Source organism: Fukomys damarensis, unplaced genomic scaffold, assembly GCF_012274545.1.
Source record: "Fukomys damarensis isolate Sample0158 unplaced genomic scaffold, DMR_v1.0_HiC HiC_scaffold_16, whole genome shotgun sequence".
NCBI classification, from domain to species: Eukaryota; Metazoa; Chordata; class Mammalia; order Rodentia; family Bathyergidae; genus Fukomys; species Fukomys damarensis.
The window spans coordinates 85,660,403-85,714,919 of NW_022900928.1; the positions used below are offsets into that span (position 1 = coordinate 85,660,403).

At 47.1% G+C, this 54,517-nt stretch overlaps 1 protein-coding gene across 2 annotated transcripts; it reads right to left on the reverse strand.

Annotated features, from left to right (window-relative positions):
- Positions 1–28,631: 28,631 nt before the first annotated feature.
- Htr5a (5-hydroxytryptamine receptor 5A) lies at positions 28,632–43,217 on the reverse strand. Of its 2 annotated transcripts, XR_783746.2 has the most exons (3): positions 41,863–43,217; positions 34,065–35,754; positions 28,632–29,488 (listed from the first exon to the last, which is right to left on the reverse strand). XR_783746.2 is itself a non-coding variant. In XM_010641511.2 (2 exons), the coding sequence occupies exons 1-2, from the start codon at positions 42,598–42,600 to the stop codon at positions 35,422–35,424; spliced, it is 1,071 nt and encodes a 356-aa protein (XP_010639813.1). In that variant the 5' UTR covers positions 42,601–43,217; the 3' UTR covers positions 32,712–35,421. The 2 variants fall into 2 exon arrangements, 1 of the variants encoding a protein (XP_010639813.1); XM_010641511.2 differs by lacking the exon at positions 28,632–29,488 and having other exon boundaries at positions 32,712–35,754.
- Positions 43,218–54,517: the final 11,300 nt, after the last annotated feature.

The window sequence follows — 54,517 nt, forward strand, 5'->3', positions numbered from 1 at the left end:
CCCCTCCCCTCTTCTCCCCTCCCCTCCTCTCCAGGTAGCTTCCTCCCACCTCTCCTCTCCGGAAGGAACCAGCCCAGCTTCCAGAACTGGTCTGGCGGCTAGGCCCATAATTGTGCTGGCCTCACCTGTGAATGTGAATGGACGTAGGTGTCCTGGGGAAAGCCTGGTTTTGTCCCAAGCCCTGTTTTCTCCTTACCAGTTGGGGGTCACTGGCCTCCTAAATCCTTTTTTTTATTAGTCAATGTTTGCAGTACATAATGGTTACCTTCTTCATGGGGAACTCATATATGTGTATAACACAGCTTAATTTTTTTTCTACCCCTTCTCCTTCTCCTTCTCTTGATCCCCTTCCCTTTTTCAAAGGATCTATCTCCCTGTTTCCTATTATCTTTTTATTCATTTTGCTCTTTATTTATACTTTGGATTTCTCATATAAGGTAAACTATGCAATATTTAAACTTATGTCTGATTAATTTCACCAAATATTATGGTGAAATCCATTTTCCTACAAATGACTCAAATGTGTCCTACTTTATGGCAGAAGAGTACTCTACTGTGTGTAAATACCACATTTTCTTTATCCATTCATCTGTTGATGGACTAATAGGCTGCTTCCAAGACTTAACTATTGTGAATTGTGCTGCTATATACATGGGTATAAACAGATCACTGTAATATGATATCCTTAATCTTTTGGAAAGAAATCTAGAAGAAGGATAGCTGGGTTAAGTGGGATTTCTAGTTTTAGTTTTTAATGAATCTTCATAGTGATCTCTATAATGTCTGCACTAGTTTACATTCCCACTAACAGTGTAAAAATGTTCCTTTCTCTCTGCAGCCATCTAGCATTTGTTATTTGATTTCTTGATGGTAGCTTTGCTTTCTGGAGTAAGGTGAAGTCTCAGTGTTGTTTTAATTTGCATTTCTTTAATGGCCAGCAAAGTCGAACATTTCTTCATGTATTTATTTGGCCCCCTAAATCTTACCGCCCAAATCACAGAGGTCTCCAGGGAGGATTTGCTCAGTGGTAAGAGCAGGAGGAGGGCAAGGAGGGCGGTGGTCAGGAGATATAGACAAGTACCCAGAGCAGAGCTGGGCAGGGCCGCTGGTGCGGGGAGCTGGCTGAGCACAGCAGGTGGCCTGAGACCTCCTCACTACAGCAGTCCAGCCTGATGACCAGTGGGGGCTGTGAAGAAAGAGCAAGTGTGGCTGTGAGCTGAACCCAGAGAACTTCCTCCTCCCCCGTGTGCTGTGCTTGGATGGTGATGGGTCATTCAGGGTAGCCACTCAAGGCAGCATTACCAGGGGGCCCAGATACATCCCCTCATGTACCCCTGTCCCTGCATCTCTCCACCTGGCATCTGGTGCCACAGCCCCATGAGCCTAACTGCTGCTACTACTGGGCTCTGGCTTCCATCCCCTGGGCAGTGCCCTGTAAGCCAGCTCTGAGAAGCCTGGGTGGACCAAGGATGTCTTCAGGATGCCAGAGTTCAAGTGGGCTCATGTGGGTAACATGAGGAAGGTGGTTGAGTTAATTTTCCACCTGCTCATGGAAAACTAGCATTAACAGACACTTGCTGCAAATACTTTTGGAGACCACAGGGAAGAGCAGAGAAGGAAATAAAATTATCTCTACTCCTTCCATTTCCTTCTGATTATTTCCTTTTAGGGGTATGGATGCCTGCTAGGAAACTAGGTTAGGCTGTACATGACTCTGTAGTTTGCTTTGTAAACTGTTTATGTTTCAAGTATTGTTTGGTTATTTTAAATGGCCATGGTACATGTCTGCTCATGTCAGGATGTGTTAGGATTTATTTAACCTTTGGCTGTGGATTTTGTTTTCATCATCATTCCAGTGTGACTAACTGGCTGGGCATTGTGGCCTGGGTTTCCTCGGTTGCTCAAACCTATTGTGGTAAATGCTGGGAGATGCCCTGATCAGCAGGGGTTCTTTCTGTGTCTCAGGGCTGAGGAAGCCTGGGATGGAACAGTGAAAATGGGACAAAAGGTCAAATACTGCAGCTCATGGTTTGTTGTTTTTGTTTTGTGTTGTTTTTGGTACCCGGGATCAAACTGGTCCTTGCGAGGCAGGCCCTGGAACCACTGAGCTAAATCTCCAGCCCCAATTTTTTTTTTTTTTTTTTTTTGGTACTGGGGATCGAACTTGTACTTGCAAAGCAGGTGGCAGAACCACTGAGCTAAATCCCCGGCCCTACAGCTCATTTTTAATATATCAGCTATTGCAGAAAAGAGTTTCTTGCTGGTTGGTTAATTGAAAAAGCTGTGAGCCCTAAGGGAGACTTCTAGAAGATGCATAAATATCTCGCCTAATACATAAACAAATTATTTCTTTCTTTTATTTTTTAGTACTGGAGATCTCTCTCTCTCTGTCTCTCTCTCTCTCTCTCTCTCTCTCTCTGTCTGTCTGTCTCTCTCTTCCCTTCCTTCTTTCTTTCTCCTTGTCTGCCTTCACTACTGACTGGTGCTCCTGTCCCTTGGTGTAAACCACACCAGTGCTCAGTTGTGGCCTGGATCTCCTGGAGCCTTGAAGCAGGATGGCGAGTGGGAGTGGATGGGGTGACCAGCGAAACCCCAGTGGGGTTGCTGGTGAATGTTCTCCGTCTTGAACCACAAGGTGGTCACAGGATCAGAATTTCAGCTGTGCAATTCAAAACAAGCATTGCTTTTTTTGCATTTTATGCCTCAATAAGAAAATTTTAAAGACAAAGTGCTTTGAGTGCTGAAGTGCTGATCTTCGTGACTTTTCTCATGTTTTCCACACTAAGTACAACAGCATCACCCAAGCACACTCTCCTGAATCTTCCCAAAGGCATTCGACTTAGTTTCCACAGAACCAAAGACTCGCTCTCTTTTGATGCCATTTCATTGATTGCTGGCTTGTTTAATTCCCTGGTGGAGTGATTTTATTTTAGGAACAAGTGTGGCTTGCCCTTGGGAAGCATCTGGGTCCTGCCAGCCCTAGCTCCTGGCCAAGCCCTGCTAAGAAGCTTCCTAGAATGCTGTGGCTTGGGGCTCTCAACTCAGATCCAGAGCTTTTGGGGAATCTTTGATTAGCAGTCACCCCTCAGTTCTCACATACATGAATCATAATATTTACAAGTTTGTTCATTTATTTAGAAAAACAGTGCTGATAGAGGCCCAGCTCACCTCAGCTTCCCCATTCACGCTGCCCCCGCCCCCACCAGTCTTTACATTCAGGTGCAATCCAAGGTTAAACTGTGAAGTGGCCTCACTGAATCGCTCTCTGCCTCAATTTATCCACCTGTTAAATGGGGATATGAGCAATGTCCTATAAATAATCTTGGTAAGCATTGCTCATAAAGCAGGAGAGGGAGGTGCTAATTAGTGTGTGCCATGTGAAGGTGTTGAAATATCACACTCAACCCTATTAAATGTGCAATTAATGTAAGTTACTCAAAACAAATGAAAAAACCAAACCAGACCTCACCCAGGCAACAGCCAGGCCCACACTCCTGCACCTGCGAGCTTGTCAGGCTGCACCTGCCCTGTGGGAGGACGCAGCCACCTCCCCGTTCCTTAAGGCTGTAGGCCAGCAGGTCACTGTCCTGTGAGGTCCTTTCCAGACACACAGCCACACAGATTTTCCCCCGCTGTGTCCTCTGAGCCAGGCAGAACTCCTAGGAGGGATGGGGGCAGCACACTTCTTGATGGACTGGTTCTTGCTTTCACTTTTGCTGTGTTCCTTCTGGCCAGACTCTGCAGGCAGGAGTGGTGAGTGGGCTGTGGAGGCTTCTTGAGCCTCCCCTGCCCCGGTGTCAGCAGCTCCCTGATAACCTCAGTCACTCGCCAGGCGGGGCTGAAAGAAGATCCTGCAGTCACTCAGCGTCCCCATGCATCTCCCAGGGGAATTCACAGAAGACGGAGGAATAGAGAGTGAGGAAGACAGGGAGCAGCCAGGGACCAGGAGTCTCTGTCTCTCTGTCTTTCTGTTCTTCTCTCTCTCTCCCTGTCTCCCTATCTCTGCTTCTCTTCTCCCTGCATCTTTTTGTCTCGACAGGTGGCGGGGTTACCGTGAGTGCAAAGGCAGCCCAGGGAAGGCTGGAGGCTGGTCAGCCTGGAGCCAGGGTCAGCTCCCAGCACAGCCCCTTCCTGTCTGTCTTGTCTGAGGTTTGATGACTAAGTAGCCACTCCCTTGAGTTCCCCACAACCTCTGCAGGGTGTAACCCCAGGCTCTATGCTGATGCTGTCCACAAGGAAAATTTTGCTTGTGCTTGGCAAAATGAGAAAAAAAGAATAGACTGAGGTGATTTTATTTTTTCACTTTTTTTCAGTGCCCCAAATTGAAACTTGTGGTCTTCCTGCTGCAGCCTCCCAGAATGCTAAGATTATAGGTGAAGCCATCCCTGGCTTCACATACTTCTTTTTTTTTTTTTTGAGACAGGGTCTCACTATGTAGTTGACAACTCACTATGTAGCCCAGGCTGGTCTCGAACTCACAGCGATCCTCCTGCCTCAGCCTCCCGAGTGCTAGGATTACAGGCATGCGCCACCACCCTCAGCTTTTCACATACATTTTAAATTAAAATAAATTTTTATTCTGCTGATTGTTGGGTTTTGTTTTTGTTTTTTGTTTTGTACTAGGGATTGAATTCGGGTGCTTGCGCTTCTGAGGCAGGTGGCAAAACCACTGAGCTACATCTCTGCCCTGCTGATTATTGGTATTAAAGAAGCTGTCTCCATGCTGAGAAGGGGTCACTGATCCAAGGTGTGTGGCACCCCCTCAGGCCCTGGTGATTCTGGATCTACACCGTTGCTTCTTCTGGGAAGCCTGTTGGGCTGTTGAACACCCACAAGGAGTGCAAGCTGTTGAGGAATCGAGACCTACCTGCATAACTGACACCAACACCGAAGAAGCAAGACAAAACTTCTTAAAGAAGTGTCCTTTTCTCAGTTTGTGGTCAGGCTTCAGCCTCGCCTGTGCTGGTCAACAGGTGCAGCACACGGTCAGGGTCCTTCCAGGTTTCCATGCTGTAACTAAGCAGCCTGAGGATCTCTGCAGATGACACTGAGTCAGTCCAGGAAGGTGGCCCAGCGAGAGTTAACAGGGGTGGCACGGTGCAGCCAAGTGGCACATCTGTCCCAGAAAAGGCCTTCAGAGAGTACAGAGCCCACCCACAGGAGCAGAGCCCAGCCGGGCTACCAAGGATGCTGAGGGAGTATGACAGGTGCATCATTTGGGAGACAAAGGTTGAAGCCTTTTTAAAGATGTCATTTTTTAGAAGAGAATGATAAAGGCAACAAGAAGTAGAACATAACGTCAAGGTCACTTTCTGAGACTCGGGTCTCCCATTGGTGTTGGGATCCCATGGCCTGAGGGATTGAGGAGCTGGGGACCTCATTTCCAAGGCTGATCTTCAGCTTGGGGTGAAGTACCTCTCTGGGGCCAGCATCTCCCAGAGGCTGAAAGTTTCAGCTTATCAAGGTGCAAGGTCTCCTCTTCCTGCAGAACCTCGAGGAGGCCCTGCAGCTGCTGTCACTGCAGGAATTGCAGAAGTGCTTGCCACAGTGTGGTCCCTTCCAGGAAGGCTGCTAGAGCCCATGGGAAGTAGCCCACTGCCACATGTGTGACCAGGTCTGGCAAGTATGACCAAGCCTGTCTGCCCGTCCTCACGAGGCCCAGCATTTGGAGACTGCCTGGATGTTTCCTCAAGGGAGGGTCAGGAAGGGGTCTCAGAGAGGATGGTGGGATGTCTGCCACACCAAAATCTGTGTCCCTAGTCCCTGCCCAGGTCTATCTCCCCAGTAGGAAGCTCACACTGACTACTGGGCCACGGGTGACTGCAACTGGGACAAGGACTCCCTTTCCCTGGGGTCAGTTGATCCTCAGGTCCCAGGTCAGCTCTTCAGACGCTCTCCCTACATCTGCCTGGCTCTGTCCCGCTGTGAGGACTTGAAGAGGGAGTACTACTGGCTTCCGGTGGCACCTCTCCATTGAGGGGGTCCCACCCATTGAACAGTGACACATAAGCCTCCTCATCCATCTCCCCCAACAAAGCCAGGAGCACTCTTAACCAGTGTGACCCCCAAATGGTGCCGGTAATAGGCTGAAGTGTGCCCCCCCATTCCTGTGGAGGGGCCATAGCAGGAATATCCCATTCTACAGCTGGAACGCTTGAGGACTGGGAGAGCATCATGGCTCTGAGCCCCGTCCCAAACACTGGCATCTGGCGCCAGGGCTTCTCAAGTGAAGAACAGAGACCACAAGGAAAGAGAGCCAGGCAGAATACAGACTGGCCTCCCAGAGTGCAGCTGTCTTTGGAGGAAGGCAGGTCTTTAAGGGGGTGACAAAGGTAAAACAAGCTCCCCAGGGTGGCCCTAATCTCATTTGGCCTTGAAAGAAAAGATCAGGACACAGAGATACGGGGTGGGGTCAGGCAGCCAGAATCCAGGGGATGCTGCCATCTATGAGCCCCAGAGAGAGGGAGTCTGGGAGAAGCCAGGCACCACCCTTGATCCTGGACAATGGCCTCCAGGACCACAGGAAGTGAGCCTCAGGGGGTAAGGCCCAAAGCACTGAGCTTTATTATATAGCCTGAGCAGATGAGTATACAGAGATGCACGCTAGCACCCATATATGTGCACACACACACAAGCTCATGTATGCACACCCAGTCACAAATGCACACTCACACACACTTGTCCACACATATACACATGGTCACACATGTATGCACACAGAGTCACAAATGCATGCTCATATATCTGGACACAAATACGTGTTCATACATATGCACGCTCACCGCACACACTTGTTCATACTTACACATGCTTATACACACAATCACAAATGCACACTCCCAAGTGCAGACATACCCACAAGCGCACTTACACACATGATGCACGCTCACTCACACATATACATGTGCTCACATACACACCCTAAACACAGGAGACTGAACACCAATAAGCAAGGGCAGCTGCTGTGTGACTGGTCTTGGGAGGCAGCTGCTGTCAACAGAGCGAGGATCAGGCCCAGATTGGATCTCCTGACCCAGAACTTCCTTGCAGTGTGGCTGCTAGCAAGTGCCCTGACCTCTCTCCATCCTGCACCTGTAAACAGGGTAGAACTATACTGACTGTGCGGTGTTAGGAGAGGCCCCGGTGTGTCAATATTTGCAAAGGCCTCATGCTGTTCCTGAAAACAGAAAGCACCGTGTTGTGTTTGCTGTTCTGCCCCTCACCTGAGGAGCCTGGTGACTGGTGACACAAGACACAGGCCTTGGAGAGCCATGATCCCTGCACTTTTCTCAGACATTCCCACAGAAGAGCTCATCACACTCTGAGACGTTACAGCAGACTAAAAAAAAAATAAACCAAAAAAAAAAAAAAAAGAAATATTTCTTTGTGGGTTGTGTGGCTTTTTGTCTCCCAACCTAGGAATTACCAGTTAGAAATTTATTAGAAACTAACACTGAGAATGTTTAGAACTATATATCGATTCACTTAAAAATAACGAGAACAAACCTTACAGATTTAATATAAATATTTTATGACAGTTATGTTTTCCAAAACAAAAGTGAACTTTACTGAGAAGAGTGGTGTTGTTTGCCTTTTCTTTTTCTGAAGTATTTGTGATTGAACCCAGGGCCTTCACACTGAGCTCCATCCCCAGCCCTTTTTATTCTTTATTTTGAGACAGGGTCTTTCTAAATTGCCCAGGCTGGGCTTGAACTTTTGATCATCCTGCTTCAGCTTCCCAGGGTACTGGGATTAACAACTTTGCATTTTGAAAATCTCTTTCCTGTCACACTTTGTGGGTGTCTGTCTGTTTGGCACATCATTTTGGTTAAAGAGAGAGGCAGACATTTTGTGACAGTTATGTGACTGGGACACGAGGGCCCTATGGGTCCCCTGAGAGCGCTCTGGAGCACCGACATCCAAGACCTTGCTTAGAACCCTGGATGTGGAGTTTGGAAGGTGCTCAGCTGAGCCCTGGATTTGGGAGAGCCAGGCAGCAGGTGGAGGGGGCTTTTTATTCTCCAGTCAGATCAGCCCCCCTCCTCAAGCTCCTTGCTGGCTTCCGGGTGGATGGTGTATAAAAAGGAAGCTGAATAGTTGCTCCAGGGTGGGCTGGTTTGCACAGCCCAGGAAGGGACACAGAGGGGACTCTTGGGGATTTCAGAGGGCCTAGGGGGCCAGCAAGGGCTCCAGAGGCGAAATCTGCCCCTGCTCCACCCACGTGCTTCCCCACCAGGCTGTGGCATGGAGCCTGGGGCAGAGAGCCACATGGGGAAGGATGGCTGACAGCACCACAGGAGAGGGTGGTGCTGGCCCAGGCATATTGCTCCACACCCACCTCCTCTGCACACTTGGTCCACACACCTGCTGCTCACACTGGGTCATCCCATGAGGCCTGGAAGTCATTGCAGGAAGATGACCGTAGGGTTGCTCTGACAGATGGCCAGGAGTACATAGCCAGACCCTCTGCCCTCAAAACTGGTGGGAACCCATCCTCCGGGACTATTGGAGGCACAGCAGAGCCATGTGAAGCCTCCTGGGGGGCATGGCCTCTCTGCCCTGCCAGGCCTCTTGCTCTCTCCTCTCCCAGGTCCTTGGCCTCAGGATCTCTGCCTTCGCCTTCACTGGACCTCACTGCCACCTTGGTTCCCATCATCACCTCAGTGCCTCCTGCCATTCAGAACTGTCCAGGCCGGCATCTGTTTCCTGTTTTCTTCCTCCTCAGCACATTTCACCGCCTATGGAGGGCCCTCAGCAAGGTCCTGCTATGTTGGTATCTGCAGGCCACTGTGCAAGCAGCCGGCCCAGACCAGACCACAGGTTCTCTGACCTTTGCAGCCACCTGAACCTCGCAGTGCAGGCTCACACTGGCAACCTCCTCTATTGGACTGTTAACTGGTGCCTGGTATATTGAGTTCTCCAAGAGGCAGAACCAACAGGATCTTTAGGAGATGTCTAAAGAGGTGTGATTGAAAAATACAGTGTTTAAATATTTAAAATATATTACTATAACAGACATATTGCCATGAATCTGTGTCAAAATTCTTTTGAATACACTTATCCCATCATTCTTTCTGAAGCGGTTCTACAAATCCTCCTTCTGGATTTAATTGCACTCTCATGGCTGACTCAATGTCCTGAACTGACTTAAAACATTTCCCTTTCATGGTCATTTTGACTTTGGGGCAGAGCCAGAAGTCTCCCAGTACCAGATTGGTGAATAAGGTGGATGAGGATGCTCTGGAATGTCTTCACAAGCCCACCTTCCCACTGGGTGGCACTCTGCAGCAGCAGTCACCATATTTTTATCACACCCATGAAAGATGCAGATCCTTGAGTGGCTCTGGGTCCTGCAGTGCACAGCCCCTCTCCTGCAGCACCTGGGGAGGCATGGCCAGGATGTCCCTGCTCCTCCAGCTGGGCCCCCCCATGGGAACCAGGACATCACCTCTTTGGTTCCAGTTTTAACATTATCTGACGACATAACTCTCCCCCAAATTTTGCTTCCAAGCAATAAAGGACATAAATTATTGGCTCACACTATTATGGAGTTTTACATACACACATTCACATCAACTATGAAGTCACCAGGGATAGAAGACTTTTAGGTCCATTACGATGTAATGAGATCCTTGTCATACTTGTGATTTGCCACTAACCAAGATGTCATTGTGCAATGTGTTACCTTATATATAATATGTATTTCCAGGTAAGATCAGTGAAAGCACTTGCAATCCACACAAATAGAAAGTGACATTCACTTTCTAGGTCTTGGCTCTCTGAAACCTCAGGCACTTGGCCCACTGTGCTTCCAAATACGTGATGATGGAGCCACCCAACGTCAGCACTGAAGGGGCCCCCACTAGGCACCAGGACCATAAGGCCCAGAGGAAGAATGCCGTTCTGCAGACTTCTCCCTCCCTCCACCACACCGCATCCTCCCCAGGTGACCCAAGGTCAAAGTGAGAGATAAACTGAGCAGATGTGATAGCCGAAGGGACCATTGGCTTTACTAACTCGAGAGGTAAATATTGACAGAACTTCAACCGCTAAGCAATATCTACCTCAGGGACAGAACAGTCAGATTCTGACACTGGGACACGTGTTCCCACAGTCTCCAGACTCCCATGTCTCACATGTACCTGGCCAGCATCCCCTGGAAGGTGGTAGGTGGGCGGGGGTAAGGCAGCACCTGGTCCTCAGATATCTGCCTGTCCTGGTTTATAAGAATGGCTTTGTAGGGCTGGGGATTTAGCTCAGTGGTTCCGCTGCCTGCCTTGCAAGCGCAAGGACCCGAGTTCAATCCTGGTACCAAAAAAAATAAAAGAATGGCTTTGTGTATGTAGGGCCTCAGCACACAGAGCCTGCCCAGGCTCGCCCTGGGAGCCAGGCCCCAGCTCTACACACCAGCCTCTCTGCGGGGCAGGCCTGCTGTGCACAAAAGTAGGGCTCACCGCTCAGACAGAGGAGCTGCAAGCACATAGGCTTAAGGAAAGATGACCACAGTTAAAAACAAAAGAGGAACAAATTAAAACAGGGCAAATCTACCACTCAGTCTCCTGTCCCCATGAACTTGGAAAAGAAGGATGCTGTTCAGCAAAAACAGGGACTACAGCATCCCCTGGTGTGTCTGTGGACTCCATCTGATCCAGCTTCCAGACAGCTTGGTTGACCCCATCCTGCTCACATCCTGTGGTTACGAACCAGCTCCCATGGTTTCCCCACCTGGCCCCATGCGAGCCCGCTGGAGACGTGAAGGTCTCCACGGCCATGCCCCCTGCCCCTCTACCCGAGCATGGGTTAACTTTAGAGGTCTGGCCGTTCCAACTCAGCCCATGAGGACCTCGCATCTCCTGCAGGGTGCGGGCGGTGATCTGCAGGGCTCAGGGGTTTGTGGGAGGACCTCACACACTAAGGGTCTCATGCTGAAATCTGCCAGGACTGAGCTGCCTGGTCAATGTGCAAAAGCCCAGGACAGGGTTGCCTCAGTGCTCGTGACTGCAGGTGAAGTGACCTGTGGTTCTGCTGTGGTCAGAACATGTCTCCAGGGTCCACACACTGGAAACGGTGCCAGCACAGCAGAGGAGGATGGGACATCCAGGAGGTGATTCAGTCATGAGGCTCTGCCCTGGTCCATGGGTCAGAGCTGTTATCTCAGGAGTGTGCTCTGTACCAGAGGGTGGTTTGGCTCCATCTCTTCCTGCACTCCCCCAAATGATCATGCAGCAAGGAGGCCTCGCCAGATGTGGCCTCTGGGCCTTGACCCTCCATCTTCCAGGAATGCATGGCACAGAGATTCCTGCTCATTGTGGGTCCCTCTGTGGCCAAAGTGGAACAAGGGAGGGGCTGACCAGGTCTGGGGTGCTGCCCCCCACCTGCTGTGGGAAGTACGTGCTGGCCACTCACCACCGCATAAACTTCTCCTTACAATAGTTCACAGCTAGAGGCACTGTTCTGCCCAAGGTTGTGCCTGCTGAGGCGCAGCATATCCAACAGGCTCCTGACTGCAGGGCTGCAGGCTGGGTCCCTTGCCTCTGGGGGTTCCTGCTGCCCAGCTTCCAGCTTCACCCAGCTCCACTCCCCACTGCCTGTTGGCTCCCTCCTCCTCAGGGGGCTGCTCTGGAGCACCAGAGCTCTCTTTCCCATGAAGGCAGCTGCGAGCACCTCCGACAGGAGAGAGAGCAAGGAGTCTCCAGGGAAAGGAAGTGGATGGATAGTGTCAGGGACAGGAAAGGAGCTTTCCTCAAGTGCACCCTAATATCTACTGCTGTTTGATACAACATTTACTTTAGTTACCCCTTTGAGTGAATAGAGGAAAGAATTCGTGAACTGATAAGAAAAGGAAAATATGTATGTTCTGCATGAAATCGGAGGCTTTTTAAAAGTGCTCTTTAGTACATTCCACTAGCCCTTTCCTTCTCAGTAATGAAACCAAAACCCCAAGGTCACACAGCCAGAGAGGGCCCTAAGAGGTCTGTGACAGACATGGGTAGAGCTCATCACATCTGGGGCAGGAGTGGAACCAGGGTGACACTCTCCAGGAATAAAGGTGAGGAGGGGAAGGTGGTGACCCAAAGGTGCGAGAGTGGGGGAAATGTCAAGGGTAGGCATTGAGGGAAACCATCCACATCACTTAGGGCTCTTCCCAGGCTCAGCACAAGAGCCTGTCCCTCCAGGCCTTCCTGTCCCAATCTCTGAGGAAGAGGGAGGACACTGGTCTCTTCTCTGGGATCTGGGCTACCTCTTACTGTGTCTGTGCACACTTAGGCAAGCAGGAAAAAAGCAGGTGGACTTTTTCCACCAGGGAAAGTGATGTGCTACATGTGCGTGGTATGCATGTGTGTGTATGTGTATGGGTGAGGAGAAAATACCCATGGAACATAAGTGGCCAAGGTACTCGCACACCAGCGCCACCCACTGGAGGAGCCAAATGGGGTGGTAACCTGTGCATGTGAGGTAGAGTTCTAGGAGCTGGCTGACGGCCATGGGTGTGGCAGAGCCCTCAGCCTTCCTGGAGGTGGCACAAGGGTGGTGTGAAGCTGAGGGAGGTGGCTGACAGCCTAGTTCACACAGACTCACAGGACCAGCTCTTGGGCTGTGGTGGGGAAGCAGATCCCACAGCCCATGCCATGCAGCCACTCAAGTCTGGGTGAGCAGGGACTCGGGGTCCTGGCCCCATTCCATAGGCCTGGTTCCCATCCAGCCACCTCCACCTGCCAGCGGTTGAGCTCAGCTGCTGCCTGGTCCATAACATGAGATAAGAGAGGGCACTGCCCTGGTGGTTTCAAATGCAAGCTGCCTGTCTGGCTCTACCCAGTTTAGTATTCAGGCAGCAGCAGTGACTTTATCACCACTGTCAGCATTGCTGATCGTCAGGAGCTGTGGTGAACACAATGATGCCTTCGTGGACTCCTGCTTCTGTGTGAAATATGCTGGTACCCGATGATCTCCAGTCCCTTCTTGCTCTGTTGTACTATAAAGATGACTGATTAGACTAGTTTCCGGTTACCATGGTGATGAGGTTGCTATGGTGATGCCTCAATTAAAGCTGGCTTGGGTCAGGCCGTGGAGACAACGATGCTCCCTCCCACATGCGCACACAGCAACCCTGTGTTGTGTCTGGGGAAGGAGAAGGAAGGAGAAGGGTGGTGAAGGTTTGGGGACTTACACTTTTCTCTCTACCTCTGTCTAATTCCAAGTTGCTCATCTGTGAGACTTCTGAGGCTTCCTGCTTCCAACATTGTGACAAAGAGTCAGTGAGGTGACTTGATTTTTTTCTCAGTGAGCTAGATCTCAGCCCTTTATATTTGGAGACAGGCTTTTCCTCAGTGGCTAAATTGCCTATGATAAACTTGAACCTGTGATCCTCCTGCCTCAGCCTCCCAGAGTGCTGGGATTATAGGCTTACACTCCACACCAGTCTGGAGGTGACATATTTGAAGCCTGTAGCAAGCAGCATGTTCAGAAAGTCTGCCCAGCACTCTGGTGCTGGCAGGACTGCTTCTTAGAACTGGCTCAGTTTCCCAGGTAGCTCTATCTTTTCCCTCATAGAGCTGACTTCCTGTTGGCTGTCTTTGATGAAGTGCTTTTCCTAACTCTGGGTATCTAGAGCAGCATCTGACCTTTTCTTAGATGTTGGAGGACACAGGCAGCAGCTAAGTAATTTCCAAAACCACTCATGAGTAGTGATACCCTTTAACAAATGATGTAGTTCTTCGTTTATGTAGTTTAATGATGTAATCCTGGCTACTGTATTTGTAGGCCAAAGCACCCACCATGAGTACAGATTGGGACCTGTTGCAGTGAAGATGAAATTGATGTTTAAGTCAGGACACAGATCAGCAGATAAATAGCAAGTCATCTTTGGTGAGATGAGAGACCTCATCCAATCAGGTGAAGGCCTCAAGAGAAAGAGCCAGTCTCTCCAGCAAGAGGATTCTGCAACCTAGCATGGCCTCCAGGCTCTAGCCTGGCCAATACTGCCTAGCTCACCAGCCTGCCCTGCAGACCTTGGACTTGCAGCTCCTCCACATGGAAGCCAGCTCTTACCCTCCCTCTCCCTCCCCCTCTCAGGATCTGTCTATATTTTTGTTTTGTTTTGTTTTTGTGGTACTGGAGATTGAGTCCAGGTCCTTCACACTGAGCTACATCCCCAACCCTTTATTTTTTTATTTTGAGACACAGTCTCACCAAGTTGCTAAATTGCCCAGGCTGAGCTCAAACTTGGGATCCTCCTGCATCAGCCTCCCAGAGTGTTGGGCTTACAGGTGTGTGCCCCCAAACCCAGCTTGCTGCAGAGCCTTCCAGGGTTGTGGGAAATGTGCGAAGGGACAAATGCAGGGTGCAGAGCTCTGGGAGACAAATGACGACGAGGCCTGCAAGGAGGTGCAGCAGCTCTGTCCTCCTCAGTGAAATTTCTTGTTTTGGAAAATACAGCTTTTTGTATGCAGTGACTTCACCTAGCTATTTTATACACAATGGGCCTCTTGTTTGTTTGGGGGGGTGTCTCTGTTTTAGTGTGTAGTGTGCCTTCTGAGAGGCACAGTGTCCACATGCAGATGCACAAGGTGCCTCAAGTTTGGAAAGCACTCAGCCTGGGGGCTCCTGAATCCCCACCTTCACCTCCTGGAAGGGAGCTGAGGCCTGAGAGGCTGCGGAGTAGCCGGTGGCAGGACAGGTGCCTTCTGGACCCTGCAGGCTTGCCCCATAGGCCAGTGTCACCCCACATCTCCAGATCCTACCTGGGGAGCCTGGTTCAGGGCCCCGTAGGTGCCCCCGAGATGCCCACAGATCACCAAGCATGCGCCCTGCCCTGCCTGCCCTCCCTGACCCAGCATCTCCTGTCTCAATGACTGTGTGTCCCCTGCTTCACCGCCAGTGAAGGAGATAATCCCTGGGACAAGACCCTGGGGACAAGGAGACAAGGCAAAGCTCAGGGACCCTGCTGGGGTCAGCACTGGCCACACTGGCAGCACAACTCAGCACCCAGATTGCTGCATTAGAGACACAGAGGTGGATGGTGCTGATTTGAATAATGCTTTGCTCATCCAGCTGTCACCAAACACTGTCGTCTCCACATAAAACCAACCAATCTCAGGACATGAGGTGGCCACTTAGCTTTTTGGATACCAAACCTTCAAAACCGTATTTTACAGCTCATTCATAGGCTCAGCACCAGACACTAAGTGAAGTTAGTGCCACTTGGACAAAGAAGGTGCTTTTAAGAGGAAAATAATTTACAACATTTAAATCTACTAGAAGTAAAAATGCAGGTTCTAGTCCCCAGCCGAATGGACTCTGCTGGGTGTGAGTGCCCCCAAGTGGTCATGCCAGGAAGTGCAGGGTTATGCCCAGGACTTGGGGGACATCTTGAAACCAGGTGCCAGGGCTTTGTGCTTGAGTTTCTGAGCTCCTGAAAGGAAGACAAAATGCACATGCTGGTTTAAGATCTCTACACCATCCCTGTTTTTCAGTTCACTTGCCAGAACCAGCTGCTGGACAGGTGAGGAAGGCCCTGCGTCACAGTGGAATTAGAGTTACGCGACAAAGGCTGGGTGCAGAGTCCTACCATGGGGAGGAAAGGTGGACATAGCATCCAGCTTTCCACACTCAGGAGGGTCTCTGCAGCCTTCAAGTGTGTGGGTCAGGCAGGCCCATGAGTGACAGCCCTGCCACCCCTTCATCAGCACCACTTGGGGTCCCTACCTCCCCACAGGCTACCAGCACTCTGCAGTCCCAAACTTCCCTCTTCGCCACCCTAGATGGTGCACAGTAACGTTAGGATGTGTGCACTGGAGTTTCTTTAGTGCTCAGCCACTTGCCCATTGATTTATTCAGCTCTTGGGCTCCCTGCTCTGTAAATTTGCCTGTTCAGACCCTTTACCCATTTTTGTTTTCTTTTGGGATGACCATCTCTTTCCATTGGTTTACAGGACTTCATTTTTAACAACAACAAAAAAAGGACTTCTTTTTAATTACCAGTTTGTGGCATTATATCTTCCTCCATTTTTCTGTCTTCTGTGACTTGACCCATGATATTCTCCATCAAGCAGAAACCTTTATATTGGTGCAGTCAAGTGCACGTGTGTGTGTGTGTGTGTCTCTGTGTGTGTGTGGTGCACACGTGTGCATGTGTGGGTCTCTCAGCTTTTGACTTAGAAGTTTTGTTGAAGAAGTCCTTCCTTACCTTCAAGGTCACAAAGGTATTCAGAAATTCCTTCCATGAGCCCTAATTTTACACTTTTTCCTTCATTTAAGCAATCCAGTTTTTTTCTTTTTCTCTAGAAGAATCAATTTAAATTTATGACATTACTTACAGTCTAATTTCTCAATTTATTCTTAGGGAGAGATTTTTTTCCCATAGATGAAGTTATTTTTCTCAGGAAAAAGATGGGTAGAGTTTGTACAGAAAATTAGAAAGTGTGCTCATAGCTGTCTTAGGTGACCCTGCTCTGACACAGTGAATGAGTTAAAAATTGATTTTCTAACTTAGTGCTTGGAGGAATCATTATACTTGACATTTTGTTCTGTTTGAGGTTAGATCTGTTATGAGAACTAAAAATAATTCCAATTTATTTCCCATTCTGTGCCCTGGAAGGGAGATTTCATGGCCCAAATGCAAAACATAATAAGAATGAGACATTCCTAACTCTAATCGCAAAAACTTAATTGGTCGTAATAATAACTGAGGATGTAACTTTGCTTCCTTTTCTTCCTGGGTCTTAGATGGTTTTACTGCAGTCACTGAACATACTAATTTCTACTGTTTCTTATTTATGTTTGCCACATATACCAATCTCCCCAGTTCCCTTTTCCTGATTTGCACCAATTATGAAAAAAGAATTTTGAACAAGCAAATAGTAAGTGAACTTCACCATTATACTTTACTAAATTTAATTGCCATATAACATACATACTGAGAAATATGCTCATCCTGGGCTAGAGATTTAGCTCAGTGGCACTGTGCCTGCCTCACAAGCACAAGTTCCTGAGTTCAATCCCCGGTACGGGAAGAAAAAAAGAAGTATGTACATCCTAAGTTCAGAGCTTAGTACATTTCACAAGGTCACCAGTGGGGCCAGCCCCAGAAGCAGATATCGCCATCATCTCAGAAGCCACAGGGGCCCCTCCAGTCATCTCCCCTCCCAGAGACAGCCGTTGTCCTGCCTTTCTGCAGCCTAAATTAATGCTGCCCAATGTGTCCGTGTTTCACGCATACTGAGGTGATGCAGGGATGTCATCCATCTGCACTGCGGCATGCTAGCTCATGGCGTGAGTCCCAAGAAACTGTGCTGTCACAGATGTGGTGGCCATAGGTACTGCTGCTGAGATGCTCTGAGATGTGTGTTCTGTGTGTGCGTTTATGCATCTTCTTTCCACAGGGTACACCTCTGGGAGCGCCCCTGCTTGGGCAGAGAGTGCGTGGGCGCTTTAGTAGACACTCAAAGTGGTTGTGCCAGCTTGCACCCTAGCAGGGTATGAGTGTCCTAAATTCCACACATCTTTGCTAATACTTATTTTGTCTGTCGTTTTCATTTCATTGGCCTGCTGGGTATGGAATGTGATCTCACAGTGGTTGCTGATTGTGTTTCTCTGTGTTGCTACTGAAGAGAAACGTTGTTTCACAGATGTATTGGCCAGTAGGATATAGCCCTTTGTGAACATCCTGTTTTTTGTCTTTACTAGTTTGCCTGCCATTTCTTTATTTACAGATTGTTAAATATATATGCATATAATATGTATATGTTAATAAATATATTAACTGTATACTAATATACATAAAGTATATACATTATATACAAAGGCAGATTAATCCAATTCATACAGACATACATAAATATAAATTAAATATGAATGTATAGTAAATACACATATGTGACTGTTAGCTGTGCCTTGTCAGCTTGACTGCAGTAAGAATCACCAGGCAGAGTTGTAAAGCAGAGTTCTGAGTGTCTGGATGATTGACAAGTGGGCCAGCAAACTGAGTGGGGAGACCCACCCCAATGGGGGTGGCACCAACCAATTGCCTTACAGCCTGAATGGGATAAAGAGGGAAAGAAGAGAGAAGTGTGCTTCTTTTTGAAAGCACTCGTCTTCCCGAGTGCATGCATTCTTTGCTCTGTTGTCTTTGGACATCAATCACCCGTTTCTTCATTCTCCAGGGCAGTGTCTCTACAGTGAGTCTCCAGGCCTGCGACTCTGGACCTTGGACTAATGTCATATCCCGGTCCCTCTTGTTCTGCAGCTTCCATCTTCTTGGGCCGAGCAGCTGCGAGATCCTCCAGTGGGGCTCTCAACCATTGGGAACTCTCGACCATTGGCCACTGGGGACTCTCAACCTCTCATCCTGTGAGCCACCTATCAAACCCCTTGCATAGTTACACTTATATTTTCCATTGGTCCTGTTCCTCCAGAGAACCCTGACTAATAACTTGTACATTTGACATCAGTCCTTTTTTGTATTTCACTATCTTCCCTCACTCTGTGCCTTGCCTTTTTTCTATCTTATATTGTCTTTCTGTAGCTAGAAGCACCTGATTTGAATTTAGCTCAAGTCATCATCTTTTTAAATGTAAGAGCTGAGGGGTCATGGAGGCTTCCACCCAAATTTCAAAGGAAGCCCTGGGAGGCCAGACAATGTGCCAGAAGAGGATGATGCATGAACTATGAGGGTGAAGCAAAGGGGCAGTAGACACATCAGGAGTTAGGGATGCCAGGAACGTAGAATATCTGCAGAGGAAAATTGCAGGCGGTAAGCAGCACCAGCCAAAGAGAGACCATGAGGGCTGCAAGCAACAAGGCTGTGGCAGCAGAGCTGCCCAAGTGCTTTAGAATTCACAGCTCACTACAGCCTGCCCTGGGTGCGGACATGGAGCTCCAAGACTTGGTGTTTGCCTGTGATTTTCAGCCTTGCTGTTGTCTGATTCCTTTCTATTCCCCCGTTCCTCCGTTTGGAAAGGGGGTGCCTATTCTGTGCCACTGCATATTGGAAGTGTTTAACTTTCTTTCGTATTTTCACAGGGGCTCACAGCTAAGACTTTGCCTTGAGTCTTAAGATTTTGGACTTGGACATTTTAGCGATTTCTGAAACTGTTAAAACTGGTGACTCTTAGCGATGGGCTAAATGAATTTTGTACAAGATGAGCACGAGCCTGCTGGGGTTCAGGAGCACAATGTTACGGCTTAGATCTAAAATGTCTCCCTACAGCCTCGTGTGTTCTGAGATGCCAGTCACTGGGTGTGTGACCTGGAAGGGTGTACTCTTGTCCTTGATTCCTCCCTACTTCCTGGCTGCCATGAAGTGAGCAGTTTCCTCTGCCAGGAACTTCCACTATGCCAGTTCTGCCTTGGAGTCAACAACTATGTACTGAATCCACTGAAATTGTGAGGCAAAGTAAACCTCTGCTCCTTTAAGTTGTGAGTGACAGATATTTTGTGACTGATCCAGTGTCACACTGCTCTGGATTAGAGGACACCGGTTGGTGCCTGCTGCTACAGAATGGATTGCTTGCCTGGTTGGGGTGCTCTCCTGGCATCAGACTTGGGTGTTGATGGTGCTGTGAGAGCAGAGGGAAAACAAGCTGTTTGTCTTTCCTGCCACAGAACACTCTGCCATTCTTCCAAAGGATTTTTTTAAGGTAGAGTGCAAAAAATTTCAGGGCCCCAAAACCCCTTTACATATGAAAACCTAAAAAAATAATTGGGGGTTAGGACGGGTGACAACTTTCCTTATTAAGGAGACTTTTCATTTTCAGTGGCACAAATGTACCACACCCCTCCTGTGCAGCCGGTACTCTTCCTAGCTGATTCCTCAATGGAGGGATCGGTGACTTCTACTTCTCCAGAGGTCCCCAAGGCAGGCGGCAGGAGACTGCAGCATGTGTTTCAGGGCTCAGCGGTGTGACACCAAGTGAGTGTCTGTGGATTGAGGGTCATTCAGGGTCGGGATGGGGGGGGTTCAGCATGGGCTCCCAAGGAAGCCTGGTGGGCACCTGGAGCAGCATCTCCATGCACAGGAGCAGGTGATGGGGCTTTGAAAACAGTCAAACTTCCCACCTACAGGTGGTCCTGGACTTAGGTCAGATGGTTGCTCTGGGCTTGCCAGCTCTCTAGAGTTGGGAAAGTACACCTACACAGCTGCCCTGCTTCTCACATTCAGTACAGAGCTCCATAGATTAGGTGAGATTTTCAACACTTCATTATAAAATAGGCTGCGTGGTGGGTGTTTTTGCCAACTCCAGGCTAGCGTGAGTGTTCTGGGCACATTTCAAGCAGGCTAGGCTGAGCTGTGATGTCAGTTAGGTATTTGAAATGCATTGTTTTACTAGTATATGTTTGCAGTACAGAACAGTTTTGGTTAATAAACAGATCGAGATAGATAGATATAATTTCAGATCATTTTCCATCTCTTGATTCCCCCTTCCCCTGATTCTCTTCCTCTCCTCCAAAAGATCTACCTCCCTGTTTCCTACAATCTCTCTTTTATTTTACTCCTTAATTAAATTGTATTTTGAATTTCTCCTGTAAGAGAAGCCATTTCTATGTCTGGCTTACAGATATATTTTTGGCTTCCAAACTTTCTAATTCACATTGTATATGAGGATGCAGTCTCACAAATCGAGGATCTTCTGCCTCAGTCCACACACAGCTTCTGCTAACTTAGCTCTTGGTAAGCAGTGGAAAGTCTCATGGGGCCTCAGGCGAGAGCCACGCACCCACGACAACTGCAGGTGCAACCCCCTTGGTGTGAAATTGGCCATGGCACCACCTGCTTCTCCTGCAGTTTTGAGCCTCTTGGTCACCTTAGAAGAAGTAAGTGTTTTTTCTAATATTTGACAGATGAACTACTATGTCTCAGCAAGGTGAAATCTTCTGCTCAAGGCCACCTAGGAAGGGGGAGCAGAGGCAGGGCTGCGGCCTGGCTGTCTCAGACCAGCTGACCGAAATCCGAGGGCCGGGGCCCAGGGGGGCAACCTCCCCCGACTCCCTGGAGTCTTAATCTATTTTTCATTTTTCCATCTGTTGGCTCCTGCAGCTCTGGCCAGATGGTGACGCCCACTCCTGTGCAGGTTCATTTTCTTCTCGGGAAGGGGTGCCTGTGTGTGGTACCAGGAGTCACAGGGGCAGGTGGAGGGCACGCTGGAGCAAGGAGCAGGCTCAGTGCGGGATGTTAGGGAAATATCTGCGGCTTGGAGCCAGGGCCACTCTGCTTCCCAGAGCTGACCACGGTCTTTCCTGGTGTGGACCTGCACCTCCCATGGGCCCCAACCTAAGTGCCGAGCGGCTGTCAGCACAGATATCCCTTTAAACTACTGGCACCCCAGTCCCAGGCTGCATATTCCCTGCAGACAGGCTGCCACCTCCTGCCTACCCTGCAGACAGGTAACCAGCCTGGGTGATGCCCCTCCGTGTCCCACAGGCCCTCTGCCCCTACACCCTTCTGGGAGGGAACTTGGGCACCTGCTGGTCAAGGCTTTTATGATTTCAGTTTCCCTAGTAAAGAATGATTCTCCCAGTTACGCATGCTAAAGATTGTTTTCGTTATTTCAAGTATTTTAAAATATGATTCACATATTTAATATGTCATGAAGTTAAGCATTAATGTTAATGACAAGCTTAACTGGCAATTTTAAAAGTTTACTGGTTGATACAAGACATTTATGAGTAAGCCTTCTGAGTTTTCATAAATCATACTCAAAACCTGTACAAAAAAGGTCAAAAGATATAGCGGAAGTGGTAAGGGCAGGGGAAAGGTAAGAAGGGAAATGAAAAAATAAGGGAAAAGGAAAAAAATGGAAACAAAGTTTTTGTAAATAGGGAAGGGTAGAGGGGGTGAAGGGAGGGTAGGGGAATGGGGAAAAAAAGAAGAACCAAGATGCATCATGTAAAGTGACAAGATTCCAATGATGAATGTAACTGTATCGTCATCTAAAATGTACCAATAAAAGAAAAAGATAACCGCGTGTGGTGGTGCACGCCTGTAATCCCAGCACTCGGGAGACTGAGACAGGAGAATCGCTGTGAGTTCGAGACCAGCCTGGGCTACAAAGTGAGTTCCAGGTCGGTCTCAACTACATAGTGAGATCCTGTCTCAAAAAACCAAAAAAAAAAATAAATAAATAAAATAAAAGAAAGAAAGAAAAAGACAGCTGAGTGTGGTGACATGTGCCTGGTCCTAGCTATTCAGGAGGCTGAGGCAGAAGGGTTGCCTGAGCCCACAGGTGCAAGACTAGCCTGAACAGCATTATAAGACCTTATTGAAGAAAAAGAATTTATTTGATCAATGTTCTACTACAGCACAGTGCAATAAAATTTTCTACTTAAACTGAGAACCCAATTCAATGTATTTTTTACTTGAATCATTTTTCTCTTTCAAAAAATCAAATGAATTAAAAATAACTGCTCTTTGACTTGGTCATTTTCTCTTCATATAATATATCCTAAGAACATAGGAAACATTTCTAAAAATTTATGTAATGAGATCTTCATCCCAGGATTACTTATGGAATGATCACTTAAAAGTTCCAAAGTAAGAATTGAATGAGTGACATAATTCTGACTAAATGACATAATGCCACGTAGATCTATACAACCTTATTTCTGAGGAAGAACATAAGAAAATGCTCGTAAGATAATGATACAGTTAGAAGTGCAACTTTGAAAAGAAAGGGAGAGGGGAAACTAGAAATAAAGAAAGCCTTTCTTGGATTTGGTGGGTTGTTCAGGGTAGCAAGGTGAAGCCACATTTGAGATCACCTTGATCTTTTTGGGAAATTAAAAAGAAAAATTATTTAAAAATAAACCCACTGAGCTGGGGAGTTAGCTCGGTGTTTCCTCCGCCTGCCTTGCAAATGCAGGGTCCCGAGTTTAATCCCCAGTGCCAAAAAACAAACAAACAAACCCCTAATCAAGAAGTTACAAAAGACTTTCAGTGGTGTCCCCACTTCCAGTGCCAGGCCCCGGAGACCCTGGGGCAATGGAGCCGCCCAGATGAGCAGTTCCGCCCACTCAGCAGTCACCACAGGTGATGATGGGAGCTGGCTGAGTCACGGAGGACTGTTTACAAGTGGAGTCAACCACAGAAAGTCCTGGGATTCTTTACAAGAACTTCCAGGAGATTTTGTCAGCTGTCTGTCCACAGGTATAAGACATTTTTATTGTGATTGTGTGTCAAAATGGAAATTTTACTCATTGTAGTGGGACTGTGCTTAGCCTTTTGCCACTGTGACAAAATACCTGAGAAAATCAGTTTAAAGAAGGAAAGTTTAGGCTGGGGATTTAGCTCAGTGGTTCTGCTGTCTGCCTCGCAAGCACAAGGTCCCAAGTTCAATACCCAGTACCCCCCAAAAAAAAGAAGAAGGAAAGTTTATTCCAGCTCACAATTTCAGAGGAAAGAAGCCACCAGGATTCTGGAGAGGTGGGGGCTGGGACTTATGATGCTGTGGCCAAAGGACTGTTTTAGTCACTTTCCTCATTTCTGGGACACAATAGCTGACACCCATAACTTACAGGAGGAGAGGTTTGTATTGGCTTACAGTTTGTAGAGCGTTTGGCCCATAGTCAGCGGGCTCCGAGGCAGGACAGTATGGCAGAAGAGGAACAGCTCAGGGATGTGGCAGGAAGCAGAGTGATCCAGGGAGAAGCTGGGGAGGGAGACAAACCCTGTTAGGCCACACCCCCAGTGACTGCATGTGACTTTAAGGGGACATCTATATATAAACCATAGCACAGGGATTCCAGGGCCAGGGTGCTGGGGCTGGGGGTACAGGAGCTGGGGATGCTGGGGCTCAGGATCCTGTGGCTCAGTGGGCTCTCATAATGTTTGAGAAAGGTGATGGCCAGACATTCTCCCACCCCACTCCACTGTAATGAAAAGAGGAAGATTACACTAAATTCTGTCACGTGTAACAAATATGTTTTAGTAAACAGAAATAAAATAAATAATGGGTAAAAACCAAGGCCTCTGTTCTTATACACTCCCACCCCCATCTCTGTGACTGAGGGGGACCCTGGGTCACAGGAGGGGTGTAGGAGTGGCAGGACCTGAAGAAGAAGTGCGGTGCAGTGGGGCCCTTCCCTCCCCCAGGCCCAACCCCTCTCAGGTTCCTGGGCAGATCCTCACCTTCCAGACCAGAGGGACAGACATAAAACTCAAATTCCATTTCCAGCTACTGCTCCTTCCTCCCATGTTCCTTTACCAAAATTAGAAGGATTTGTCATTTGCTTTATGTGCTATACTGCAGCAAGTCAGATGCCCGGGGGAACAATTGTCATAAATACTGCAGGAACATCAGGGAGCTCCTGTCATTGCCGTAAATCGCACCAGACACTAGGCAGCATTGCAGAAGCCACCAAGATCACATTGCTCCTTCTCCACTGTGCACAGGAGGGACGGAGCCACAGGTGAGGGAAGAGACTTGTCCAGGGTTGAGTGACCATGGGCACATCCAGGACCAGCACCTCCTTCTCTGTATTGCATGGCTCCAAGAGGCTTGTGATGAAATCACTGCAACTAATCAGAAGCCCAGAATCCCCATGCTCTTAAATCTGTTTATGGGTATCGTTAGGGCAAGGCTGAGAAAACAACAATACACCGCTCTGGGTTTACCCTATTAAAATCATCAAGGGTGCTGCTTAAACAAACATTGTAGGCCAAGCTCAATCCAAAACCCAGCACCATGCTTAGGGCAAAACGTTGAAAGAATTCCCATTAGTAGAACACACTGTCCCTGTGGTCATGTGCTACGGTGCTATGGTGTTTGCTGTCTTAATCTGTTTGTGCTACTGTCACAAAACTCCAGCAGCTGAGTGATTTATAATGAACAGAAGTCACTTGCCACAGTTCTGGACAGTGGAAGTCTGAGATTAAGGGGTTGCATCTGGTCAGGGCTTTCAACCTGTGCCACACCGTGAAGGAAGGCAAAGAGAGGGACACAGGCACATACACACACACATGTACACCCACCCACAACCCACTCCCAAGATAACACCACTAATCTCTTCATTGTACGGAGCCCAGGTGACCTAATCACTTCCCAAAAGCCCCACCTCACTTCCTCTCTTTGAGGATCGCATTTCTACCACATGAACTTTGGGGGACACATTCTCACCATGGCACCGGCCAATATAATGATGAAGTATACTAAAAATAAAAAATCAGTTATTATTTGCAGGTTAGATGCCTGTATGCCTGGGAAGCCTGAGACAACTACCCAAACCTACCACAAATGAGTAGTAATGTAACAGACTAAAAAACTACAATACAGCAGCCAACAACTTTCACATACTAAATTGGAATAAATGACCCCATTGATTGACGACATAGAACCTGAAGTGATTAGAAACAAACCTAGTAAGAAATGTACAAAATCTATACAAGAAACATCTTTGGACACTCCCCAGGAATTTTTTTAGAAATTACCTCAAGAAATGGGTGTGGTACTGAGGTCTGAGCAGGACTCGCCACCTGTGTGTGTGGCCCAGTGCCCCTACAGGACCACCACAAGTGCACTCCAGGCTGCAAGTGTCGCCAGCTGACCCCACCCTTGAATGAGGAGGTTGCTTCACCTGCCTGGCTTGCTCCCTAAGGCTGCTCTCCATGGTACATGTGCTGGTGCACAGGCTTCACCCACCTGCCTCAGTTGGACAAATCCACCCAGGGCTGTGTGAGTTGGGCACATCTGCCATGTGCCACGCAGGCTCCAGAGCATCTGTGGTTAGCAGCGTCTCTCCCACCTGTGTCACTGCTCCCCTCCTTCCTCTGCTCATTCCCACCCTCTTGTGCCCTCAGAACTGTTGACTCCAGACACACAACCTAGCAATATTCTCAAACCAAAGGGAATGGAGACGGATGCATAGTGAATATGTGGTTACTTGGGTTGATGGCTTTATCACGTACTTCGTAGTAAAAGAACCTGGCTGTTTGCAAGATCAAGGCCAGTCCTCCAAGGCCAACCTGAAGGTGCTGGAGCTTTCCCTGCTGCATCCTCCCTGTCTGGTCCTGAACTCCATGCTTGACTCGGCCACCTTCCAGGGAGGTGTCCAGGCATCCACAGTGCCAAAGCCAATCCTAGCTCCTCCCTTGATGGATGTCCGTCACTGATGCAGGGTTGGCTATGCCCTGAAGCTGGTCATATTTTACAGGAGACCCTACCTCTGAAGTGTCCAGAATTCCCCGTCAAGGCTGCTGCATGGAGCCCACACTGGGCCTCTTAGTGGACCCCATGAGAGGGACTTCCTTCCTTGGCCTCTCCTTCTTAAGAGAGTGGGGTGCTCAGCCCCAAGCAGATGCGCTCTCGAATTTTAATTGCTCCCTGAGGATTGAGCAGCAGCTCCCTGAAATGTCACTGAGTCCTGGGTGGTCAGTAGGATAACTGATCCTGTCATCCTGTTTTCCTGCAGCAAGATGTCCTTTACTCTGTAGGGGAAAGCAGAAATAGACTGGTTTCACAGAGCAAGTGACTCCAGAGAGGGGCAGACAGCAGAAGGAAGATTGACAGTATGGCCTGCAGCATGTCAGAAAACACAGCCTGGATGAAGGACTGCAGACACGGGTCCTGAGCCCTCCAGTACTGCATGAGTGGAAACCCCAAGGCAGCATGGCAATCTGCTTAGTGAACTGTCTGAGCACAAGTTTGACCTAAGCAGTAAACAAGGTAGAGTCCGCACTGCTACCTCACAGCTGAAAAACAAGTAGGGCTTTTAGAAGAAGTCTCCAGCTGTCCGTGGAAATGATGCCATTGCTCCACCAGTGAAGGTTCCCAGGGTAATCAGAAGTAAGGGGTGCTGATGCCTAGAGCATTTCCTTTGCCACCTATGCAGGTGGCACCACTTTTACTCCAGTGTCATACTCTGCCTGTCCTCTCCTCCAAGCTACGTATCCTCCCAAGCTGGCAGCACACAGATGAAGTAATCTGTTGGATGCCCATCTCTGTTACCAGGCCTCTTCCATGTACTACCAGTCACAAAGTAGGAAGAGAGTGTATTAATCCATTTTGTGTTACTATAATAAAGTACCTGGGGCAGGCTAGATTTATGAAGAAAGAGGTTTACCTAACTCAGAATTCTGGAAGTTTAAGGGCCTGGCACCAGCACTGGCTCATATTGGTGGGAAGGTTGAGATGGATGGCATCACAATGGCAGGAGTACAGGGGAAGGAGGAAGTTGCATCCTGAAACAGGAAGCCAGAGGGTGACTGGAGATTGGGCTTCCTCTTAGAACAACTTAATCTTGGGAGGACTCAGGGACAAATATTCATCTAAGAGAACCTCAGAGAGGGGCTTGCAGGGATGTGTAGTCCACAGGAGTGGACCTGGAGATGAGGAGAATCCCGAGTGGGCTCCTTTCAGGGTTCACATTCAGCATATTCACATCCCCTGTAGAGTTGGACAGGGATGCAGCCTGGCCTCACCTGTCATCGCAGGACGCTAACTAGTCCTCAGGGATGTGGGAGATACAGCATAGGGTGGCAAGTTGTACTGGTCAGCTTTCTATTACTGTGTCAAAAGACAAAAGGAGGAAAGGTTTATTTTGGCTCAGCGTTTCAGAGATTTCAGAGTTTGGCTCAGAGATTTCAATCCATGGTTGCTTGACCCCGTTGCTTTGGGTCTATAGTGTCAGAACATATCATGGGAGGAGTGCATGGCACAAGGGCTCTGTTCACCTCATGATACCTGAGAAGACAGAGGAAGGGGGAGACTGGGACCCCACTTTCCCCTTCGAGGGCACACTCTGCAGCACAGGCCTATCCTCAGCGTGCTGGGTGGCATCTCTCAGCCTCCTCACTACTGACCTTTGAGAGGGATAAGTCTTTGTTGTGGACTATTATAGGATGGTTAACAACATCCCTGGTTTCTCTCCACTTAATGCCGGTAAATCACCCCACACAACTGCCCCTCCCATCCATCCCAGCTTTGACACTCTAAGCCTCTCCAGGCATTCCAAATGTCCCCTGGAAGGGGTTGGGGATTCCCTTGGGGTCTTCCTAGAGATTTTACAGATCTGAAAATAAATTTCTATTGATCATCTCAGAAACTTAGAACGGTTACCTTACTTAGCATCTCCTAAACTTACTTGGCTAGAGGACACTTATAGTTACATAACTGATCAATTAGCACTTGGAATTAGGGTTCACCTGGAAAAGGCTGGCTTAAGAAATTCAATAGAACACAAAGGAATGCAGAGTTATCCCATGTTCATAGATTGAAATAATCTCTACTGTTAAAATGTCTATATTGCCTGCCGGACATATGCCTATAACCCCAGCACTTGGGAGGCTGAGGCAGGAGGATTTCCATGAGTTCAAGGCCAGCCTGGGATACATAGTGAGCTTGAGGCCAGCCTGAATTACATAGCAAGACTCTGTCTCAAAAAAAAAAAAATTCCCACAGTGCCCAAAGCAATCTGCAGTATCAGTACAAACCCTATAAAATTTAGTACAGCTAAATTCTTCACAGAGCAGGAAGAAATATTGCATCTTTAAGGGTCTTGTGGGACAGCCAAACTACAATGAACATTGTTGTACAAGCTACATGGAGAGCACCTCTGGAGGACTTGCCAAAGCAAACCTGAGGGGCAATGTGCCCCCAAGCTTTCTTCCCTTCTAAATCCTTCAAACCAGCTACTCTGAAGGTGAGTGTAGGAAGCAGAGACATGCACTGGAGATGAAGACACAGACATCTGGACATTATGTTCCCGGGGTGGTGTACTGGTCAGCTCTCACTGCTGGACAAAATGCCTGAGATCTCAGGTTAAAGGAGGGAAGGTTTATTGTGACCCATGGTTTCAGAGATTTCAGCCCATGGTCTGCTGGCTCCAAGGCAAAGCTGCCATGGTGGAAGGGCGTGGTAGAAGACAACTGCTCACCTCATGGAAGCCCGGAAGCAGAGTGAGAGGGAAAGAGCCAGATAGGAATGGGAAGGAGACCAGATGTACCCCAAAGGCATGTCCCCAGTGACCCACTTCTTTCACCTAGGTCGTCTTCCTCCTAACAGCCCATTCGTCTCTGAACTACCAATGGACTAACCCATTGGTGAGGTTAACACCCTCATGACATTGCTGGATATTGCTGCATTGAGAATCAAGCCCTCCTACGTGAGTCTTTGGGGGATGCTGGATATATAAACAATAGCAGGTGGAAACTGGGGCAGGAAGCCATCTTGTCAGTGTCCCGGTGGGTCCTCAATGCCCCACCATATACTCCTTCTCTCCTTGAGCTGCAAACACCTTAGGAACGCTTCCTTCTTTGTCCTCTAATAAGGCTTCAAATGGCTTTCTTAAATGTCACATTTCACCTGTGCAAAAACTGTGAGGAGATTCTCCTCCCACCCAGCCCCCACAGGCAGCTTCCATCCCCTGAGGGGCCATGGTGACATCTTGGTTCTCCTCATCTACTCCAGGCTAGATTCAGCACTTGGATTCACACAATGGCTCAGCTGGATGTTTATGTGAAATGTCAGAAGAGTCTTCTTTCTCCTTGTAGTGCTTGAGTCTAGGCAAACAAGAGATTTGGGGTTGACAAGTAGTTCTACTCAGGAAAGATGTACGCTTTCTGCCTTACATAAAACATCAGGGAAACCAGATGTATCCCCCTGAATATTTATGGTCTCACAGCTTCTTCTATTAATAATTCATCACACATCGTCATGTCTACCCATCAACAAGGACTGCAGAGCAAGGCAAGAGATGGGTGAGTGCCCTCCCCCTCCCCAGGTCCCTGTGCCCTTACCAGACAGATGGGCAGCCACATGCCATGCTGCACCACCCTGTGAAAGATAATAAAATGCACTGTGTTGGAATTTTCTGTAACAAGCCTTGATTACTTTAATAAACCACAGGGGGAATCATCAAGAAGAAAGCACTGCTTTCCAGCCCAACTTCAAAGAGGAACATTTGGCTTCTTTTGTTACTATTGGGCCAAAAACTGTTGCTAAACTGGTCTATTTGAAATACATAAAAAAGCCCTTTGGCTCCCAAAGTTGGCTTTGTCTTCAGCTCCTATAGATGTTTTTGTTTCTGATTAGAATTATATTCATCTTAATTGTCAAAAAAATATTAGAAATTGAAAATGAAGTCACTTGTAACTTCATCCATTCCTGTCTTGCTATATAAACTTCTAGGATAAATGAGCCCTCACATATGTGTAAATATGTGCTTACAAAAATGATATCGAGGGTCAGGATGTGGCTCAGGGAGAAAGATTATCTCACATGCCCAAGGCCTAGATTTGATGCCCAGCACTGAAAAAGCAAAACTGAGGTGTTTCATAAATTTCTTCCAGTACAAATATATTGCAGTCCTCTTTTTATGTAATGCACACATGCATGTACTCTGAGATGGCTTCCCTGTTGTACTTGTTATTTTGTGATATCTAAATCTTTCCTGCTTCCCTTGCCCCTCCATTCCTGTCCTGTCAGGGGAAGGTCAGTGCTCACAGCCCTGTCCTCCTGTCACCTCACCTAACTCTGCCCAGTGTAGAGTGGCAGCAGTGATGACTTGGAGCCTTCCATCTACAGTCATATTAAGACCCAGGCAGAAGCAGCAAGAAGGGGTGGCCTGATGGCCACTCCGAGACCCTCTCTCTGTGGGTTGGAATCCTGCAGGAAGCAGGGATTGGTCTGGAAATCCATGCAGAGCTGCCCTGAAGGGAATAGAAGAGCCACTTCTGGGGATTTGGGAGCTAAAGGGCCTCATCCACTGACCCTGGGTTTTGATGTCATAATAAGCATGGAGTCTCCCCAAAGCGGGGCAGTATCTAGATTATTCTCTCTGGGAACTGAAACAGTGGGGAGCATCAGCGCTTCCACCACAGAGGCCAGCAGCACAGCATTGTGGTCATGCAGCCCAAGAAGAGCCTCTTGCAAGGGCACCCTGGTCCCACCAACCTCCACTGCTGCCCTTCCACCATGTCCTTGGGGACATCCTGGCCATCTTCTGTCCTGTGGGATGCCCTTTGTCCACCTCCCATCCTCCAGGGACATCCTCTGTTCATCTGATGTGTTCCAGGGACAGTGTGCTGCCCTCAACTCCTCAGTCACAGCCAACCCAGGATTGGGATCCCCAACACTGCTTTGAAGGCTCTTCTTTCTGCCAATGGGATTCCCCTAAAAACTGGGTCACCTTCCTCCTTCAAGAGCCCATTGGCTATGCTTCTTTCAAAGCACAACTCCTTTCAGAGACGAATCTGCATGTGTTTCTTATCTAGGGACTTGATTCTATCTTTGTAAAGCAGAATTTCCCACAGTGAATATCCTGCAGTCCTTTCTCCACCCTCAGCATTCTACTCCATGCAAAAAAGCAGTTTTCAATACATTGTTCAATCTCTGAGACTGAGGACTTTTAAAAATCTATTTTAAAGAAAATATTTATTCTTATGGTTTTAAAGACTCACATAAAAATGAAATTCATTCAAAACCACAAACCCATCATTTTTAAAACAAAGATTCAGTGTGCTGAATTCTCTGGTTAATGAAGAATTCATGCAGCTCTGCAGACCCTGTGAACAGGGCTACTGGCCAGCGTTTGTTAGGACAATAGCTCTGTCACCAGGCCAGTCTCTAATGAGGACCTCTGCCAGGAGGGATGCTCTGACCTAGGGAGAACATTATCTAAGGTCCAGTGCTTTGGGAATAAACATGGTTGCCATCACATTATGTGGCTGCCCTAACACCTGCAGGAAGAATCGCAGAAAACAGGGGAACTTTGGCTCCAAATGCAACCATATGTGGGAGTTCAGCTGATTGTTGCCCTGGGTTGTTGGTGGTGGTTAAACCATGATTCACTAAGACCAAAGTGGATTTCACAGAGGTGGCACCGCCTGACCCTGCCATTTCTGCTTCCTTAGTGGCATCCCTCACAGCTGCTGCCACAGCAGCCCCTGGGTGTTTTCAGGGGCCTTTCTTGCTATAACTTCATTCCCTTACCCTATGCAGCAGGAGGCTTCGATATGGAGCTTCTTGGAAAGTGGGGAGAAAAGCAACAGGGATGGTCAATACCAGAAGTCTGCAGAGTAGTCATTCTTCCTCTTAGACATTCTCTCAATGCAACAACAGTTGCATTGCCTGACATTTTCTGACAAGCTGCCTCCCAAGCTTCCAAGGAAGGAAATAACTATTTTGGAGAACCTAAGCCTTCAATTAGGCTCGAGAGACATAGCTAAGGAGTGGAGTGATGAGCAAGATATGTTTATTATTTTAAAGCAGCCAGGCTATAGCAGGCAGAAAACGCCATTCAGGATGTTTCTTCCTTCCCACAACGTTCATAGCAGACAGGTTTTTGTTGTTTTTTTTTTCAGTAGTGGATTGAACCCATGTTCTTCACATTGAGTTACATTCCAAGCCTTTTTAATTTTTTGATTCTGAAACAAAGTCTCACTAAGTCACCAAGTTGTTCAGGCTGGGCCCGAACTTTTGATCTAAGGCTGTTTTGGGGGAAATATTCAGTGAAGCTACTTAGGTACATGTGTAAGGAGCTGGGCTCAGCATATCAGCCATGATTCCTGGAGTCTAACATTTCCTCACTGCTCATCTGCTGTGCATAAAAACAGTGTGCAATAAATATGAGACTAAACTTCACGTCAGGACAAAGAAACCAACACAAATTCCCTACTTTGGAAATCTTGACATAATTTATTATATGCAATATAATATATATTTGTATGTATTATAATAATTTAGAGGGTATTATAATACATAATTTTCAATTTTTGTGTTCAAAGAATCGGGGATCTTAACAGGGAATTTTATTGCCTAAAGTCTCTCTAAATCACACATAATGTTCAATTTCTTATTGTTTTGTTTTGTTTTTGATTGACTCTATGTAGGTTAAGTCACCAAATCTTTCTAGTGGAGTGGTGTTAAAAAGGTCAGATTTTTTGTGTGTGTGGTTGAGAGAATAAAAGAAAACAATTCACGTAGGTGTTTAGCAGGGAGACTGGTAAGAACTCACTAGTGTGGAGGCCAGAGTGACTCCATATTGTAACAGAAGGCTTCATTTCGTACTGAGCCTGACCTAAAAACGAACCCAATTGTCTTGTGACTGCTGAACAAGGCAAACTAGTTCCTGGGAAAACAACAAAATGTATAGAAATACAGAATGTTCCATTGGATAAGACCACCTGGCACCCTTGAAACTCGGCCACCCCATAGCAACCCTGTAACTCGGCCACCCCGAATAGCTCACCACCCCAACAATTGCCAATAGGATTTGAATGTAATAACTAACCAATCATAATAGAGATAAAGCTTGTTACTAAAGCTAATGTATCCCAAAACCTATAAAAGAGGCTTAAAATTGCCTTTCGGGGTCTCCAAACACAGAGTGGCAGACCCATTGCATGTTGTGCTAGTAAAGTGCTCTTGTGTGTTGCATAAGTGAGTGGTGGTCTTCTTGGGGATGCAAGCTAGGGCACAACACTAGCAAGTGAGTTTATTTATACTGAATGTTGCAAAGAAAGAATGGAAGAAAAACAACCATGCTTCCTGCTTTTAGCTCTAAAGATTCATTGCATGAAGGGCTCCCACCTTTAGAGCAATGGTCAATAAGAAGACAGAATTCACACGGTTTAGAACATTTTGCAAGTGTTTTCATAGGATTAGGTCGGGGGAGACCTTTTTATATTCATCAATTTGATCTAGGTTTAAAAAAAGCTATTAAACAATTAATTTTGGCAAAACTACATTACAAAAAACATTTGTTACTTTGTGAGTTCTTCCTTAGAGACAAGATGCTATCCCACTTTTCTCAGTCTGGTGTGGACATGAAGATGATGGTTGGCTGAGCCCCCTGATGTGATATGCATGTTGCCCCAGGTCTTTGGAGAACTTCTCCCTCACTTAAAGTAAAAAACTCTTGAGGATGACACTAGTTGCACTTTTAGCCAATTGAAGAAATACATGGGTTTATAGGACTTTGAGGAGCTCATTGTCTCTCTTTGACCAAAGGTGAGTTTACTAATTGAGACAGCTTAGCAAGTGCTACTCAGGAAATAGCCCTGTCACTATAGATCACTGTGATTTAAAGCATTGATCCATAAGTATGATAATAAGAGAAGCCACCAGCCAACAAACCTGGATTTTGCTGGCATCCAAGTATTCTGAGACTTCCGCGGAACTCCTCTGGTCTGAAGATTCTTGGGATGAGTTGGGTGTCCTCTGTTCTTGGTGAGAAGTCAGCATGCATGCAATTCTGGAAAGACAGCTGCCTTGTCTCTGCAGATTCTTCAGTTGTGTTTTTCTGACAGTTCCTTTGCTTGGCCTCTGGAAATGGGGCTGTGACCAAGTTTGATGTGTTTGTACACACCTGTGTCATGACCTGGCTCTCTTCCTCCACCAACTACACAGCCAATCCAAAGAGGACCAAGACCACACTTGACTTTTGTTCTACTTTTCATTAGTCATTAGCGTTGGCCTCCTGGTAGGCACTTGCATGTCAACAGCAGAGCAGCTACAAATCAATCAACGACCTTGCCAATGTGCATGCATCCACCTGGTGAATGTGCCTTTAGAGTCTCTGGTTGTGAAACTGTATTTAAGAAGTCAATAACCTCATAACAGTCATTTTACCCTAATTCCATGATCTGAGAATAAAGGCTTTTGCCCAGAAACATTTCAGTAAATTCCATACACATGAAATCCATTGGAAATGAGTAAGTTTGGCAGATTCTATGAAACTGGTAGGTTTTTATATTGTTTGTGAGTTGTTTCAAAATGGGAGGATATATTTAATTTGGCTCTTAATATATGGTTTAAGTGGATGGGTGGTCTACTGGAGTGAACTAACCAATTGGAGCATCTGCCTCTTCTATAGTTTTGTGTGTGTGTGTGTGTGTGTAGATGTCACAAACAACCACAATGCCAGTAGTCACTGTCCACATCCATGGGGTTATGTACTTTAATATGTTTGTAGACAACTTTTGAGGTCAAATATTGGAAATAACTAATAAGAGTTAGGGCATAGTTACTAGGACCACAGAGCAGAACTTTGAAATGAGAAAGACTCTAAAAATCTTGGAATTATGGTCTCCTTACCCCTAAAGTCCTCATAGGGCTTCTTACTGTTTTTTTTTTCACTTGTTCTCCACCTGTCCCTATGCACCACCTCCTCCCTCTTGTTTGCAGAATGGGACTTCTCCAGGCCAATGCCATGACCATGCTAGAGAGGACTTGGAGAAGCAGGCACTCAGTGGGCCAAGTCTGTGGCTGCTAGTGCAGAGTGAGGGACAGGAGACAGGTGGGACACACTGGAGCCCTGGGTGGAGATATCTCCCTGTGTGCAAGTGTGAAGAGAGGTGCACTGAGTTCTGAGATGGCCCTGGTACACTTGGAGAATTTGTTCATCTGTGTGGCTGCAGGGCACATGTGGAAGAACGGGAGATCAAATTTCTGAAGAGCCAGGGGATGAAGGCATTCCTGCCCTCAGCTCTGATCAGTGCTGCCTGGAAAAGAAGCTCTTGAAGGCGCTGCTGTAGTTCTTGTTGAAGGCTGTGTAGATGAGGGGGTTGAAGAAGGAGTTGGAGTAGCCAAGCCAGAGGAAGATGCTCTTCCAGACGGCAGGGATGTCCCAGGAGCAGAGAGGGCCAACAAGCTCAGTGACAAAGAACGGGATCCAGCACAGCACAAACACCCCTATGAGGATGCCTACCATGAGGGCCGCCCTCTGCTCCTTCTGCTCCCGCCATGTGTCCCCTTCTGTCTGGAAGGTGACAGTGGCAGGGCGGACTGTGAACACCATTTGAGATTGCTGCGTGGAGTCCTTCACCTGCAAGACACAAGCAGCAGTGTTGTGAAGAGCCAGCACTCCACACCCACCAGGCTGAGCCTGGATGATGGTGGCCTGGGCCCTGCACATTTACTCTGATGCAAAGCTGAATTTGTAGGCACAGGAACCTGACCACTGTAAAACTCAACCACAGACAGGAAATGGGGTGCTGATGCTGGGCTGTTCATGTGCACCACAGAAGTGGAGGAGTGTCATGCTAGGGGCCTAGTCTGCTCAATAGACTGGACAACATCAACAACAAGGCCTAGGGCTCGAGGGATCCAGCAACAAAGGCACAGCACACAGGTACTCCCAACTTATGGTGGGGCCCCATCCTGGGGAACAGGTTAAAGCTGAAAATATCACAAGCATTTAATACTCCGTCCTACCAAGCATGCTGACTTGGATGCAGAGAATGTTATAGAGTTCGGGATGTGGCCCTTGAGATCATAGGGTGACCAGGAGCTGCATCCTTTTACCACTGCCCAACCTTAGGACAAAGGATCCTACTCCTGGTGAGGAAAACTGAAACTCAAACAAAAATGAAAGGGGCTGTGGATGTAGCTCAGTATTCTCTAGGTCCAATCACTAGTACTGGAAAAATAAGTGTGGTAAGTCTTCATCAAACACCTGTAAACTTAGGACCAGATTTTATGATGTTCTAGATTTCAGGAAGCCCCTTCTAAAATGACTGGGCACTTGTTGGGCCACTTAGCTCGCTCCGGGTTGCTGCTGTGTCTCCCCCCACACACCTATATGTGTCACAAACAAACTCCAAGAGTCAGTGGAAGGGGGACCACATTATCAGGGGATAATGCACCACAACCCTCTCCCCAATCCTATATCTCTTCCCCAGGAGAGCTTCCTACATGATGCTCTCTGCCTTCATTTCCTTCTCTTGGAAAGCTGAGCTCCCAGAGAAGAAAGTGCCCCTCCCCAGCCCAGTATTGTTTTTAGCTCTCAGGAGAATGGAAATCATAAGTGGCTGATGATGCAGCAGCCTGAATATGAAAGAAGGAATTGCAATGGGTTCCTTAACTAAGTTAGCAAAGCATTCAACCCATCCAAGCCACAGGACCGTTTCTGGGTCAGCAGGTCATTCTCATAGGTGGCTGCCCCGATTGTTACCTTACTCTTCCTGACTGCAGCCTTGTGTGGCTCAGGAGAGCAACACAGCTTGCTTATCAGCAACATACAATCTTCTGGGTGCTAGACAAGGTGAGAAAGTCTGTCTGGTTAGTTCAAACCACTTAGTTTATGGCTGCATCTTTATAGTAGTGGAGTAAGGGGCTCTGACTTGTTTATTATATGAAACATCTCAGGTGGTAGGAAGGATGCTATAGTTAAAATAGCATGGTCACTATGTGAATTATTGAATTTGTATGATATTCTTGCTGCCATTTATTTGAAAATATCAAAATATCAGATGTTGAGCAATTAAAAAAGAAGATAAATACTGAAAGCATAGTGCATAGCCCTTAAAACACATGCAAAATAAGAAGTAAAACCTCCCTTTCTGTATCCTATGTTTCCTATTGAAGAGCACAAAAGGGTGACACTCTTTCAGGGAAAGACTCTTAAGGATAGTGACTCCATTCATAATACATACATAGAAGATTTCAGTACTATTTAAAGATTGTCATAGTAAATAATGCCTACATGGGCTCTCAAAGCAAATTATACAATCAATGCTGTCAGCCCCCAAACAATACCCTGACCCATGTAGCCACAGCTAATGGGATAGCCTGAAGTTTTCCTTTGGTCAACTACAGAGGAATCTATCTGCAAGCAATACTTCCTGTACAACAGCTAATATTTCCTCTTATGCCTGCATTAGTACACAGTAAAGTAATCTCTATGTGAGCTAGAAGAAAAAGCAGCACCTAGCTCCCTAAGAAAGACATGGAGAAATTTTGAGACTTGCTTTCTTGATCCGAGCTAGGCGACCTTGGGTCACAACTTGGGAGATCATCCAGCCCTTCCACATTCTGCTCCTAGTTATATTTGTTTCCTACTTGTTCAGTGTCTGTTGTCCACTACTTTCCATGCACAACCCTATTCAGAGAGATGACTTAGAATGATTGAAAGAATGGAGTATAATCTTGTGAATCAGTGTGCATTCTGTCCTCTCACCTCTCCCTTTCTCTCTCTCCCTCTTCCTCTCCCTCTCTGTCTCTCACCAGACCCTCAGATTGGAGACCAAACCTAGGGTCTCATGCATGCTAAGCAAGTGCTCTAGCACAAGAGCTACCCCAGCCCTCACAGAGCATTCAGCCTCAGATCACCACAGATGAAATTTCACCTTCAATGAGAGTTAACTACAGGAGTAAGAATGTGAAGTCCTTGCTGGTCTCCCCTGAATCTTTGGCTGATAAGAATCACAAGCAGGAGGCTGAGAACTAAATATTCCCACACATGTAGTAGAAGACTGGGGACCCAGCGCTGTTTCGTTGTTGTTTGTTTGTTTTTGTACTGGGGATCAAACTTCGGACCTTGTGCTTGAGAGGCAGGCGGAGGAACACCTGAGCTAAATCCCCGGCTTCAAGGCTGGTTTTAACCAACTCCTTTAACCCCTTTAACCAACTGTTTTAACCAAAGATAATTCATCTCAATGAAGATGCCTTTACAAACTAATCTATTGGTGTCAGCCCTTTGCTTCTAAAAGCCTACCAGTGATGCACATGCTCCAACAAATTCCCGTTGGAGCAACAACCAAGCAATAGCTGCTCATATCGATAGTGACCACCCAATCACACCTCAGTAGCCTGAGACCCAAAGCATGACTTCCAGAAGCATAGTGTAAGATCAGTCTTCTACTCTCTGCACAGGGAGAGTCTGCCTGACCACACTAGAATGGCTTTCTCACCATGGTAAGCAATGTCTTTCATTCTGTCATTTAATTTCAGGTCTTCTGTGGTGGTTCATTGTACTTTGACAAATTCAAGATCCATCTGCCTCTTCTGGCAGCTCCCATCCCAGGACCTGACATAGGTTAGGGGCTGTGCATACAATCAAATAAAGCTCATCAGACAAAGAAACTGAGATGTGTTGTGATCTCCCTAGGTAACACAATTAGCTGACAGTAGGACTGTATTTACAAACTTTGACACCCACTATCACAGAGCAGTCAGGGAGCCTCATTTGCAATTATTCCACTATAGAACAGAAGGGAAGCCGGGCATGGTGGCTCGTGCCTGTAATTCCAGCACTCAGGAACCTGAGGCAGGAGGATCACTGTGAGTTCGAGACCAGCCCAGGCTACATGGAGTTCCAGTCACCCAATCACACCTCAGTAGCCTGAGACCCAAAGCATGACTTCCAGAAGCATAGTGTAAGATCAGTCTTCTACTCTCTGCACAGGGAGAGTCTGCCTGACCACACTAGAATGGCTTTCTCACCATGGTAAGCAATGTCTTTCATTCTGTCATTTAATTTCAGGTCTTCTGTGGTGGTTCATTGTACTTTGACAAATTCAAGATCCATCTGCCTCTTCTGGCAGCTCCCATCCCAGGACCTGACATAGGTTAGGGGCTGTGCATACAATCAAATAAAGCTCATCAGACAAAGAAACTGAGATGTGTTGTGATCTCCCTAGGTAACACAATTAGCTGACAGTAGGACTGTATTTACAAACTTTGACACCCACTATCACAGAGCAGTCAGGGAGCCTCATTTGCAATTATTCCACTATAGAACAGAAGGGAAGCCGGGCATGGTGGCTCGTGCCTGTAATTCCAGCACTCAGGAACCTGAGGCAGGAGGATCACTGTGAGTTCGAGACCAGCCCAGGCTACATAGTGAGTTCCAGGTCAGTCTCAACTACATAGTGAGACCCTGTTTCAAAAAAAAAAACAAAAAAAGAACAGAAGGGAAAGACAGCTCCATATTACACACAGGGTCTGGGACCACATAGAGGCTTTGTGAAACCAAGGGACCCACTTTCAAAAGTGATCTGGCAGGGGGTGGGGAGGGAAGCTCTGTGTGTGTGTGTGTGTGTGTGTGTGTGTGTGTGTGTGTGTAGAAAGGTCTCATAGTGCTTTACTTCTGCTATCATCAAGATACAGATAATGGGGCCAGGGATTTAGCTCAGTGGTTCAGCCACCTGCCTCTCAAGCGCAAGAACCTGAGTACGATCCACGGTACCCCCCCCCAAATAATGAAGCTGGGTGTGGTGGCACACGCCTGTAATCCCAGCACTAAGGAAACTGAGGCAGAATGATCGCTGTGAGTTTGAGATGAGCCTGGGCTATGTAGTGAGTTCCAGGTCAGACTCAACTACATAGTGAGACCCTGTCTCAAAAAAAAAAAAGAAAAAAAAAAGAAAAAAAAAGAAAAAGATACAGATAATGAGGCACCCTCGTCCTTTTACAATCAGCACTAAGAGAACTGGGAATTGATTTTCCCTCTTAAAGCTGGGATTGGTGTTGATCATCAACCTCATTTGCCTAAATAGCATCCGGCTCAAGAGGGTTTCTGTGAAGAGGGACCTGGAGATGGCCAGCCCTCTTACTCCTGGCCTGGAATCTGGGTGCACTCTCACACACCAGGTGCTTTGGTGGGATATCTGCCATCCTTCCCCATTGCTGCTCCTTGTTCAGCGTAGAAATCTAACAGATCAGAGTTCCCAAAATTTGATATTCTGGACATTTTGGTCTGAACAAGTCTTGGCTGTAGTGTCCTGGTCTCTGCATGCTAGATACCATTAGCATACTATCCCAAGTCTGGATTACTGAAAATGTCTCCAGGCCATCTAAATGTTCCCTGGGATGCAATGTTACCCTTGGCTGAGGACTACTGCCATAAACTAAAGGACAGGTAGCCTCTGAACCCTTTCCCCGTCTTTCTTCTAGAACACCCCTACACATTTTCCCTAACTACATCTCTAGCCTAAGTTTGGGCAACTCTAGTCTAAGTTTAGCTATCAAGTAGAGAAAATGCCACCATAGTGCAGGGCTCACAAAGGGGATCTATCTCCCTGGCCAGACCCAACTCTGCACAGGCCAAGCCCATCGCTCTGTTACTTCTCTTCTCGAGCCCATAGTACACGCTTGGCACAGTATACTGAATTAAATATACTTTGTTGTCACAGAGCCCAGTAACAGAAATTGAGGCCTGGGTATGTTTTTGACCTGACTTCGGAATGTGGATGAGGTTCAGAATGAGCCTTGGTAATTAGTAAGGAAGGGGTGGAGAAGAAGCTTCCACATCCAATGGATTCCATTTTAATGTGGCTACAGAATCTTGAATCATAGGGTCAGATTATGAAGAGGTAAAAAACTGGAAAGTGTGGGTGGGGAGAAAAAGATTTTTAAAAGAGCCTTCATGGTTGCTAGAGCAGTTGTTGCACATTAAACACCACTTGTGGGGAGCTGTGGAGTTGTCTATCTTGGGGTTTTAATTTCCACCTTAGCTTTCCTCATGATCAGAAAGGCAGATGAGTGGTCCTTGGGTGCACATGCAGCCTATGAGGCCACAGGGTATAGACCCAGGAAGGGCCACAAGGCCCAGTAACAGATAAAAACATAGGCACTTAGACTCGAGTAAACAGTACTTGCAATCCTACATCAGGAGGGGAGGATGCTGCCAAGTGACAGTAACCTAGGAGATGCCACATTTTGCAAAATCAGCTGCTATAATTTGCAAAGAAAAAAAATGGACAAGGACAAAACACTAAGGCGCTGTGCCTGAAGTGTGATGATCTCTCTGTGGAGTCCAGCCACCTCCCCTCCCCTAACCCTCACTCTCAAAGAAAGCTGCAGGTGTTTCTGGGGCAGTGACCCCACATGCCGTAGGCACCAGCTTCTCCATGTATTTTAAAGGATGTTATGGTTCCGCAGGGTTTTGGTTCCAAGGAGGACCAAGTAGAACATGTAGCTCAAAATTCTCATTTTATAGCTAAAGAAATAATCCGTCAGAGGTGTCAGTAGATGAATAGCTCTGTGATGTGAAATTTGTCAGGGCAAAGTCTCCAGCCCTTGCTTTCTCTCCCCCAGCTTGCCCTTCCCTAAGCCAAAAAGTTCCACTTTCTACGAACAGTGGGGAAGGCATCCTGGGGTACAGCCCGTGAAGATGCAAGTAAAGAATTGTTAAGGATCGCTGTGCACCCACCTCCACAGCTTCAGGTACGGGGGAGACGCTGTTGGTCTTCCTGGCACCAACGCGGAGCTTGGCAGTCTTGTAGATCTTCCAGTACACGAAGAGCACCACACAGAGAGGCAGGTAGAAGGCGCCCACAGTGGAGAACACGGCGTAGGAGGGCTCTCTGCTCACCTGGCACTCCTCGCGGTGCTCAGAGTACGTCTCCCCCCACCCAAACAGCAGCGGGGCCAGAGAGATGACCGCGGAGAGCGCCCAGGTGAGTGCAATCATCAGGTTGGAGACACGCTTGCGGGTGCGGGGCGTGTACTCCAGGTGTCGTGCAATGGACCAGTAGCGGTCCAGAGCTATGGCCGTCACATTCCAGATGCTGGCTGTGCAGCACAGCACGTCACACGCCACCCACAGCTGGCACAACCGCCGGCCTAGCTGCCAGCGGCGTCCGGAGAGCTCATGCACTAGGCTCAGGGGCATGACCAGCGCGGCCACCAGCACGTCAGAGACCGCCATGGAGGCCACCAGGTTGTGCGGGACGCGGTGGAAGGTACGCACTCGGAGAATGGTGGCCAGCACCAGCAGGTTCCAAGCGAAAGTGGCCGCCACCAGAAGGCCCAACAAGGTCAGAACAAGCACGCTGAAGACCGAGAGCAGGGGCGGGCTGGGGCGCAGGTCCTCGGCGCCCAGACTGCGGTTGGGCTCCTGAGAGGACGGGGTGGAGAGGGGAAAGGAGAAGTTCACGGACAGATCCATCGCTGACGCGGGGCACTAGCCCCCGCACGCTTGTAGCACAGGCGCTCAATACTCCATTCTGCCCCCTTCGCTCAGGAGTAGTCTGGTTGTTCACGGCCTCTGGCCAGTGGCGAGACGTCTGGGGAGGGAAGGTGGTTCTAGCCTCCTGCCCGAGATGGGGTGGCCGGGTGGAAGACGCTGGACTGCAAGCCCAGAAGCCTGGATGCCCCAGAGCCAGGGCAAAAGGGTCAAGGATCTGGGTCACATGGCGCGGGTTCCTCACCTCGGCGGAGGCGGCTGTCCAGCAGCTCAAAGCCTAGCATCCCGGGGTTGGCCCTGCGGCGAGTGGGTGCTCGGAGCGCGGCCATGCGTCAGAGCTGAACCTCACTGCGTTGCTCCCGCCGCCAGCCCCTCTCCAGGCAGCCGGTAGCAGCCTCAGATCCTCGCTGAGGAAGCCATGTAGGTACCTGCTCTTGGGAACTGCCTCCTGATCGGGCCGCGTCCCCTTACCACTCCGTCTGGGGCTGCAGCTCCAGAGAGGGGACGCTGGCGCGCCCACCAGACCTGCCTTATCAAAGTGGGACCCAGCCCTACGTAAGGCATCAGCTGATAAGGCCGCCTGTCCCCGCCCGGTTCCTTGCGCGACTGTAGCTCTCTCTGCCCGCGGTGCCGCGCGCTCAACCAGCTCCGCGCCGAGCCTAGCAGGACTGCGCCGAGGAGACCCTGCGGGTTGTCGCTGTCCTCGGTGCTGACACCACCTGCCCGAGGGGCGCGTCTGGGTGCTGTCCGAGGTTCTGCCGCTTTTGCCTGAAATAGGTGCTCGCGTGGAACAAGTTGGCCAATGAACTTTTGGTAGCAGTCCCTCTGGAGGTGGCCTGCAGACCTGAGCCCTGTCTTCTGCTTCCCCTACCTGCGGTCTGGGATGTTGTGCTGGATTTTCTAGTCCAGATTTGAATATCTGATTGCTTCTTTTGTATACGATTCTTTTTCTTTTTTTTTGTACACATTTCTTGATGGCTACCCTTAAAGTGTTTGTTTTCCTTAAAGAAGAGGTGTAAGATGGTGTTTTCTACTATTCTCAGAGAGATGGCTAGGTATTGGAGCTAGAAAGCCTACCCCAGAAAGAAGCTATGCTATCTCTCCACCCACTAAACTAAATTTGCTGCTGTGACAGGATCAGTGGTACAGGTGTGTTATAAATGTTCTATTGCATTAAAAAAGAAGGGGAGCATTTAACTCACCCTGTACACATAATAAACCAGATACACATCCACAGAAATTGAGAAAATATTAAAAGATACTACTCGGAAGCTGTTATTTTATTATCTTGCTTGTACGTGGGATCCAACCCACAGCCTGTGCCTGCTAGGCAAGCAGTCTATTTAGTTACATCTCCATCCCAGAAGTTATGTTATGCTTTACAGCACCTCACAAAGAGACACATGACATAGAAAAATGAAGGGAGTTGGAAGAAGGAAAAGTATATGACAGAAAGGAAAGTAGGATAATAGTTTATAAGGTGCATTCAGTGCATATCATGAAGTCCAGTACGTACATTTACAAGTAACTTGGGCCAGAACCTTTTTAATTAATCAAAAACAAGAAATACATTCTTTTACAAGATTGTATTTCTCACTGAGTCAAGCATCAACAGAATGCACTGAGAAGTTAATCTCCCTGTGAGAACTTCAGAAAGATGGCAATGCATTTTTAAAAGCATAGCTGTTCTAATGAGGGCAAAACCCTGGGAGTGGATACATATTCAATTGTTATTGAAGTCTTCTATGAATAAGATTAGGTCATGGTTTTGGAAGTTGTGTGCTACTGGCCCATATGGTGATCCTTCCATAATTATTGCCACATGTGGCAAGGATGGAAGGTTAGAAGTGAAGTCAGCTGGTAGTGGAGCCCAGTCCAGGTCCGGCTCATGGTGGATGCACTAGGCCACTGTACCTGCTCCATGGTGGTCTCTCCAGTTTCCAAAGGTATCATCAGATGCACATCGTGGTCACTGGCAGAATCCTATGTTGATGTCTTGACCTGCAGGGTCAAAGCTACTGTAAAAGGGCAGGCCAAAGGGAGTCTTCAAAACTTCTTCCCCAACCTGGGAGCTGAGATAGTAAATCGTAATAATACTTCAGAAGGGAATCTGATGGTGGAGATTATTGCCTCCTGGCCTATCCACAAGTACTTCTGTTGGTTTCTACAAAAACTACATTATAACAGGGACAGTGATCTACCACAGACTTGCCCAAGGACTAGCCATATGTCCACCTGTGCAAGATGAGTGGGAGGGTATATTTGCTATAGTGGACCCACACAGCTGCAGTGTAGAGTATGCAGTCATCAAACTATGAGTCATTTAGATCAGTGGTTTTTTAAGTGTATTCCATGACCCCTAGGGTCTCCAGCCCCTTTCAGTGGGGCAGCAAAAGTCAGGTTATTTTGACAATGATGTTGAGGGATTGTTTACTTTTTCACTGTGTCAACTTTTGTGCTGACGGTGCAAAAGTGGCCGTGGTTGTACCTGGAGGCACCTGCACACCATAGTCACTGGCATTCTTCACTGCTCTGCACCCACAGAAGAAAAGAAAAAAACATAGATTTCACTTAAGAATATCCTTAAGGATGTTATAAAATTAGTAATTATGTTAGAACTTGACCTTTGAATGTTTATCCCAAACACCCGCATACCATTCTCTGCCTCAGAATACATTTCCAAAGAACACAACCCAAGGCAGCAGTCTAAATGCCTGCAGAGCCAGGGATTTAGCTCAGTGGTTCCGCTGCCTGCCTCACAAGCACAAGGACCTGAATTTGATCCCTGGTACCAAAAATAAAAAATAAAAGTAAAAATAAATGCCTTCACAGAATGGATGGAATTATTCTGTGAAACATGGGAGGGAATTAATGAAGCTATTGTTTATATCTAGATGTCCACTTAATGCCTCCTGTACTCATAGATGGGCATTTGAGTGGTGGTTGAATTGTAGGGCTTCTTGCTGATTGTTGTTAGGAAGGGGGGCCTAGTGGAAGAGGCAGTCACTGGGGGTGTGGCCTGGAAGTGTTTATCTCCCTCCTGTAATCCTCTCCTCTCTCTGCTTCCTGTCCTCCATGCTGTGAACAGCTCTCTTCTGCCGGGCCCCCTGCTATGCTGCTCTGCCTTGGAACCAGCTAACTATGGACTAAAATGTGAGAGAGAAAAGAGAAATTTCTCCTCCTGTGAATTGCGGGTGTCAGGTAATGCGTCTTAGCTACAAGAAAAGTGACTTAGACAAAGGGGAAATAAAAAGGATTAAGATGTGTTATGTGTGTGCACCACCTCTCCATGGTGATTATAATTATAATGTACACAAACATGGACTAATAAAGTTTTTTTAAACAATGAGTCTTCACACCCTGCTCATGTCTGTCAGTACTAGCAAGTGCACGGAGCCCAGGACAGCTGACTTTCTAAAAAAGAGAAGACTTGGTACTTAGTTACATTTCTATTGGATAAGGTTACTCCAATAGAATTACTGAGGTGAGAAGATTTGAAAGATCTCATGCTAGAAGAAGATGGGATTCTCATTTGTTTTGCCTTGACATTTTCTATGATATAAGGGGTTAGACATGAACCCTCAGGTTGACATAACACTGGTGATGCTACATTATCATCTCAGAGGCTTCTATTGGCAGCATGAGTGACATCTCCTGTCACTCTTGGGATGGGGCAAAAACCACAGTTATTCTTAGTTTGCTCTACTCTGTCTTGCATTCCTCAGATATCAGAACAAAAGCAACAGAACACAGCCCATAGGAGAGGAGTGGAGAATCACCAGGTCTTGTTGACCCTTTGTGTTGTTGTGTTGTTTTGTTTTGTTTTTCTTTTCTTTTCTCTTTTCTTAGATAGGGTCTCACTATGTATTTCAGGCTGGCCTTGAACTTCCTATGTAGACCAGGCTGGCCTCAGACTTATGGTCATCCTCTTGCCTCAGCTTCCCACACTGCAATTACAAGCATGCACCACCACATCCAGTTTTGAAAACTAAATCCCTAAATTGCTAGGTTGTGGTATCTGGAGGTGAGGCCTTTAGGAGTTAAAGTTAGATGAGCCAAGTTAGATTGGCTCCTTGTGCTGATATCAGTGGCTTTAGAAGCAGAGGAAGAGAGACCCTCAGGCTTGATGCTTTGCCTCACCATGCGATGACAACAAGAAGGCCCTCACCAGATCTCTAGTCCCCACAAATCACTTTGCCTTGGGTGCTTTATCACAGTAGCAGTAAACAAAGACATATACATAGTACTTAAAGCTAGAGAATAGGGGGCTCTCCTGGGAGCACTCAGAGAATGCCCCCTTCACCAAGGCCATCTGGGAGGAACAGCTAGAGTTGGGCATGGTGGTACACACTTGTAATCCCAGCACTCTAGGAGGATGAGGCAGGAGAGCAAATTCAAATTTAGCCTGGGCAATTTAGTGACTTAGTGAGATCCTGTCTCAAAAATAAAAAATAAAATAATGGCTGGGCATATACCTCAGTGCAAAGACCCTGGATTAATATCCAGTTTTTTTTTTAAAGGAATGAACTAGTGAAAAGCTCTTCCTGGAGGCCAGGGGTGATAGGAGAGGCAGATGGCAGAGTTCATGCTCCCTGTGTGTGACAGAGCTCCAAGCCACAGATACATCCACCTGGCAGGCAGAGGCCAAAGCTCATAATTACAACTGGATTACAGCCATTGGAGAGAGGCCAGGCTCTGAGGAGGAAGGAGCCTGTGACACTGTAGGCAGCACATGCTAGCACGGTCCCCCAGGTCTGGCCCCAAAGGGACTTACAGCCACTGCCTCAAGGGTGGTGAGAGTAGGAAGGTGAGCTCCCAGACACTCTGTGGATGATTGGACCCTAGCCTGCAAGGCACCATCAAAGCTTGCTAAATCCCTTCCACCTCCATTCTCAGTGTAGCAGGGTCTGCTCTGTGTGCACGTGTGCGTGCACACACACACACACACACACACAGAATGATACCATCTCTCATCCATCTGCCCTCCTCATGATGGCCAGCAAAGCTGCATGCACTACAGCCTTGGCTTGCCCAAGAGCTCACTCCTTTGTGCTTCACTTAAAGCTGATGGCCTTAGCCAGGTGTGGTGGCCCACACCTGTAATTCCAGACCTCAGGAGTCTCAGTCAGGAGGACCACTGTGAGTTTGGGGCCAGCCTGGACTGCATAGTGAGTCCCTGTCTAAAAAAAAAAAGACAAAAAACTGCAGCCTTGCCAGCAACCAATTAGGTCAGAGAAGCTACCCAAATGCAATAGGACAAAATCCTAGAGCCCCCCTCTCCAAAATGGTGTCCTCTCATATCATAGGGAAAACCCTAATATACTCCATAGCCCTGTACATCCTTCCAGAGACACCTGTTAGCTTTCAGCCCTCATCATGAGACAGGCAGATAGTTACTAGGGTACCTGTAGTGTTAGGTAGTTTCTGCTCCACAGATGAAGCTTGCTGCTTGCTATCAATAGCCAACTGGGGTTCTCTGAGGCAACAAGTATCCAAAAAGTGAAATACAGAGAGCAGGAGAGTTGACAAAACCCTAAAGCTAGAACACAAAGGTGACTTGATTATCATACCAAGTCAAAGTGGATTGCTTCCGGTTTCAGCACTTACCTGATCAATTGCTGCACACAGATGCCAGGGTGTGTGCTAGTTTACTCCACTAAAAATACATGTGAGACCACAGCTGCAATAGCTGGAATCCACATTCATTATTCAAGACCCACTCGAGAACCTTCAGACTGGACAAACAGGTGATTCAAACAGTGGTGGAATAGAAACCAAGTCCCTAACACCAGAATTTCTGAAATCTCCCAAATATGCACAGAGGTAGGAGAATTCACAGGCTTCCCTTTGGCTCTTCCTTCCTGTATTAGTCCCCCCAACCCCTCCCCCACAGAACTAGGAACTAATGTGGATATTCTGCAACTTGCAGATTACTGCCTCTATTCAACAAAGCACTGTTTGAGTCTGTGTGCTCTCTGATCCATGGGCTGAGGTTTTGTCATCTGTCCTCCATCATCCCCAGACTGACTGGTGGGTCACAGTGCCATGACCAGAGCTCTGCGCTGATGCAGACACTGTTTCTTGATTGAGATGCCCCCAACCCCAGCAAAACGTGAGACCAATCACTTGGGCACAGGAGTTAATTTGTGAGATGGACTTGGACAGCAGGAGTGGGGATCAGAGAGAGCAATCAGGAGGGAGGAAGTGTCCATCAAAAGCATGTTTTAGAACTGGTAACCACTGTGAGCAGATGGAACAGCGGATGTGATTTAAAAATTTTCATGGAAGGACAAGAAGCTAAGATGTTCCTCCACTGACTCTTGTAACCCCTTGGTGTTTGTCACTAGTGATGTCCACCCCATCCCCACCCTGGGCAGACTTCTCAGGTCCCCTCAGTTTGGAAGAAAGCAAAGTGTGGAGAGAGTTTAGTGTGTCCTGTGTTGCCCTGCAGCATGATTGGAGCTGTCCAGCAGGGCTACAGCTGAAGTCAGAGCTGGACCCAAGGTCTCCCTGTTTCCCTTGCACCCTGACAAAGGCATTTCTGATGAGGTTTGAAGGTCAACTTATAGTGCACATGGGTGGCCATGTGACAGGGATTGTCCTGAAGGGACCTGGCCTACTCCTCAGTCAAGAGGTGCAGATTTGGGAGCTGGGTGAGGGTTTTAAAGTTTCAATGTGGCATCTTGTGTCCAATTTCTGTTCACTGGACCTACAGATTTTTTGTTAAAGTGACACTTTATTAGGTTGTGAATATATTTTATTCCTACAAATGCCGTGACTGATTAGTCACCATCTGGGATCCCGTAGTCAAAAACATTTTGATTATTTCTCTTTCTCCAGGTAATATTCTATTACCTAAGTTTTGTTTGTTTGGTTGGTTGGTACTGGGGGATTGAACTCAGAACCTTGTGCTTGCGAGGCAGGCAGCATCACCACTGAGCTAAATCGCTGGCCTTACATAAGCCTTGTTAGGTGCATCTCTGTGGTCAAGTTCTTCTCTCTTCTGCTGTCAACTCAGAGCAGTGTGGCAGCTTCCACCACTACAAAAAATGTCTGGGACAGTCATCTCATAAGAGAAAAGGCTCATTTTGGCTCAGTGTGAGAGGTTCCAGCCCATGATCAGATGTGCATAGCAAAGCAAAGCTTCTCATGTCCCAAACCAAGAGCACAGAGGGAACAAGGGAGAGGCTGGGGTCCCACATGTCCTGATGGGCCCTCAGTGACCCAGGACCCCTCTCCCAGGCCAGCCTCCCAGCAGCTCCTGGGACCAAGCCCCTAACATATGGCCTTTGAGAACATTCCAGACCCACATGCTGGCAGAAAAAATCCAACTCGCCCTCCCTGTCCCTGCCTCTGCAGAACCCTAAAAGGCTCCCTTAACAGTGAGTTTCTGATTTGTTTGTTTATCTTTTCTATTATCCAAACATACCTCTTTCACATAAACTAAAGTGACCAGCATATCAAAACCTCACATGTCCATCATTCAACTCCCACACATTGATTCATAGCCAATTTTGCCATATCTCTACCTCCACCCACTTTTTCTTGCAAGAAAAAGTTATTCTTAATAACTGGGTTATTCTGAAGCAAATCCCTTGATAGTATTACATTCGCTAAATATTTTAGCATGTACCTCCAAAATAAGGACTCTAGAAACATAATTACATGCATTATTGCACCCCAAAATCTTAACCCTATTTCCCTAATACCAGCAAAGCTCTGGTCACTGTTCACATCTTGGCTACTTTTAATGGTTGACTTGCTGGAATCAGGACTCAGTGTGAGCACCTACTATACTCATTTGATGTCGCTGAAGTTTTTTTAGTTGTGAGTTGCTTGTCCCATGTGTTTTATTCTTATATGCATTGAAGAGGATCCATGGTTTGATTACACACCATGTGTCTCAAACTTTGGAGTGTATGCAAATCACCCTGGACTCTTTGAAATGCAAGTTGAGCTTCCTGGCTCCCATGGGCTGTCCATGCTGTTGATCTACTGACCACACTTTTTTCTCCAGTGTGAGACATTGGGAGAGCTCATCTCCTTTCAGGGGATGGAGACTAGAAAAGAGTTGGGAACATTCTATTTCTTGCCAATTACACAAGGTGTCCACTTGTGAAAATTCTTTGAGTTGTATACTTGTGATTAATGCATATTATTACTTATGATACTCTGTATATTATATTAATATAATATATTAAACATTATGCATTATGTATTATAGATTATACTCTTGTTGATTTTTGAGACATGATCTCACTCTATATTTGACATTGTCCTTGAACACACTGTGTCATCCAAGCTGGCCTCAAACTTGTTGCAATCCTCCTGCCTCAGTCTCCCAAGTGCTGGGACTACAGGCAAGCACAACCATGCCTGGCTATAGATTATACTTTAAATAAATAAATGAATAAATAAATAAACTAACAAATAAAAGAAGTTCAGTGTTTTCCAATGCAAAGTTGTCCCTTATAGATTAATGACCTCCTTTAGCAACACCTACCTCTAGCAAAACTGGGAACTCATGATTATCCTTCAGTCATTTATTTTAAAATATTGGGGGAGGGTAAGGAAAGGGAAAGTAAAAAGTATTAAGATGGCTTATGCATTAATTTCCCTTATTGTAAACATGTACTGCAAATGTATATTAACAAAAAATAAAATTTTTAATTAAAAAAAGAAAAAATAAAAATATGAAGAATGCCATAAAAAGAACACCAGATATTGCACTTGCACTGAAAATGTTAAATTTTACCACACTACCATATAACAATAACAATTTAAAACCAGAATGCTATTTCCTGCGGGAGTCCTCAGCTGCTTTCTGTATTATTTTACAACCATTTTAGGAATGCCTTTGGTGGGAAGTCACAGAACCACTGCTGAGCAGTGTTTCCAAAATAACATCATCGCAAGTGACCAGAAATCTGGGCACTCGGTGCAGGGTCGAAGCTTCTGCTTGTCACACCACTGGGGACGTCTCTGTGTTGTCGCCTGCACTGTCTTTTCAGCCTGGTACGCCACCTAGTGGCTGCAAGTTGGCATCAGCAGGTCCAAACATCTGCACTGGCAGAGAAAGCAATCTGCGCGTGGATTTCCACAGTGGTTGCGCTAGTTTAAATTCCCGCCAGCAAGCTGGGAATAAGGGTTCCTTTCTCCCTGTAGCCTGCTAGCATCTGTTATTATCTGGTTTCTTGACGATGGCCACTCTTTCTGGAGTAAAGTGGGATCTCAGTATTGTTTTAATGTATATTTCTCTAATAGCCAGTGATGTTGGGCATTTTTCATGTATTTATTGTCCATTTGTACTTCTAAGAAGTACTCATTCATCTTGCAGGTTAACAGAATGTGCACAGTGTGTCACCTTAACATGTCACTGTGCTCTTTGGGATTGCTTCAAGTTGGAGACTTAATAAATGATGATAAATTTCTTATACCTGGCAAAGCATGTGTTTTGTTGGTTGGTTTGTTTGTTTTCAGACAGGGTCTTGCTATGTATTTCAGGCAGGCCTTGAACTCATTATGTAGCCCAAGCTGGCCTTGAACTAGCAGCGATCCTCCTGCCTCGGCCTCCACAGTGCTAGGATTACAGGCATGTGCTACCATGCCCATTTCCGTCTTGGATGCTGGCCCCTCCTTCTTGTTCCTCAAACCCCCTGGTGTCTAACACCTAACGGTTTAATTATGATCCCTGGGAAGAACTGATGATAGACTCAGTAGCAGAAAAGGAATACAGGCTGTTAGTATGCAAGAGAGGGAATTACAGCAGTGGGGAAAATTACAGGCATGTGATTACTCAACTATTCTTACCCTGACAGAGTTCAGAAGCTTCATGCCTGTTTTTTTGTTTTGTTTTGTTTGGGGTTTTTTGTTTTTTTGTTTTTTTTTGGTAGGGGGGATTGAACTTGGGAACTTGTGCTTTCAAGGCAGGTAGCAGAACCACTGAGCTAAATTCCTGGCCCAACATCCCTTTGTTAGGGGAGGAAAAATGGGGAATGTAGACAATTCCAAGAGGTCATAAGGAATGTAATCATTATACACAGTGAACAAGTACTAATAAAAAGTAAAAACTGGCCCACCATGGTGGTGCACACCTGTAGTCCCAGCACTCAGAAGGCTGAGGCAGGAGGATCACCAAGAATTTGAGGCCAGCTTGGGCTACATAGTGAGTTCAAGGCACACCTGATCTATGTAATGAGACCCCATCTCAAAAACAAATAAACTGGCAGGGGGGTGCACAATAAAACAGTAAATGAATAAATAATTAATTGATTTTTAGAGAAATGAATGGTCCTAGGGACAGAAATTGGCTTTAAAATGGTTCTCATGGCATGTGAGTGTGCCGACAGGACAGACAGCATTTGGGATCCTTCTATCTTTCCAGTATGAAACATTGAACCCAGAATCTTCACACTGAGCTCATCTCCAACCCTTTTAAAATTTTTTATTTTGAGACAGAGTCTTACTTGTCATCAAATTGCCCAGATTGGGCTTGAATTTGTAATCCTCCTGCTTCAGCCTCCAGAGTGCTGGGATAATAGGTGTGCAGCAAACACTATACCTGGCTACCTACTATCACTTCACGTTTAGTGTTAATGAGGGTGAGTGCATTCCAAGTAGGAGACCCCCTCACCCACAGAAACTGCTGTGTGGGTGTAAGTCTATTCTAGGGAGGGTCACTGCTGGCTATGATGCTGCACCCCAAAATAACCAGCTCACGAAGATCCCTATCACAGAAGCAGGATGGGGCTTCACTTGGGCCCACAGTCATTTGAGGCAGCAGCTCCTAAGCTCCACCGGCACTCTAAGTGGAGACAATCACAATATGACAGCTTTGATTACACTTTGCTGGATTGTAGAAGCAGAGAGATGGATATAGAAGACCCACTACTTTTTCCCGTTATTTCTCTAAGAATCCATTTTCCCCTCACTGGGAGAAAACCTCAGTTATTTGGGGACAAGTCTTCTTCCACTGTGGATGGTTTTGGGGGAAGAAATGGAGGTACCCGCCTGTGTATGCACTAGAAAGCTTCAAACCTGTCCCAGCCCTGGGGTGAGGGATCAAGAGATCTGTGACCCACATCTGGTGATCAGGTGTGCTCTCCAGGGACCTAAGAGTGCGAGGGTGGGAGCAGTGGTGTGTTATATGCAGTGGCTCCAGCCTGGTGCAAATGCTGGTTAAAGCCTAATTGAATGTCCTCACTCATAAGGGCCTGACTCCAACCCTGTTCCCAGGCTTGCATCTCCTGCCTTGCTTTCTGTTTCTTGTTGGTGCTGTTGTTGTCTTGTTTTTGTACTGGGGATTGAACTCCGGACATTGCACTTGCAAGGCAGGCAGTGGCACCACTGAGCTAAATTCCTGGTCCTATTTCTAATTTTTTGAGACAGGGTCTCACCATATAGTTCAGGCTGGCCTTGAACTTACTATGGAGCCCTATTTGGTCTCAAACTCACAGTGATGCTCCTGCCTCTGCCTTCTGAGTGCTGGGCTTACAGGCCTGGGCCACCACATCCAGCTCCTACCTTTAATGAACGTAAAATTTACTTATCTTTTTTCAAGCTTCTTGTCCATTCTTTGTTCAGGACAACAAAAACCTAGAAAGAATGCTGGGAAAGAAAGAGCCTACAGCACCCCAGAATCTGCTAACAAAATCACATTACTCCCCCCTGCTCAGAATTTCCAAAGAGATCTAAATAATACATGTCATTTTTCTTTTCTTTATTTTTTTCTTTTGAGACAAGGTCTCACTCTGTAGTCCAGGCTGGCCTTACACTCACTATGTAGCCCAGGCTGCCCTCAAACTCACAGTGATTCTCCTGTTTCAGCCTCCCAAGTGCTGAGATTACAGGCATGTATCCTGCGCCTGGCTTGACTGATCTTTTTTTTTTTTTTTTTTTT

Coding starts and splice junctions, on each gene's coding strand:
- Htr5a (XM_010641511.2), bottom strand. CDS start 42,600: ATGGATCTGTCCGTGAACTTCTCCTTTCCCCTCTCCACCCCGTCCTCT. Junction 35,755..41,862: donor CCGTACCTGAAGCTGTGGAG/GTGGGTGCACAG, acceptor TGTGTCTTGCAG/GTGAAGGACTCCACGCAGCA.